Below are 72089 nucleotides of genomic sequence, written 5' to 3'. Positions count from 1 at the left end.
GCTTCCCTGACATTCAACATCATTGAAATCAGTATCACTGACTGATCCTGTTATATATACATGATTGTAGTTAATTTCCTACCCTCTTTCTATGTCTTCATGATCCTTTCTCTTTGTAATCGTCAATACACTTAAAATAACTTCCTATTATTCATCAATTTTGAAAGAACTTGTTCAGTGTATAGTTTGGCTACTGTATTTTAAATAATATTAGAGAAGTCCTGTGGGTTTTTTTGTTTGTTTTGTCTTTTTGAATTTTATTTTATTTTTTTATACAGCAGGTTCTTATTAGTTATCTATTTTATACATATTAGTGTATACATGTCAATCCCAATCTCCCAATTCATCCCACCACCCGCCCCCCACCAGACAAGTCCTGTTTTTCTCCTTTTGCTGGTACATCTACAGTAACAAATCCTTTGTGCCTGCAACAGAAATGGTGTTTAAGAAATATCTGATGGTTGAATAAGTGTGTTCAATGATCCATGCATTTGCAGAACTCTAAAACCCACTATGTGTTCAGTGATGAAATATAAAAATAGCTATCAACTTTTAAGGGGTCACTATGTGCCAGGCACTTTTCTACGTGCTTTCCAAGACTAACTCATTTAATTCTGGCAAAACTCTAAGAAGAGGTAGGTGAGATTGTTGTCATCCCTATTCCACAGAGGAGGAAACTGAGGGATGGAGAGGTTGCCTAAGGTCACGTGGGTGCTGAGGGTTTCAACCCAGGCAATCTGCTCCAGTGCTTAACCTGAACCTAAGGCCCTAGTACTTATGGTCTTGTTGGACAACATGCAAGAGTTTAGGGAGATAACTGGCAGCCTGAATTTTTACTATTTTAGCTCATTTATTATTCTTTTATTTATTATTAGTCATTTTTGTGTTCAACAAATACTTGTTGAATGCCAGGTTGTGTGTTAGGCACTGAAGATATAGTGCTAAAGCAAGTCAACGTGGTCCCCTGCCCTCACTGGTATATTTAAGTACCATGTTGTGGTTCTCAAACTTGGCTCACGTTAGAACTATTGACACTTAACGTACTCTAGCTGACTTCCCTTAATTAGCTGGCCTACGGCCCGAGCCTCTATACTTTTTAAATTCTACAATTGATTCTAATATGTGGCCAGGGCTGAGAATCACCTCTTGAGTGCTTAGGGCCAAACCAATCCAATACCATTGCATTTACAGTCACCTAGTAAACTTATTTAAATCCAGAGTCCTGCCTCTGCCCTTATCTCCTCCTACCTCCCTGACTTAATGACCCAGAGTCTCAGAGAGTAGAACCCAGGCATCTGTGTTTTTAAAAGCTCCTTTTATGATTCCCGTGCAGTTGGCCAGCAGACTTACATTTTAGGATTATCAGAGCAGTGCTGACAGTAGACTTAACAGATGTTAAGAAGAAAGAGTTTGCAGAGGGCTGCAGTAGTCTGAGCTGCATTTATGAACCATAGTGCTTGAACTGGTCTTGAAGGGAGGATAGGATTTACATATGTGGAAAGGAATAGAGGCTTTCACTCATGGCATGTATAACTGTACATACTTTATCATATAATGTCGTGTTTTAAACATGTTTATTCTATAGCCTTCCTACTCAAAATCTGGTCTGGGAGTGTGTTAGAGGTGGAGCATCTTGGGTTCCACCCCAGAATCTGTATTTTTAACAAGCTCTCCAGGTGACTCATATGTAATTAAAGTTTGAAAACCATGATTCTAATGTCAACATTGACCCCTCTCACCCACCCAATATACTGTAAGGTCCTTTAAGGAATAGGGCATGACTTATTAGAAGAAGATTCATAGAAATAGTTTCGATACACTTTTATTTATTTAATCCACTCAACAACCATGTAAAGTACACTACTGTTATACCCATTTTTCAGAAATGCAAATTGAGGCTTAGGGAAGTCAATTGTTGCTTGTTATTTCAAGCCTAATGCTCTTTCTACTATAAGACCAGGATTTCTTTCATTCTTCACTCTCCTTCCCAACATCCAACATGATGATAAACAGAAGTTTCAGGTTCAGAAAATTCCTAAAAATCATAGATTTTTGTAATAAGCTGGAAGGAACTTTAGAAGTAACACTGCCAAACTCTGTCACTTAAATTTGAAGAAACTCTGCACAAGGTCGCAGAGCTAGTTCATGAAATGACATAATGAAACTAGCATTCGGATCTCTTGCTCTGTATCTGGGCTGCTTTCCCCTATATCTTGGCGCTCACCTGTTTGTTGTTCTTACTCCTGCTCTTGCCTACTTTGCCTTTTACAAAGATAGCTTCTTAGAAGAGCCTGATTTTTAGGGCCATTCTAAGAGCCAAATAAGCACTCTGGGTGGAAAGCAGCTTTAAAATGAACCTGGGTGGAAAATTACCTACAATGAACTGTACTTAGAATCACTGTATGGTTTCTAGTTATTCCACAGGTGTAAGAGGACATGGGCCTCCTTTACATAAGTAAGTCCCATCCTGAGCCCCCCGATGGGAGCTTAGCCACCTGCTTGCTGTCCTTTTCATTCCCCATCAGAATGTCTTCCAGTCCTGAACAGGTGGTGAGTCTTTGGCCTCTTACTAGCATGTAGAAAATTGTGATAGTAACTGTTTGTTCGGGGAAGACAGTGCTGTCATTTTTGTTCACCTTTGGTCCTGACCTGTCATTAACATCACATGTACATCAAGGTGGGGGTAACTGCTTGGCGTAACAAAGGCTGCTCTAGCTGGATGCACAAAGCCAATTGTTAGACTAAGTCACCAAAATCTTTCAAGGAGTGGCGCTCCAAATCAGAGCTTAATTCTCGGCTCATAATTATGCCTGTCTTCCAAATTTCATTTTCTCCATCTTCCTTGCTTTTCTTAATGCATTCTTAAAGCATGCAATCAACTTGAAAGGGCCAAGTGCTCAAATGCAAGATAGAAATGAGAGCTGTTGCCTTCTCGGTTGCCCTGTACTTGTGAAATTCTCTACACCAGTCTCTTTCTTTGCTTTGGTGTCCTTCCACAGCCAGCAAAACTCTGCCCAGGTTTATAATGAGTAGTTTTACTCCCCACTGCTTCCTTTTAACCCAAGGTGGAAGTAATTAATACCATTCTAATTGGGTAGAAAAAAAGGGAGGATCTTTGTGACTAAGCAGGGAACAAGGTTATTATCACCTATACCCAGGCTTGATTCGTCTGCTAAAAGTGCCACATGCTTCAAACAACGGCTTGATGTCTTTGGTATCAGTCTCTTTAGAGTAAAACGCCATTTATCTGAGGAAAGCTCCTCCAGCTCTGAGCTTCTGCATGAGGCAGGGGGAGAGAGAGACTCCTATATACCTTACTGAGTACATAAACACAGTGAAAACCAACAAGGGCACTGAAGCCCTGAAGATTAGGTCTACCATATTGGTGAGTTTGCCACTCAGTAGGGAGGAGAATTTCTATTAGCTGGCAAGACCACAGAAGGCCAGTCTTGACAAACAAAAGATACGAAGGAGGAGAAAAAGAAGCAAAGCAAAAAAAGAAGGAAAACAATGTGCAGGAGTGGGATGACGGTGGCTGACCTTAGACGTGTGGCGGGTACTGGAGGTCACTGGCTTGAGTTTAGAAGAACCCTCTGGGGCTCATTTGGAACATGTCAATCTGACTTCACACTCAATCTAGCTAGCTTGGTTATCTAGTTTCTTAGTCCGCAGGAGATTCAAAGCAATAAATTAGAAAGCACGAAAGAGGCTGTCAGAAGCAGCACACTGACAGTAGCCAGAAAGGACATGTGAGCTCTCAAGGCAGACTGGTAATCTGTGACAGGCAGGCTGAAGAATCTAAAAGGCACGAAGTCAAAAGCCAGCCAGAGTTAGAAGACAGTCCAATAACTAAGGTTCCTAACAAAGATTCAGAGTCTTCCAAAACTATTGATTTATTTTGTGTACTTTAAGAAGACAGAGAAAAATGTAATATTTTAAGAAATGTTCAAGAAATGAAGCATTTTGATGCTTAATGGAAGCCTTTTTACTTCTCTGGAAGAGTCATTGCCATATTTTCTCTTCCTGGTTTTGTTCCCATTTTTAACAAATATTTTTGAGCTCATACTCCATGCCAGCAACTATGATATAAGCTGAAGATACACTGATGAACAGAATAAGACGTGGTCCCAGCCTCAAGCTCCTAACAGTTTAATCTTGAGGACACATAATCAGTGTTTAATAAATAATTAAAGTTTAATGAATAATGATTATTCCATTAGAATACAGACACAGGTAAACTTGTGCCATGAAAGAGAGACATTCTATGCTGAGTGCACAGGGGGGTGATGAGGTCAGAGGTCAAACAAGGGTTCCCCAAGGAATTGGCGCTTGTTGCTTGAAGGATGCGAAGTAACTGGTGAAGAGAAGGGGAGGTAAGAGCAGAAGAAACTGACCCCTGTGTTGGAAGTGGGGCGAGGATGAGCAGTCAGAGGGAGTCCGAAAGGTGAGTGGCGGGAATACAGAAGGGAGAGAGAGGGAGGGGAGCACAGGCTAGTTCGTCTTGGGATGAGGCTGTGAGGCAGGAACCAGACCACATGGGCCACGGTGGGCCTTGTTCATGAGTCCTGTCTTTGATCTGAAAGCAAAGGAAAGCCACGGGAGGCCAACCTGATCAGATTTTCATCTTACAGGGCATTTTGGCTGCCCTATAGAGGATGAACAGGTGGGGAAAGTGTGGTGGGGATGATGGGCAAGTGGACGTGGTGAGAGCCACTGCAATTCAAGGGAGCAATGGCAGTACTTTGTGATCATGGGGGAGACTGAGAGAGCTAGACAGATCCTAGGGATATTTTAGGAGGTCATCATGAAGATTAGTGATTGATTTCATGAGGGGAGTGAGTGAGATGGGGTCCTAAGGGCCACTCCAAGGTTTCTGGCCTGCACAGGCAGGTGGTGCTCAGTCACTGAGACAGTGATCTCTTGTGTCTCCCTACAAATTTGAAGATTTTTTGTTCTAGTTCTGTAAAAAATGCCATTGGTAATTTGATAGGGATTGCAATGAATCTGTAGATTGCTTTGGGTAGAACAGTCATTTTCACAATGTTGACTCTTCCAATCCAAGAACGTGGTATAGCTCTCCATCGATTTGTGTCATCTTTGATTTCTTTCATCAGTGTCTTATAGTTTTCTGAGCACAGGTTTTTACCTCCTTCGGTAGGTTTATTCCTAGGTATTTTATTCTTTTTGTTGCAATGGTGAATGGGATTGTTTCCTTAATTTCTCTTTCTGGCCTTTCGTTGTTAGTGTATAGGAATGCAAGAGATTTCTGTGCACTAATTTTGTATCCTTCAACTTTACCAAATTCATTGATTAGCTCTAGTAGTTTTCTGGTGGCATCTTTAGGATTCTCTATGTATAGTATCATATCATCTGCAAACAGTGACAGTTTTACTTCTTCTTTTCCAATTTGTATTCCTTTTATTTCTTTTTCTTCTCTGATTGCTGTGGCTAGGACTTCCAAAACTATGTTGAATAATAGTGGCAAGAGTGGACATGCTTGTCTTGCTCCTGACCTTACAGGAAATGCTTTCAGTTTTTCATCATTGAGAATGATGGTCACTGTGGGTTTGTCATATATGGCCTTTATTATGTTGAGGTAGGTTCCCTCTATGCCCACTTTCTGGAGAGTTTTTATCATAAATCGGTGTTGAATTTTGTCAAAAAGTTTTTCTGCATCTATTGAGATGACCATATGGTTTTTATTCTTAAATTTGTTAATACGGTGTATCATATTGATTGATTTGTGGTGCTTTTAGTTTTATTGATATTTGCTATTGTTTTCTTTGTTTCTATTTCATTTATTTCAGCTCTGATCTTTACGATTTCTTTCCTTCTGCTAACTTTGGGTGTTGTTCATTCTTCTTTCTCTAGTTCTTTTAAGTGTAAGGTTTGAGATTTTTCTAGTTTCTTGAGGTAGGATTGTATTGCTATAAACTTCCCTCTTAGAACTGCTTTTGCTGCATCCCATAGGTTTTGGATTGTTGTGTTTTCGTTGTCATTTGTTTCTAGGTATTTTTTGATTTCCTCTTTGATTTCTTCAGTGATCTCTTGGTTATTTAGTAACGTATTGTTTAGCCTCCATGTGTTTGTGTTTTTTACGTTTTTTCCCCTGTAATTGATTTCTAATCTCATAGCGTTGTGGTCAGAAAAGATGCTTGATATGATTTCAATTTTCTTAAATTTACCGAGGCTTGATTTGTGACCCAAGATGTGATCTATCCTGGAGAATGTTCCGTGTGCACCTGAGAAGCAAGTGTAATCTGCTGTTTTTGGATTGAATGTCCTATAAATATCAATTAAATCTATCTGGTCTATAGTGTCATTTAAAACTTGTGTTTCCTTATTAATTTTCTGTCTGGATAATCTGTCCATTGGTGTTAGTGAGGTGTTAAAGTCCCCACTATTATTGTGTTACTGTTGATTTCCTCTTTTATAGCTGTTAGCATTTGCATTATGTGTTGAGTTGCTCCTATGTTGGGTGCATATATATTTATAATTGTTATATATTCTTCTTAGATGACCTCTTGATCATTATGTAGTGTCCTTCCCTGTCTCTGTAACAGTCTTTATTTTAAAGTCTATTTTATCTGATATGAGTGTTGTTACTCCAGCTTTCTTTTGATTTCCATGTGCATGGAATATATTTTCCATCCCCTCACTTTCCGTCTGTATGTGTCCCTAGGTCTGAAGTGGGTCTCTTGTAGACAGCATATATATGGGTCTTGTTTTTGTATCCATTCAGCCAGTCTGTGTCTTATGGTTGGAGCATTTAATCCATTCACGTTTAAGGTAATTATCGATATGTAAGTTCCTATGACCATTTTCTTAATTGTTTTGGGGTTGTTTTTGTAGGTCTTTTTCTTCTCTTGTGTTTCCCACTTAGAGAAGTTCTTTTAGCATTTGTTGTAGAGCTGGTTTGGTGGTGCTGAATTCTCAGCTTTTGATTGTCTGTAAAGCTTTTGATTTCTCCATTGAATCTGAATGAGATCCTTGCAGGGTAGAGTAATCTTGGTTGTAGGTACTTCCCTTTCATCACTTTAAATATATCATGCCACTCCCTTCTGGCTTGTAGAGTTTCTGCTGAAAGATCAGCTGTTAACCTTAGGGAGTTCCCTTGTATATTTTTTGTTGTCTTTCCCTTGTTGCTTTCAATAATTTTTCTTTGTCTTTAATTTTTGTCAATTTGATTACTATGTGTCTCGGCGTGTTTCTCCTTGGGTTTATCATGCCTGGGACTCTCTGTGATTCATGGCCTTGGGTGGCTATTTCCTTTCCCATGTTAGGGAAGTTTTTGACTATAATCTCTTCAAATATTTTCTCGGGTCCTTTCTCTCTCTCTTCTTCTGGGACCCCTATACTGCAAATGTTGTTACATTTAATACTGTACCAGAGGTTTTTTAGGGTGTCTTCATTTATATTTATTCTTTTTTCTTTATTCTGGTCTGTGGCAGTGAATTTCACCATTCTGTCTTCCAGGTCACTTATCCGTTCTTCTGCCTCAGTTATTTTGGTATTGATTCCTTCTAGTGTATTTTTCATTTCAGTTATAGTATGTTCATCTCTGTTTGTTTGTTCTTTAAGTGTTCTAAGTGTCTGTTAAACATTTCTTGCATCTTCTTGATCTTTGCCTCCATTCGTTTTCCGAGGTCCTGGATCATCTTCACTCTCATTATTCTGAATTCTTTTTCTGGAAGGTTGCCTATTTCTACTTCATTTAGTTGTTTTCCTGGGGTTTTATCTAGTTCCTTCATCTGGTACATAGTCCTCTGCCTTTTCATTTTGTCTGTGTTTCTGTGAATATGGTTTTCATTCCACAGGCTGCAGAACTGCCGTTCTTCTTGCTTCTGCTGTCTGCCCTCTTGGGATTGTTATACATACTTTCCACTAACTTAAATGTGCCCAAACAAGTTAAGCTTTAAGTAGGGACTATTTACAAAGATGTTGGAGGAATGTAGGAAAACACAAGAGATAGTGTGATAACCTGGTGAGTGGCAGTAGAACTGGTCTCTCCCTTGGGTCTGAAAGGTAGTAGAGAGTCTGGTAGAGATGGTCACCTTCAGAAGAACCTTGACCTTTGGTGGTGGGGACAACTGGCTTGAGGTGACCTCACAGGGAGGGAGTCAGGGAGCCCCAACCTCACTCTTCCCTCTCTTTCTGCTTCCTTATGGGGGCTCCCCACTTAGCTGAATCCAATAGGAAGTGAGAGGCACCCCTTGGTGTGGTCCATGCAAGCTGGCCTGCAGGGTGATATGCAGGATAGAGTAGTGAGGAGAAGGGGGAGGGGCTCTGGAAGGCTAATGGAGGAGTCTGGTCCAGCCCAGAAGGCAACCTTTAAGCTTGACATTGAGGACTGAACATAATGTTTGCCCAATGAGTCTAGACAAGAGATAGAGTTTAATAAACTCATTTATGATGCTAGGGAGTTTTGATGAAGAATTCCTAGATGAGAAACAGCAAACATGTCAAGGATAGAACACTGGAATCAGAAAATATTTTTTGGTCACTTGCTTGCTGTGAACCTCAGGCTCCTCTTGTAGCCAATGGAAACACCATTTGCCTACTTCACAGGGATAGAGAAGGGACCACATTGGAAATTATGTGTAAAAATGCTTTCTAAGATGTAAAGCACTGTGTACAATTCATTGTGGTAAAACATAAAATACACTAGAGATGCTACTTACTAGCTTATGGTACAAGTTAATCTGTGCCTCAGTTTCCTTATCAGCAAAATAGGAGTGATAATACCTATATCATTAAGTGTTTTATGAGGATTAAATAAGATAATACAGATAACATAGACTTTAACACATAATACCCACACAATAAAGTATTATTATCATTTTATACCCATTTCTCATTCCCACCCCTGGAGGTACCTGAAGGCTCCTGTACTTTACACATACATCTCTGTATCCCCCATGGAGCCTGCTATAAGACTCCCTGTACCCCATCACAGTTTGTCAGAGGTAATATGACCTTACTTGGTACTTACAAAATGTTGCCTCCTAGAGGACATTTGGCTTGCATTATACTTAAAAGCTCCCTACACAGTGTGGAAAGATTTTGTAGGGAACCTCACGAAAAGCCAGTAATTCCTGCTATTCAAGTCAACTTGAGCAGAGCATTAAGGTTTGAGGCATTCCTCTAAATGTAGTCATGTTTGTAATAATATGTAGTATGTTTGTAAGAATACTTGTTTGTAGTAATATGTAATAAATATGGCCACATTATATAGCTAGGGACATACTGGTCAGAATTCTCAATCCACAGTAGAGGACAAGGTAGGAGAGGCATGGGGGGATGGAGAAGAGAAAGCATGTTGATTTTCTCACTGAGATTGAAAATGGCAGGTAATAAGTTATTAAGTAATGGTACTTAGGAGAATCAGAGCCTGGAGTAAAGGTAGGTGGGAAAGGAATTTACCACCAACACAAAATTTAAGGTGGCTGCCCAAAACTCAGTAGTCAATATAAATAATATTTTAATGCAACATTTAAAAAGAATCAAATCAACAAGCTACAGCCCACTGGCTGACTCCCGATTTTGTAAATAAAGTTGTACTTTATTTACAGGGCCAAGTAAGCAGGGCCAAGATTAGGATAAGGCAAGTAAAACAGGATTGTAAAGTGGAGGGTCAGAATCTGTCCTTACTTAAAATTTAGATAATTTTTCCATTTTAGATTTTTTGCAATAATTAAAAAAATACTGCTTTAAAATAGTATTGATCTTGGTTACTGAGGTTTTGGGGTTCCCTTAAACTTTGTTCACACGGGGAACACCTCACTCACTTTACCCTGGTCCTATCCTTGAGCAGAATTATTCTTTGGGGGCCTATTTTGTGTTTAATGCCAGGAATTTGACATATACTGTCTTATTTGTCCTCCTCATGTCCCTGTGAGATAGCTATTGTTATCTTCATTCTTTACATGAGAAAACCATCTATGAAAGAAGAGTAACTTGCTAAAACGACATGTCTGACTCCAGAGCTCATTCTTTCTCACTCTTAAGGCGTGACTGACGCTAAATGCTTCTCTTGCACCCACGCTGCCCACACCAGAGCAGAATCTCTGCATAGGTGGCATCTGTAACTGGTAAGAGACTGTCGGTCTCTTCCCTGTGTGCCCTTGTCAGACAACACTACATGGGCCAGAGAAGAATTATATGCCTTGCACTGCTTCCTACTTTGTAGCAGCTAGAATGGAAATAGCAGATCCTTTTAGCTGCAACATCCCGGCTGCCAAAGGAGGAAAAGAGAGGCAGCTGTTCCTGCGAGCATGTGCTGTGCCTGTTATCCAGATGGGCATCAGCGGGCTCCCGGCTGAAGCTCAACAGAAATGTTGGTTTTATGGGTTGAAACTCGATTCTACTCTGAGGAGGCCAGTATTACAGTTGATCTATTTAACTGTTTCACAGTTCATGGGTGCCCTCTTTAGCGCCCCAACAGTTAGAATACGGCCGAGGGATCTGTTTTTGCCTAGGGACATGCCAGACTCCTGAAGTGGGGATACTAAGAAAAGCATGGATGGCTTCCAGTTTAAAAATGTATTTGACTGTTCCCTTGAAAAAACAAAGGCACTGGGAAAACACAGTCTGTAAGACATGCTATGGCACCAGCATAGGAACAGTTCTAACTTCTACGACTTCTAAGATGGATGAAGATGGATTGATAACAATAACTGGTGTCAGAATCATGTGCCACGTCATGAAACAGAGCAGTGCCACTGGCCTGAAAGAGGCAGGAACATTCTTCTTCCTTTGTTTCCTGTTTCTTTCTGGATCAGAGACCCAGGTCATCATCAATCAGAAAATGAGGTCTCCAACTGTTATGCACTGCCTGTTTGTGTCCTCTCCAAATTCATATATTGAAATTGTACCCCCTCATATGGTATTAGGAAATGAGGCTTTGGGTTGTAATTAGGGCCTGAGAGTGGAGCCCTCATTAATGGGATTAGCACCCTATAAGAGGAACACTGAAGGCATAAGAATTTGTCCTCTGCTACATGAGGAGACAATGAGAAGACAGACATCTGCAAACCAAGAAGGAGGACCTTCAACAGAAAGGGATATGTCAGCACCTTGATCTTGGACTTCCCAGCCTCCAGTACTATGAGAAATAACTGTTGTTTAAGCCACCCAACCTATGGTATATTTGCTGTGGCAGTCTGAACTGTCACTGCCCCTTTTCTAAATGGGTACTATTTTGAGGGAGTGCAAATATTTCCCCTTCTGCTCACATCTTTCGAGCATTCTTTTTAGACTAGCAAGATTCAGAAAATAGCTTCTCAGAAAATACAGAGAGACAGATGCTGGGAGCACTGCTTTATACATGTGAGGTATTCAGCAAATGTTTGTTGAATGAATGAATAAATGATTCCAAGAGATATTGGCCCCTAGGCACTAGGAAAGTGCCATCGATGGGGGTCAATGTTGGCAGAACACTCCTGGTAACACAAGTTGAGACTACAGACTTAGTTTTAAATACATTCTGAGTTATGAGTATAGAAGAGTATAGATATAATCCCATCTAGTTCAGCAGAAGAACACAAGAGTAAAGCAGTCCAGCACAAGAAATTGTGATTGGATATGTGTTCCTGATAACACTATGAGGAAGGGATTCCATTAGTACATAAGGGCTGTGAATGAAGCCAAGCACCACCATGCATCCTGCCCACAGGTACACATGAGGCTATTACGTAGGAAAAACAAGTAACAACAACAAAACCCCACACAAGCAACAAATAAGCCAAATCCCCCATATTTATAAAAATAGGGAAAGATCAATTGACCCAAAGACTCAAGAGGAAGAGTGGGCCTCTGTAAATGACTTATTATGGAAATCTCCCCAAATGTTTGGAAAACTCTTGAAAATGTCTATGAGATATAATAAGACAAGATGTTTATGAAACAAGAGCGGAAAGCTAGAAGGAAGAATCTGTGACAATGTCCCATAAGATGAGGATGATTTGTAAGACAAGGGAGAGGACTAAAGAAAATAAGATGAGGAAGAACAACAAGACAAGTAAAATTAGGTAGTAAATTAAAATGCCCATGGGAAGCGTGTGTATTTCTTAAAGAAAGAAATATGAAGAAATAATATAGATATAAGCAAATATTAAGGAACTGCATAACAGAATAGGATTGAATCCAAGAGCTATTTCTTTGAAAAGAAGAATAAAATCAAACTTTTGAAATTCTCTTTTGAAAGAGAGAAAAAAGAGAAACCTAAACGTGTGAAAGCTGAAATGAAAAGGACTTATAATAATAAATAGAAGCATTTACATTTTGAAAAATACACTATATAATGCTCCATGACAATAAATTGGAATTTTGGTGAAATGGATGAATTTTGCCTGAGAAAAAATGTTTTATCAAATTGATTTAAAAACAGGTAGAGGAGAGGAACCAAGATGGCGGAGTAGAAGGACGTGCTCTCACTCCCTCTTGCGAGAACACCAGAATCACAACTAGCTGCTGGACAATCATCGACAGGTAGACACTGGCACTCACCAAAAATGATACCCCACATCCAAAGACAAAGGAGAAGCCACAATGAGACGGTACGAGGGGCGCAGTCACAGTAAAATCAAATCCCATAACTGCTGGGTGGGTGACTCACAGACTGGAGAACGCTTATACCACAGAAGTCCACCCACTGGCGTGAAGGTTCTGAGCCCCACGTCAGGCTTCCCAACCAGGGAGTCCAGCAATGGGAGGAGGAATGCCTAGAGAATCAGACTTTGAAGCCTAGTGGGAATTCATTGCAGGACTTCCACAGGACTGGGGGAAACAGAGACTCCACTCTTGGAGGGCACACACAAAGTAGTGTGCGCATCAGGACCCAGGGGAAGGAGCAGTGACCCAAGGGGAGACTGAACCAGACCTACCTGCTAGTGTTGGAGGGTCTCCTGCAGAGGCAGGGGGTGGCTGTGGCTCACCATGGGGACAAGGACACTGGCAGCAGAAGTGCTGGGAAGTACTCCTTGGTGTGAGTCCTCCCAGAGTCTGTCATTAGCCCCACCAAAGAGCCCAGATAGTCTCCAGTGTTGGGTCGCCTCAGGCCAAACCACCAAAAGGGAAGGAACCCAGCCCCACCCATCAACAGTCAAGCAGATTGAAGTTTTACTGAGCTGTGCCCACCAGAGCCACAGTCAGCTCTACCAACCACCAGTACCTCCCATCAGAAAACTTACACAAGCCTCTTAGACAGCCTCATCCGCCAGAGGGCAGACAGCAGAAACAAGAAGAACTACAATCCTGCAGCCAGTGGAATGAAAACCACATTCACAGAGAGATAGACAAGATGAAAAGGCAGAGGGCTATGTGCCAGATTAAGGAACAAGATAAAACCCCAGGAAAACAACTAAATGAAGTGGAGATAGGCAACCTTCCAGAAAAAGAATTCAGAATAATGATAGTGAAGATGATCCAGGACCTCGGAAAAAGAATGGAGGCAAAGATCGAGAAAATGCAAGAAATGTTTAACAAAGACCTAGAAGAATTAAAGAACAAACAAACAGAGATGAACAATACAATAAATAAAATGAAAACTACACTAGAAGGAATCAATAGCAGAATAACTGAGGCAGAAAAACGGATAAGTGACCTGGAGGACAGAATAGTGGAATTCACTGCTGCGGAACAGAATAAATTAAAAAGAATGAAAAGAAATGAAGACAGCCTAAGAGAACTCTGGGACAACATTAAACACAACAACATTCACATTATAGGGGTCCCAGAAGGAGAAGAGAGAGAGAAAGGACCAGAGAAAATATTTGAAGAGATTATAGTTGAAAACTACCCTAACATGGGAAAGGAAATAGCCAACCAAGTCTAGGAAGTGCCTTGAGTCCCATACAGGATAAACCCAAGGAGAAACATGCTGAGACACATACTAATCAAATTGGTAAAAATTAAAGACAAAGAAAAATTATTGAAAGCAGCAAGGGAAAAACGACGAATAGCATGCAAGGGAACTCCCATAAGGTTAACAGCGATTTCTCAGCAGAAACTCTAAAAGCCAGAAGGGAGTGGCACAAATCCCTCAGAATGGGAGAAAATATTTGCAAACAAATCAATGGACAAAGGATTAATCTCCAAAATATATGAACAGCTCATGCAGCTCAATATTAAGGAAACAAACAACCCAATCCAAAAATGGGCAGAAGACCTATATACACATTTCTCCAAAGAAGACATACAGATGCCCAAGAAGCACATGAAAAGCTGCTCAACATCACTAATTTTTAGAGAAATGCAAATCAAAACTACAATGAGGTATCACCTCACACCAGTTCGAATGGGCATCATCAGAAAATCTACAAACAACAAATGCTGGAGAGGGTGTGGAGAAAAGGGAACCCTCTTGCACTGTTGGTCGGAATGTAAATTGATACAGCCAATATGGAGAACAGTACGGAGGTTCCTTAAAAAACTAAAAATAGAATTACCATATGACCCAGCAACGCCACTACTGGACATATACCCAGAGAAAACCATAATTCAAAAAGACACACGTACCCCAATGTTCATTGCAGCACTATTTACAATAGCCAGGTCATGGAAGCAACCTAAATGCCCATTGACAGATGAATGGATAAAGAAGATGTGTTGCATATATACAATGGAATATTACTCAGCCATAAACAGGAACAAAATTGGGTCATTTGTAGAGATGTGGATGGACGTAGAGACTGTCATACAGAGTGAAGTAAGTCAGAAAGAGTGAAACAAATATCGTATATTAACGCATATATGTGGAACCTAGAAGAATGGTACAGATGAACCTGTTTGCAGAGCAGAAGTTGAGTCACAGATGTAGAGAACAAACGTATGGACACCAGTGGGGGAAAGCCGTGGGGGGGCGGGGATGGGGATGGTGGTGTGATGAATTGGGCAATTGGGATTGACATGTACACACTGATGTGTATAAAACTGATGACTAATAAGAACCTGCTGTATAAAAAAGTTAATAATATTAAATTAAAAAATTTAAAAAAACAGGTAGAAAACTCGAATAGATCAACAATGAAGGACTAAATGGATTAGTTATCAAAGAATTACCTGGAAAAATGTTTAAATGGTTTAAAACTTTGAGGAGACAAATAAATCTTTTTTAACATACCTTTATTACAGAAACTGTAAAAAAGCTTAGAAAAATATGACAAGGTATCCAAATCATTTTATAAAGATAGCATATGCTTATTCACAGCTCTGACAAACATAACACATGCAAAGAAAAAAAAAACTTTTAAAATGGACTAAAATACAAACTAGCAGATTGAATTTGAAAGCATGTCTACAAATCATCTACTGTCAGTAGCATTTATCTCAAGAATGCAAGATGATTTAGTAGCAGGGCATTTATAAGTAAATTCTTCATATTAATAATTGAAAGAATGAAGTATGTGATAATCTCAACGAATGAAGAGACAGTATTGGTAAAAATTAATATCCAACACTTAAAAAAAAGAGGATGTCAGGAAACTTCCTATCAGCAATTAAAAATACCTACCTTAAACCAACAACAAATTTATTCTTTAACTGGGTGATTTATTTAAAAATAGTTATTTGAGAGTGTACTATGTACCAGGTACTTTTCAACCCGGGAGGATACACTAGTGAAAAAAATAGACAAAAACTCTGCCCTCCTGGAACCTAAATTGGAATGAACTGATGTTTAATACAGAAGGCAAATAAGTAACTTATTTAGCATGCTGATATTTATAAGTGCTAAGAGGGAGAGTAAAGCATGAAAGGGGAATAAAGAACATCTGAAATGGCAGGCACAGCTATTTTTGGTTGGTGGCCAGGGAAGGCCTTACTGCAAATTGCCATTAGGGAAAGAACCTGAAGAAGATGAGGGAGTGGGCCATGTGGGCATCTGGGAAAAAGTCAGCTGAGACAGAGGGAATGTAATATGCGATGGATGGAGCTGAGCAACCTGGGGTGGGAGCAGCATGAAGTGATGTCAGAGAGGTAACAGGGAAGGCAGGGAGATGGTGGTAGGGTGTCAGATCATGGACGGACTTGTAAGCCATTGGAATGGTTTTAACTCCTACTTTCAGTTCAACGGGCCATTGGGGGATGCTGAGATAGGATCACTCCCAACCGCTGTGTTGAGATTAGGCTAAAGGGGATGTGGGCAAAAACAGGGAAACTAGAAGGAACTTTTGCAACCATCCAATCTGTCATAGGGACTTGGACCAGGCTGGTAGCAATGGTGATGCTTAGATAGATTCTGGATATATGTTGAAGGTAAGACCAACAAAAATTTCTAAGGATGAGGTTGGGGATAGGAAAAGAGAGGTCAAAGAAGATTCTCAACCAAAAGGATGGAATTGCTATTTCCTGAGATGGGGAAGGCTATGGGTGGAGCTTGTTTAGGGAAAATATCTGCAACTCCATTTTGGAACCATTAGGTTTGCTATCTATGGTTGTTAGACTTCGTGTGGGGGTGTTTTGTCGTCAGTTGGTTACACAAGTTTGGGTTTCAGAGGGGAGTTCTGGACTGGATATAGAGGTTTGTCAACTGTCAGCATATTGGTGTCACAAACTATGAAATGATACAGTCAAGGAAGGATGAAACTTTAGAGAAATTCCCACTAAAATCAGAGACAAAAATGTGTGCCCTCTCAACATTATTCGTAAGATTCTGGAAGAAGACTTGAAAGATAATAAAGCTATAATTATTGGTTAGCAATCAAAAATTTTAAACAATATTAGTTTGTTCTATGACAGCCTATATTCTCAGTTTTTCTTTTACCTCTGTGTATCTTTCCTATCTCCTTTAAGGCTCATCTCATTGATGGACTGAATGTGTATGATGAATAACCTTTCAATTTTCTTTGTTCTCAGGATAAATGTACAGAAGGGTGGCTTTGAGGCAGTGGAATGGTCACTACTGTTTCCAAACAAGGGAATATGGAATTTAACATCAGACACTTCCAAGTCCAAAGTCTAGCTCTGCAATTTCTGAGTTCTGACCTTAATTTTTCTCTCAGCCCATTTTCCTGATCTGAACTATAATGCATCTGTAGTGACAGTAATGCTATCTACCTCTCAGGGGAGTTTTGAAGATTACATGAGACAGTATACGTACAGTAAATAGGTAGATGCTTGGTAACTAGTAAAAAATCTATAAATGTTTATTAAGTAAATATAAAAATGAATAAACTGTCCTAGGGCTTGAAGGACATAATCCTATTGATATATACTGATGTCTTCTCAGGATGACAACAGAGTATATTACTTAAAATAAGATGTAATGTGGAAAATCTCCAGGCTGCACTCTGCCTGAAGTAGATTCTCTTGTTCTTTCCCTCAAAGCAGCTTCCTGCTTTCTTTGAAATTCACAGATTGCACAGAGGGCTTCCCAGACACCCTGCTGTGCTGGGATAGACAGTCCAAACTCTGAGAACAAAAGAAGGAATGTCTGCAGGAAAGAGCTAGGGAGCCTGCTGCCTGAGGGAAATCTTCCCCTTTTCTTGGCATTTGATGGCTAACAATGCCTGTGAGTCTCATTTCAGATTGTGAGTCTCCTGAGTAGATATAACGTTTCCTGGAGCCTTTCAGGATTGAAATTAGGCTGTCAGCACCACATGGCTTATACATGATTTTGTGGTTTATAACACAAAGACATAATGGGAAATGGAACAATTTGAGTCTTCTTGGAGGGCTGTTTGCCCAGGATCCTTCAGTGTCCAAGATGAAGGGTGGCAGCAAAATCCCACTGATAATGATGACGGTACATTCATTTTATTCATTCAACAAACACTTACTAAGCACCATCTGGCCCAGTGCAGGTTACCAAACTATTACTATCAACACAGCCTACTTCTTCAAGGGTCTTAGAAGACAGATTTTCCCTTTGACATATCCAACCCAGCCCCATGGCTAGGGATAACAGAGGTGTTTGCTGTTCTCGAACACTGCTGCCCTATTTCTACCAGAGAGTTGACAGTGATGCAGCCAGGCCCTGCTTATGACCTGCCCCACGCGCTCCTTCTGCAACTCTAAGTAGAGACTCGAGCACGTTTACCAGTACGTAGTGTATCTGTTATCCAGCCCAAATAACAAACCATATAGTGGTGTCTCCAAGTTTCAGTCCTCAATTCACGTGCTAATACTAGTGACTTGAGTCTGAAGCAGTGATGAATTTGCAAAAGAAAAATGGACATTTGGCTCCATATGTGCCTGTGTGTTGTATGATTGCATAATTTTGTTTGCTTCTTTTAAAATTTTTACGTATGAATGTCTCAGAAATCCCAACTAGATTGATGTTCTTTACGAACCTGGATCATATTATAACCTCAACATTTTTGGTGCCTCTTACAGTTACCTACTGTGTTTGGAGTACATTCAGCTGCATGATTCATACATGGTAGGCACAGAAGTATCCATTTAGTGAACAGATCAAAGATAGATTAAATTAAGAAAAGAAAAAGGAAAGAGAGAGTAGGGAATAAGATGGATATACAGTGGATGTGTGGATAAGATGGTAGCAAGTGAAGGCAGGAGCTCTCAACTGGCGGGTGGACGTCGGGTAAGGAGAGAGATTTTCCTAGTGTTTCTAAGTCATATCTCAGATTGCTAAGGTTGGGAAACTCAGATTTACGGAAGAAAAGTATATTCTTAAGGAACCGGGATTCTCACACACCAATCATTTCCATTCAAAGTCTAAGATTCTTAGATCTCAAGAGGCCATGTTACATAATTCTAAGATGAAGACTTTCAATAGGCCATTGCCTGTTCCTATTCATGGACCAAATGCGGAGTTGTGAGTAGCTGCAGGGAACTCGTAGGTCTACAGCTCCTGGTACATGATTGCTGGTCAGTAAGTTCTTCTTTAATGGGTGGACCAAGGATTCTGAAGGGGTGAAGTGGATATGAAAGTACTCTGAAAAGCAACTTTCCGTATTACCTTGAATCAGTTGACTTGGGCAATTACCAGTACTTAATAACAGTCCAGTCTATTGCTGAGCACAACCGCTATGGGCCAAACACTATTTGTCACATAATTTTCCCATTTAAATCCTGCAACAACCTGATGAGTTAGACAGGCTTAGTAAGTTAAGTGGTTAAGGTTACATACTTGGTGAATTGTAGAGCTAAGATTCTTTCTTCTATACTGTGCTCTTACATACATTCGCTTAGTTTGGAAATCACACTGGGCTGCCTCTGTGCTTGTTAAGCAGACTGGACTGTGGGTTAGAGGTAGATAAGAAGCAATTTCTATGCACAATCCATTGCCATTGTGTTGCATTAAACCAGCAACCACTAAGATACTAGGCAGCCGCTAAGCACTTAACATGGATTAACGCATTTTATCTTTGTGAGATAAGCGTTACTGATACCTGCATTAGAAACAAACAAACAAACAGATAAACAAACCCACAATCAACACTCAGAGGGAAGCAAAATTTGATTCTTAATCATAACCAGCAAGTGACATAACCTGTTGGGAGACAATTCTCCAAGAGTCTTCCTCGTGTCCGCTCATCTTATGAGCAGAGGCACAGACTGCCTTTGTTCTGGACTATCTTTTCAAGGATATCTGTATGGGGAAGAGTCTTGGAAGATAAGGCTAGTGTTCCCCTTTGCGGCAAAGGTTAGGCAGGCTTAATATCTAAGCAGGCTTACTGCTCATTATAAAAAATTTGGGTTCCCAAAGCCCAGAATCCCTCTCCTGTAACACAACCCACTGTGTATACAGGTGTCAACTGACCCTCTTTTCATCACCCCATGGGAATTGAGACTTGGAGAACTGACAAAAATGCTGATACTCTGTTCACTGCTGTTGCTGTGAGTAGTAAACTGGCCTTTGTCTCTGATGCAGGAGTCTCATGGTTTATACCATCATCCATGAAACTGTGGCAAACAAACTTACAAGCTGGCAGGTAGAGCACAAATCTGTGAACCTTCACGGCTATATCAAATAGAACCTAGATTCAAATTCAGTTCAGTCTGACTCGAAAACCCATGGTCTTTACCATGGCACTTTTGTGCTAGAAGTTGTGTGTTTAGAGGTAAAGTGATATAAGTCAAATAAAATTATCTTTTCTCCTTCCTCATCGGGCCATGTTTTCATTCAAAATATTTCCAGGGGAAAATGGTGTCTTTGACTTTTAAAGCAAAGCCAGCTCTGTTTCTGTTTTCCTGTCCTCATGCCATGTTTAGAAGGTGTTTTGGACTCTGGCAGTGAATCTCCTTCAGTAACTAGGTGTGGGGTGTGGAGGAAGGAGTCTGTAGGTCTGCTGGCTCTACGGGGGTAAGATAGGGGACTTTACCTGGAGCCAAGGCGGGACAAATAACAAGCAACCTGACACCTTGTTGTTCATTTTACTTGTCCTCTCAACACACAGGGGGAGGGAGAGGTCTAAATTACAGTCATTGGCTTCTTATTCCCAGTAGTTTACAATGTACTGGCCTACCTGAACTTGTCCTGTTAGCTGAATTTACCAATGCTAGCCTGCATATGTATAGTTCTTCACAGTTTACAAATTACAAAAAGACAAACATTAGTTGTTTATTTGGTCACAGTAATCATTTTGTAAGCCTCAGAGAGGTTAGGTGACTTGCCCAGAGTCACACAGTTCCAGAATTAGAGCTTGAATCCAGATCTACTGATTTCTTATTCAGTGTCTTCTCTGCAAAGTTTCCTCTCACTGAATTTTTTCAGTAAGAACTAGCCCTCATGCCCTTTGTAAGGATGTCCATGCTTTAACAAGAAATGAGCCCTCAGCTAACCTCAAATGAGCAACAAACAAGATAATTTCAGTCTATAGGTAAGTGATTGAGAAAAGGAGAACATGAAGGTGCAACTTGGAGGTCAGGGGGCACACGGTAAGCATTCGACATGTATTGACAGAGCCATAAATTAATGGAATTTCTCTCTATAGAATAATATATACCATCTCTATCTCCCACCTTATTATTAGATAGGCACATATGTCATTAGAAATTTGATTCCTACCACACAGAAATGTTGTCAGATAATTTTCAGAGCAAAAGTATCTCCAGATGTGCCAGTGTCTTGAGAAGTTTTCTTTTCCTTTTTTTTCCCTTTCTAATTTCCTCAAAACTTTTATGTGAAAGTACTGTTTTAGTGGTTGAGGAAACTAGAATGATGAATAACAAGTAACCTCTTTCCTCGAATATTTTACATTCCTAAGGTAACTTCAGATATATATACAACCAGCTCCCACTCAAAAAAAAAAGCATGAAATAGTACTGTTGTAGAGAAAGGGTCAAATCACTGTATCTGAGCAGAGAACTGTTAAATAATGTAGTTAGTGCTACTGGTGACGACTTTATTAAGCAGATGCATTTGAACTGACTGAGTCTTCCTGGATGAGTAGGATTCTGATAGAGAAAAAGGACCATTCCTGGCAGAAGGAACAGCATGGACATAGGGAGGAAGATGAAAGCAAACATTAATTTGAGGAAAAGACAGAATTATAGGGTTCGTGGAAAAATATAATGGACAGTGAAGACAGGAAAGTAGGATAGGGCTAGAGTGAGGAGCTTTGAATGCCATTTAAGGACACGATGTACATTAATTTGTAGTCTTTGACGAGTCATTGAAGTTTTCTGGGGAGAGGTTTTATTTAATATCTCTCTACACTGTGACACTATGAATTACATGTATTGGCCTCATTTTGCAGAAGCATAAATGGAAACTTAGAAAACATAAGTAACCTTCCCCATGTCACCACACTGGTGACAAAGCAAAGCTTCCAGCCCAAGTCTTCTTTCTTTTATAAGGCAGTCACCCTGCATGGAAAATGACCACGTTAGTAGTCCTTTCCATCACTATGAAGGAATGAAAACAGAGTGCTAAAGGTAAATGGCCTGGTATAATTGCAGTGGGGATAACTGGCAGGATCTTTTCATTTTCTAATTCAAGGATTCTCAAATTTTAGGGTGCACACAAATGACTTGTGATCTGATTCAGTCGGTCTAGGAAATCACCTGAGATTCTGAATATCTAATGAGTTTCTGGGGGTACTGATGGCCTTTGATCCTTGAACTAAATTTTGCACAGCAAGGCTCCCTAACGTGCCTCTTGCCTCCTAGTCCTATATTGAAGGCACACATGCACTTCAAATTTAACATACCTTCCCCAAATGAGCTCAGTAACATTTTCCCTTTGTGTGTTACTCCACCTGGGTTATGTCTCTGGCTTGTGAAGCAGAATTGAATTTGCAAGAGCACCTAGTAGTGTCTGACCCATTTTAGGAACACAAAAGCTTGGCTACCCTGTTCTTATTGATGATCCCTCTTTTCCTCTATAACGTCTACTACCCACTCTCTTCTCTCAGTGACTCTTTCCAAATGAAAATATGAATTAAGTATTTTAGGAAGAAAGCCAGTGAAAAATTAGGATTTTCTTTTACTTGACAGTTCAAATTTAAAGAGCTTTATGAATTACCATCTATAAGCCAAGCTCAGGTGGTGATTTGGAAGTTCAGAAATTAAGCTGTGATGCTTTAGGCAGTTTCTGCCTTGGAAGATCTGAGCCCTGCTTAAAGCAGCCCCAGCCCCTACAGGTTTCTCTCTGCTCTGTACCATCTCTATAAATTCTGATGAGCAGGGTCCTTGGCCGACAGTGCCAACAGCATCACAGCTCTCAGCCTTATTTGCTCTCTGCCATTAGCTTCCATTTCTTTTCCATTCCCCTGTCTTTTCTCCTCCTCCTCTCTGCACTTTGAAGCCTGTCTCATTATTTTTCTTTAATCCTTAGTTTCCCTGACTTCTTTCCATCGTCTTTTTGTTGGTTGTCACAGGAATAGTATTAGCTGGGAGGGCTGAATTGTGAGGCTATAGGCAGACCTAGTCAGTGTTCACAGACCCATGGAATACTTGTTGCACCTGGAGAAAACTAAGTGATCCCCTGATCGATCCCTCTTAAGACAAAGAACAAAAAAACCCTGAGACTCAGAGAGAGACAGTGACTTTTCCAGAGAATCCATCTCCTGACCCAACTAGACACAGGAACCTTTTCCTACACGTTCCTTTTTCCTCACAGATATACAGAAGGGAAAGAACCGACAGCTATAGAGCCCTTACTGTGTTCCAGATGCTGTACTAGGTAATTTACCTTTATAACTCACTTTAACCTCACAAAAGCTATGTAAGGTGGGAATCACTTTCTCTGTGGTATAGATGAAGAAACTAAGTTTCAGAGAGGGTAAATAGATTTCTTAAGCCTGCTTAAGCTAATCAGTGGCAGAACTAAAATGAAAACCCAAGGCTTTCTAATAGCAAATCCATGGAAATGATAAAGATTAGAGTGGAGATTAATGAAGAAGAAAGTCAACAAACAGCAGAAAATATCAACAAAAGCAAAAGTTGGTCTATTTTAAAAAATCAATAAAATTGATAAGCTTCAAGCCAGATGAATCTTGAAAAAAGTCAGAGAAAATGCAAATTACCAACATCAGACATGAAAGAATAGGCATCATTAGAAATGCTACATAAACAATGAATGCATAGTAAGAGACTAGCATAAATAGAATGAACAACCCATAAACCGGATAAATTAGATGTAATGGATAAATCCCTTGAGAGACACAAATTACCCAAACTGACACAAAAATAAATTCTAAATTTAAATTTAATTAAATTTAAATTAAATTCTAAAATTGCCCTTTATTCATTAAATAAATTGATTTCATAGTTAACAATCTTCCCACCAAGAAAACTCAAGGGCCAAATGGGTTCACTGGTGAATTTTATCAAACATATAAGGAAGAAATAATACCAATCTTACATGAACTCTTTTAGAAAATATAAGAGGCCTACACTAACCTGATGCCAAAACCAACAAAGGTGAGAAGAACAGAAAACTATAGACTAATTTGCCTCATGAGCAGGGATGTGAAAATCCTCAAAAATACATTACCAAATAAAATCTAGCAATATGTCAAATGCATAGTATATCAGGAACAAATGCAGTTTAACATTCGTAAATCATTGTCATTCAATACATTAAGAATAAAAGAGAAAATAATTTATGATCATTTCAGTAGATGAAAAAATTATTTAAAATATTCAATACCTAGTCATGATAAAAACTCAGCAAACTAGGAACTGAAGGAAGCTTCCTTAACCAGATGAAAGTCAGATATGCAAAACCTACAACTAACATAATACTTAGTGGTGAAATATATAGGATTGTGAAAATGTAAGGATGTTTACTCTTATTACTACAACTCAGCATTTTACTGAAGGTACTAGCCAGTAAAATAATTCACAGGAAAGAAATAGACATAAAGAGTAGAAAGGAAAAAAAAATTCAGACAACATGCTTGTTATGTTGAAATTCGAAGGAATTAAAAAAATAAGTACTAGAACTAATAAGTGAGTTTATCAAAGAAACAGTATACAAAAATCAGTTTTGTTCTACAAAGTAGCAACAACTGGAATATGATATTCAGTAAAAACAATGCAGTTTGCTCTAGCATCAAAAATATGAAAGATATGCAAACACTCTACAATTAAAACTATAAAATGCTGCTGAAAAAAATAAGAAATCCCTTTATAAATGGAGAAATGTACCTGGTACTAGAATTGGGAGACTCAGTATTGTAAAGATGATGATTCTTCCTAAACTGATTTATAGATCCAGTGCAGCCACAATAAAAGCCCATTTGGTCTGCGGGTAGAAATTGCCAACCTGGTTCTAAAATTTATATAAAAATGCAAACAATTCAAAATAGAAGAAAATTCTGAAAAAGAAAAACAAAGTTGAAGGACTTAAATTCACTGGTTTCAAGATTTTCTATAAAATTACAGTAATCAGACACAGTGCATAAGTATTAAGACCCACACTTACATGTGTAATTGATTTTTGACAAAGTTGCCAAGGTCATTCAATCAGGGCAAAAGTAATCTTTTCAATAAATGATACTGGAACAACTGGTGGTTTATATGGAAAAAATGAACCTCAGCTTTTACCTTGCACAACACTATAATTTGTTCAAAATGTATTATAGACCTGAATATAAATGCTGAAACTACGAAACTTCCCAAAGAAAACAAAAGAACATCATCATTACCTTGGAATATGCAAGAATTTCCTAATACTGAAAAAACATGAAAAGTAAAAAAAGTTTATTCTACTCTTAGTTACCATTCAACGGAAAGACAAAGTCACAGGCAGGCAGAGTACAGTCACAATTCATATTGTTAAAAAATGACTTGTCTTCAAAACTTACAAATAAATTCCTATAACTTACTGATAAACAATTATCTTTAAAGCAAGAAAGTTGCGTGAAAGACTCAAGCAGATATTTAATATAGGAATATTTTTAAATGGCCAATAAACACATAATAAGGTGCTTACCATCAACTGTCATTGGAGAAATGCAAAATCATGCTACAGTGAGAAACTTGTGACCTTTACTAAAACGACTACAATTAAAAAGACAACATGAGATGTTAACGGTGACACTGAGCAACCACTTTCACACACTGCTGGTTGGAATGTAAAGTAATTCAGCTACTTTGCAAAACAGCTTGGCAGTTTCTTATAAAGGTAAACCTAGACATGCCCTATAACCCCGCAATTCCACCCCCAGGTGTTTACCCAAGAAAAAAACGTGATAGGTCAAAATAAAAGCCTTGTGTACACACAAAAAGATTTATATGTTCGAAATAGCTTTCTTCATAATAGCTGAAACCTGGAAAGAGCCAAGATGTCCATGGATAGGTGAACAGATAAACAAGTTGTAGTATATTCATACAATGAAATATGACTCAGTTATAAAACAAAGCAATTTCTGATAAATCCAACAACACGGGTGAGTCTCAAAAACATACAAAGAGAAGCCAGCTAAAAAAGAGTACATATAATTCCATTTCTGTAAAATTCCTGAGTAGGCAAAACCAAGTTATGTTGATAGAAATCAGAGCAGTGGTTGCTTCTGAAGAGATATAGTGATTTGCTTGGAAGTGACATAAGGGATCATTTTGAGGTAATGGAAGTGTTCTCTTTTGATACGTGTGTATGTTATACAAGTGTATATCTCTATCAAAACATTTTAACCCATACACTTAGGATCTGTGTATTTCACTGTATGTAATTTACACCTCAGTAAAAAACGGAATCAAGTTATTGTCAGCTAAAACATCTCACTGGTTAGGCAGACAACATCCAACCTGTTAAAGAAAGCTCTTTCCTTGCTAAAGGGATGAAACATGATGTAGACTCACTGGTAAGCAGATCTATTGATAGGACTGCTTCCAAAGTTATGAGAAATGTGGATGGAAGGGAAGAATCAAGGGAGTGGGGAAAAATTAGACAGGCACAAAGGGAGATAAGCAGACGGTACATGTAATTGAGTAAAGGCAAAAATAACTGGAGAAATTTAATATTCTTGGAAAAGTGTTCATTTCCCCCTCTTCAGGGTTCAATGTCCTTTCTATAAAAACAGAGTGCTGGATCAAGTGAATCTCCTCTCTCTACCATCTATTTCATAATGAGGAAGGAGAGGGGTGATTCATGAATGCCTCTTGCTCTATAGGCTTGGGGGATCCTTTCCCCAGATGGTGTTCCTTGGTCAAGACATATTATATAGGAGGACATCTACCCATTTAGCAGATGCTTACTGTGCTACTGTTACATGCACGGAGCTCATTAAGGTGCTGAGGATACAACAAAAACAAATCAGGCAAAGTCCCTGTCCTCATGGAGTTTACTTTCCAGAGCAAATGTAAAGACAGCAATCAGCAAACAAGCGCATACATACATACTATGTGTGAAATAACCAGGGCAGTTTCAGCGTGCAGGCATCCTGGACTTCAGTGGTCCAGGCTGTGGGGAAGAGAAGGAAAGCCGAACCGGGGGTGCAGGGGAACAGACTCCCCTAGAGAGGTACCTGGGAGTATCCGGCAGTCCTTGTGTGCTGCCCCAAAGGGCAGGGTGAGCCCAGGGGGTTAATGAGACATTTACCATCCAGATGGGTCCAATCTAAGAGTGAGGTGGGAAGGAGGAGTGTTTGGGGATGGTTCTCCTGAAATGCGGTAAGTAGAAATCTGTTTGGAGCTGACTGTAGTAATAGCAGCAGCAGAATTTTCTGTCACCAGTGAGTTTAGGGAGCACCTTACCATATTCCAGGCGGTGGGTGAAGCTCTTTTCTACATTATCTTAGCCTTCCCTTAGTCTCCATGAGTCAGGTACTATTATTATCTCTGTTTTACAGTAGAGGAAACCAAGGCACAGCAAGGTTAAGCGACTTGTACAAGGTAACATGGCTATTAAGTGGCACTATTGGGATTGGATCCAATGTAGGCTGGCTCCACTGTCCATGCTCTTACCCACTTCCATCTACTGCCCTCTGGGTTAGGGGTTAAAGCGTATGTCTGGACTTCATGTCAGATCTGAGTTTCCAAGTGACCACAGGCAAGTTGGTTAAAGTATAAATGTTAGAAATAATTATTATCTCTGCAGGGAAGGAGAGAGAATGGTAACTAACCCCAAGTCTTATGCTCTACTGCTCATTTATCTATTTGCCTCTGTATTAATTTGTCAAGTTACACACTTATTAATACCTATTGAGCACTTACCCCATGCCAGGTGCCTCACTGCACACTTTACATATCGTGTCATTGGTAATCACAGTTCTATGAGGTCGCAACTGCAGCTCACCCGATTTTATAGCTAAGAAAAATGCAGAGGTTATATTTGTATCTATGCCTAATTCCAAAGCCAATGTGCTTTTATGTTATACTTTTATATTGATACTCAAATTCAAGGCTTTGAATTGAATTATTTATTCATTTTCATTGCTGTTGTTATTCTAGGGGGTTGTGTTGGAGGGAGGGCAGCAGCTGGCAGGGCCCTCTAACAGGTAAGGGCTCTATTAGCAGTGACAAGATAGGAAAACATCCAGGGAGGCTGTCCAGAATATGAAAGGTGAGTATGATAGATGACAAGCTCCTGAGTCCTCGCCAAACATCGTTGAGAGGTTGCTGCAGAATTCAGGGCAAGATGAGTTCCCCAAGCCATTCATGTCTCTGCTAAATCAATATCTGTCAGAGCTCAGCAAGAGGGAGAGAGATGCTGCAAGGAGGTCGGACTTCTCAACGTTCCCTGAAGTCTGCGGGTGGAGCTCTCAATGGCAGGGATGTGTTTTACAAGGACTCAAGGATGCTGGGGGAGGGAAGCAGGCAGAATTATGACTCCCTTTCTGCTTCCACAGTGGGATGTAAATGGAGAAAAATGGGGAAAGTGTCCAGGACAATCGCCTCTCCCAGCAGCAGGTGTCTAGCCTGGTAAGGGTGCCAGGCAAAGACAAGGAGATTCGTGCCTGCGTGAGGCTATCTCCCACAGTCACAGAGATTCTCAGATAGGGGAGGGGCTTTATCACGGCACAGGGTAAGGGGTCAGGTAAAGCCCCCGCGGTCCGAGGAGCCACAGTGTCACACAGGAAAACAACTCCCCTGCTACGTTCCCAGCCCCTTTCACTTTCTCTCTCCCCCCCCCCCCCCCCCCGTGGTGCTTCTCAACACACCGTTTTCCCAGCTGTGCTGTGCATGGCTCTGGGCATCCCCCAAACTGTCTCCATGGCTACAGGAGTGCGGAGTGAAGGGAGGAGAGAGAGGGGTGAAGAGGGCTCCACCACCAACACCTATCACTTAACAGACAAGTTGCTTTTTGTTTGTTTGTTTTGTTTTAACCATTACGGGAAGCAGCATCTAAGGTTTGGTTTGCAAAAAGCCTTTTGTTCTCCAACACACCTCTCCCAGCAAATCCATACCAATCACGTGGGGGTATTTTTGCCTTTTTTTAGGGCACAGCGCCTGACAGGTACCTGGTACATAGTAGCCATTATTCATCACGATACCTCACAGCATCTGCCCTCAAGTTTGCTGGCGTTAAGGGACACAGATGCGTTCCTCTTCCTGTTTCATGAGAAGCTGTGTTAGGACGTGCTTCCACCTTACACTCCCTACTTTCTTTTCAGAAGGTGGTGTATACACCTGCTTGCTCTCTGGAGCCTGGACTCCAAATGGAGTCTCCCCTATCCAAGGAGCAAACAGGCTATGATAAAGACGAGACATGTCAAAGTGCTTTTCAATTGTAAAAGGCTGCAAAAGTATGTGTTGTTGTTACCCTTATTGTATTTTTAGGAAGAAACAGAGTCACAGTGAATACTGCTACCGGGCATTTCAAATTCCCCTGAGCAGACCTGCTCTAGTTCTCAAGCACAGCCCATGTTCCCCAAGTACTTTGCTTTGGGGCACTGATAGAAATGCTAAGAAGCCTGTGGGACAGGGTCTTTGCCTAAAGAGCCCCTGCTAGGAAGCCTCAGTTAACCAGACCCTACTTGACTGTGGCTTCAATTAAACAGAATGACAGCAATTTTTTTTTACACTTTTGTGAAAAGGTAAATGGCAAAAGACAAGATTACATTAAATATTTACTTATTTTTATTTTTGCAAAAATTTGTCTTGCAAGGGTAAATTTAGGGTATGCCCTGTGGTAGTTCATTGAGTGCACATTTATGAGACTGTACTATGACCGCTGCTCCCTCGGGGCGGGGAACGGAGGGAGATGGAAGGGTAGGGAGTGAACTCAGACCCCTGAATACAGGGATGTAGGAGTCCAGTACTCCAGAAACAGGGAATGTGTAAGGACTTTGAGGCAGAAGTGAGTTTGAAGTCCTTGAGGAACAGAAAGAAAGGCAGCGTGTTACAGAGGAGTGCACGAGAGAGAAAGCACAAAGGCATGAAGTTAGAGAGGCAGATGCGGATTTGAACTTTGATCTAAGTGTGACAAAAACATCTATCTATCTACCTATCTATCTGTCTTACATCCAAACCACGGTGTGCCTGAGTCTTCTTTGAATCTAACCTCAGTACCATTCTAGGCACATAGCAAGTGCTCCATAAATAGTGTTAGTCGATTGAGCAAGGATCAGATCATAACCCAAAGCTACAAAATCCTGATGGTAGAAAATCAGGCATTTCTGCCTGGAGGTGGGAGAAGACGGGAAGGGTATTCCAGGTGTCCCAGGGAGCTCACTGTGAAATGGCCACTGTGTGAGACCCCAAAGACGTTCACCTTCTCCCCAGCCCTCCTTTTGTTTTTCATAGGCCTTAGACATTCAACTTTTTTTTCTTCTCTTGAAAGCTGCCCCCATCATATGGGGGGGAGGTCTCCCCACCAAAGCCTGGAGGAGCCTCCCCTGCTCCTCCCACTGGTCTGGTCCTGTAGGAGTGGGCAGCCTTTCTTAATGGAAGAGTATTAAGCACTGAAGGGAAATAACATAAACAACAAGCACGGGAACATGGAAACGCTGTTAGGAGTCTATCCGAAGTTTTTCTTCCCACTCCTCTTGGTAGATTTGGGAGTCTGCCTTCATTTTCCTCCTTCTACGATCGCCCTGGCCATGTAAGGGGGAAGTTTTCATCTTTCTGATTCAAAGGAAGAATTGTCTAATTTTTTTTTCTTTTTTGCGGTATGCTGGCCTCTCACTGTTGTGGCCTCTCCCGTTGTGGAGCACAGGCTCCGGACGCGCAGGCTCAGTGGCCACGGCTCGCGGGCCCAGCCGCTCTGCGGCATGTGGGATCTTCCCAGACCGGGGCACAAACCCACGTTCCCTGCATCGGCAGGCGGACTCTCAACCACTGCGCCACCAGGGAAGCCCGAATCATCTAATTTTTTATGAAACTGTCACTGAGGGAGACTGACAGAGGACCCAGGCTGTTCTTGACCTGACGTTCTGAGATTTGGCCAAACTTGCTTCTAGAACTTGCCCCCAAGTGATTACATGAGAATGATTCACTCTTTCATTCCTCAAACCTCGAGGAAAGTTCAGCTTGCTATGTGGACTCCAAACGGTTGTCATAAAATTCACCCTTTTAATTCTCTTCTTCCTGTCAGTGGGGAAATGGCGGCGAGTGTTAGAGAAATATAATTAAAAACAAATTCTGCTCACCACGCAGAAAACCTTTTGACAAAGGTCAGAAGAGAGAGAAAACCATCGTATTATGGACTAAGCATGAAAGCAGAATGCGGTTTGCATCATAGGCTGACCCCTAAAGAGACTACAAAGACAGAAAGATACCTCCATCTGTTGAACAGTGAGAAGTGGATATAACCCATTGCATTCACGTTTTCAAGATACATTTGCTAATTTTCTCCCACGCTTGTGACTGGAGGTAGGTTTTGGAATTTGGTATCTGGTGATAGATGAAGTTAGGCTCATCTCCTCCCAGGAAACTGGGAGATTGAACATTTTTATCTTCCATGATGACTCCATTTCAAAGGAATGGCTCTCAGGTCCTTAAAGAAACATTCCTGAGCTGTGAGCATGGCAAGAGGCTTGTTTAGCACTTGCACTTACTGTAGGCCTTCGGGATGCTGTGTGACCCGGGCAGGTTAGAGGGCAGGGCCTTACACATGCTCTGGAAGCAGAGGCTCAGACATATGATCTTCCACCTTTAAGTTCAGAGCTTCCGTGTTCTCAGAGTTCTTACTGCAGGGGTCCCAGCTAGTCATCCATGCTTCCCTTTTAGAACTACTTTTGGAAAACATATTAAATAGATGTTCTCTGCTTTATTCTCTAACATGAAGGTGACTCTCTTTCCTCCTCTGTCCTCTGTTGGTTCAAAAACTGGCCTCTGTACACACAGAACAAGGAGAGAACGAAGGAAGAGGCAGGCCACTCCAGATTGGTAGTTGGCAGGTTTAACAAGCAAGGGGCCTTACACAGGAGCCTTGTCTTTGGCAGCCACTAGATAAGTAGATCTCCACACCCGCCCGCCAGAATCTTAAAAGTTTACAGAGAGGCTTTAACAGGGCTCAGTCACGTACACCGTCCAGATGGTCTCAACAACACATTGCTCTCTCAGGGCTGCATCCTTGAAAACTGTTCTCACTGTGGGAATGGCGGGCAGAATGTACATTCCAAGGACAGGGGAGTGGGGAGGGGCCTCCAATTGCCCAGGTCTAGCTTGTGGGTCAACTGGAGGTCACGTCCTCTCTATGACCTCCTCTAACATCCTCTCTCCCAGTTTAGCAGAAAAATTGGAGGAAAGTTTCTCCCAGGCAGTTCCCTTCTTCTACCTACACAGGACTAAACAGATAAAACATGTCCTGAGTCTTAGACGAGAATCTCTGCACACTTGGACTTTGGAAGATGTAGATATAGATCTAGATCCTGTCTCTTTGGTCACTAGCAGAGCAATTAATCTGTTGGGGCTTCACTTGCATCATCTGCTAGAGGAGGAGAATGACCGCTTTGCCCTTCACACCTTCCCCATCTTTGTTCATCTAGATAATTCCTCTTCATTTTATAGGGCTCGGCTGAATGCTTCCTCTTATAATACCCCACGCTTCTATTTAAGCTCATTGCACCTGCAGCTATGAGCTTGTCTGTCTTGCCATACTGTACGGACAGAGGACAGGGACTATTTTATTCACTGCTTATCATTAGGGACCGTTGATAATAGGGATTTAAAAGAATTTGTGGAATTTGGGGTGAATCTGCCTGTTTGGATGGTTGTAAAGATGAGATGCTGTAACAGAAGTAAAGCTACTGGCACACAAGCTCCATTTTGTTTGTCCTTCTTTGGAGGCTACGACCCATTGAACAAGGCCTCTTTCCCCCCTAAGAACAGCATTTGGACATTTTCTTACCCTCAACTATCGCCCTTATTCCTTAGATTATGACTATGCTAAGACACGGTAGGTTTTTCTAAAACATTCAGCACTGGTTCAAACCCTGTATATAGCCAAGAAATTGACTCTCCTTTTTGGAAAGATTTTTTTCAGCCAGAGCCTTAAAAAAAAGGTGTGTGTGTGGAGGGAATTTCTGCTTATTTATCTATTAATCAAACAATCAAATTAACGTCCAATTCCAGGACATTTCATTTAGTCAAAGTTTAATTCCATTTTGGAGGGGAGGGAGGAGGTGCACCATGAGAGTCTGGGTATGTTCTTTTCTCAGTCTGCAAGATTTCCCTGGATGAGATTGTTCCAATCCGCCAGTTTGCTGGGAGAGTGGAGAGAAAGGCTCAGTGGAGTGAATCTGACACTTGAAATGGCCCAAGAGAACCACATTTCTGGCATGCGATTGACCATTTGGAAGCAGAACTTCTGATCATTCTAATATTGTAAAAACTGCTGGCTAGCTTACTTCTGAGCTACAGCTAAGTGCACACTGACTTTAAACATTAGTAGGAATACGAATTTTGGCAAAGGGGCTGTTGTTCCCACAGGATGTTCAAGGCTTCAAAGAAACAGATGAACATTTGCATAACCTTCTACGTGAAGACAGCAGCCAGCACTGATTTTTAATTTATTTCCCTCCAGAGTAAATATCTCTTGGTAACTCTTGGTCAGCCAGACAATAAGGGTTCAGTAAAATCATTGAGTCAGGAGGAAAAAAAAAATCCAAAGGTGCTGAAGGTGAAGGAGAAATAAACATCCACGAATGGACTTTTTCCCCTCTAAATGCAGGTGAATAAGTGGTATAGAAATGGAAGGTTTGCATCGTAGACTTTATCAAATTGCATGTTCGAATTTGCTGAGTTTTCTCTCTTACTTTGGTACGACACTATTTGTTATGGACTGAATGTTTATGTTCCCGCCCAAAATTCGTACGTTGAAATTTAATCCCCAATGTGATGGATTTTGGAAGTAGGGCCTTTGGGAGGTGATTAGATCAGGAGGGTGGAGTCCTTATGAATGGGACTAATGCCCTTATAAGAACCCAGAAAGCTGGCTTGCTTTTTCCTGCCATGTGAGGACATAATGAGAAGTCTGCAGTCTGCAACCTGGAAGAGGGCTCTTGCCTGAACGTGAATATGCTGGCACCCTGATCTCAGACTTCCAGTCTCCAGAATTGTGAGAAATAAATTTCTGTTGTTTATAACTCAGGGTATGATACTTTTTATAGAAACCCGAACTGACTCAGCCACTATTTCACTGCCCATTTAATTAAAATAACTGTAATGATAGGTCTTTAATTACTTGAAGGGATACTGCTGGTGATCTTTCCTGTCTCTTATTTTGGAAATTATTTCATATTTTTAAAGTAAAATAATTGATCATAAGACTATTTCATAAGTTTGGCTGCTGGGTCTGTGTAAATGCCTGTTTTGGAGAGGAAGGGTATTACATCTTAGCTTTTATCCTGGAAAATTTCAACCTACTACTATCTCACTACCAATAGAAGAATAATCCCTGTCTATGGGACCATGCAAATATTAATGACCACTATTTGCTTCGTGTTTTATCATTTAGACTATATATTTGTTTATTGTATCTAACCCTGTCAGTAACACTGTAAGAAAAATATTATTACATGTTGAGGAAATAAGAAGTAACAGTAATAATAATGATGCTAATAATAATAATGAGGAGGAGAAGAGGAAGGGAAGGAGATAATGACTTGCCCAAGATCATACACACCTGAGGACACAGCTAGAATACAAACCCCTTTCTTCTGATTCCAAATTTAATACTCTTTCCACTGTGTTCTTTAGAATCAGGGATAAATGGGTGAAAGTGACTATAAATGGAAGGCATTTCAGAATTCTGATTCACAGAGTTGTAAGAAGCCTTAGGGAACTAGGAAAACTTATCCAAAACTCAAAAAGAATTGCCACCTGTGCCCAGACCTTTGTTGGGAGAGCACAGTTTTAAAGCAAAGCTCTGACGTCTGATTCCGTGCTCTTATTGCACTGCCTCTCCGGCTCCCAGTTCATGGCACATGGCAATACATGGTAGGTATGTGCTTATTATTTATTTTTAATGCTTGCTTGCCTACTGATTTATTTATTTTTCTTTATTACTGTTTTACTTCTCAGTTGGTTATCTTCTAGGAAGCCAGAATGACATTTTCCAATAGAAGAGAAGGCTTAAAATTTTTTCATCTTGTATACTTAAAATGGAACAAATTTAGGTTTTATGTTGGGACAGACATCATTTTCCTATTTTGGCTAAGAAAATGAGGTTCCAGAGTTCTCTATAAGTTATGTACTTTATTCCTGCCCCTTCCTTCCTCTTGCATCCCTTCTCAACTTTTAAACTTTTATTCTGCTGAGGTTTCTAGTATTTTCACATAGATTGTACAGCGTGCCAAATGTGGGTCAGTAAATGTTGTTGAAAAATAAGAAAAAAAATATATGGAAAACTGACCAGTTTTGGGGGTAAACAAACAGTGAAATGCTTTCGATTTTTTTTTTTTTTTTGGTGTTTGGATCAACCTGAATGCACTCCAAAGCTGGCTGTGATTTCTTTTCCCACCAAGTGAGTCAACAAGTTAGTCGAGGTGGGAATGCTGATTTATTGGAGTAGACATGTTTCAAAATCGGTATGGATTTAGAAAGCATTGCTGCCCTGTACTGTCATAAAACACACTGTGAAAATTATTGAGCTGGGTCCTGCAGAGATTTTAAGAAGGTACAAGGTGAGGTAGCTGGGGACCCTCGGGGCTGAAGAGTTACTGCAAATCTTTAACATTTCCACAGACTGAAAGAATAGTAGTTGTTCATCAAGATGACGGGCTCACAATATATAAAGGCAGCTTTGCCTATCCCGGCTTTCTCGGGTAAAAGTTCTTGTATTTTGGGGTTTGCTGACCCTGGGCCTTTGTGGTTCCCTGGGCCTTCTCAGCTCAGGGAAGTGGGGAGAGCTTCAGCCCAGAAAGGGGCCTTTTGGGAAATCGGTCCAGGGAAGGAGAAAGAGAGGCAGCTGCTAAGATTGAGAGATAAGGGCAGAAATGGAAACGGCACCTGAGGCTGCGTTTGGAGCAAGTTCAGGGGAATGCAGACAATAAGACTAGAGAGCTAAGGCATGATATGAAGAGAGCGAAGAAAAACCTGAGGAGAAGGGGATTTAAAGACGATTTGCTGTGTGTAATAAATGGCTCTCCTTTAACTCCTCTCATGGAGACTTTAGACACAATTTAAATTGTTGTTAACGGGTTTTATATTTTTCAAGATATAACACCTGTGTTTTGTATCTGACGACATCCTTGAATACGCTACTAAATGTACCGATCATGACACGACCAACCACTCTTCAAAAGTATGTAGATACACTTGTAATTAATAACATAAAGTCCATTTAAAAGTGATATTAAAATCATAATAGTCTAATATCATCATGTATTTGTTGAATCAGTATATACTATACTTCTATCATGAGGGGAGGCAATGAATTTTTTTTTTTCTTTGTAGAGTTCTCCTGCTCCAAAAAGCTTTTAAAAGCAACTATGATAATGGCCATGACATAGTCTGTAAATCTGCAAAGCTGTATGTAAATACAAAACCTTATTATCGGACTTGATAACGTGAAACTTGCTTAAATTCTGGTGATAGGACCCATGTTTAAGAAAAGTTGTCTAATTAATCCTCGACAGCGAATGATAACTATGAAATGGGCATAAACTACTGTGGAAGGAAGAGTCGTTCTGTCAGAGGTGGCCCTGACTTCAGGGAAGAGACAAGATCGGAGTGTGGTCTTCAAGTGAGTGGTGGATTCAGAAAGTAGACAAGATGGAGTGGACGGTCTAGGAGAAAAGGTATAAGCAAAGGTGGAGAAATTTACCCAGAAAGAACACCATTTTTTTTTTTTTTTTTTGCGGTACGCGGGCCTCTCACTGTTGCGGCCTCTCCCGTTGCAGAGCACAGGCTCCGGACGCGCAGGCTCAGCGGCCATGGCTCACAGGCCCAGCCGCTCCGCGGCATGTGGGATCTTCCCGGACCGGGGCACGAACCCGTGTCCCCTGCATCGGCAGGCGGACTCTCAACCACTGTACCACCAGGGAAGCCCAAAACACCATTTTTGCCAATGGGACTACTGAATAAAATGCAGCATCCTCAGCAGAAAGGACTGTCTTGATGAAACGAATGCAGGTCTCCTAAGAAGTTGCCGCTGTCAATAGGGAGTTTTGGTGAGGATTGGAGCAACTCAACTCTCACACGCTTCTTGGAGTGGTGAGAAGGTGGTATAAGTTGGTGGAATCACTGTGAAGAGCTCATTTGGTTACATTTAGTAACTTTTAAAATATTCAGACCCTGTGCTATGCAACTCCACGTTATCTTTCCAGAGGGCACATACAAGAATGTTTCCTGCTGTACTGATGCTAGTGATGAAAAGCTGGAAACAATTCAAATGTCCATCGACAGGAGGACAAAGAGGTAAACTGAACATAGACAGCAGCTAAATAATCTAAAACCATCCATCATTGGGACTTCCCTGGCGGTCCAGTGATTAAGACTTCATCCTTCCAATGCAGGGGGTGCGGGTTCGATCCCTGGTCGGGGAGCTAAGATCCCACATGCTCGTGGCCAAAAAAACCAAAACATAAAACAGAAGCAATATTGTAACAAATCCAATAAAGACTTTAAAAAATGGTCCACATCAAAAAAAAAAAAACCAAAAAACTATCCATCATCATAGTTAAACCCAGGGACATAGGATGCAATGAAAAAGCAAATCGCAAAGTGATGTACAATATGATGCTATTTCTATGAAGTCTGAAAGTCTGAAAACAGTGCAACATTTTGTTTGTAGAGGTAAACGCACATAATGATGGTATAAAAATATACAATGGCTCGCAGCAACTTCTCCAGTGAGGGAAAGAGCAGGCATGGGATTAGAGAGTACCCTCAAAGCTTCAACAGTATATATATATATTTTTTTTTAATTTATTTATTATTTATTTTTGGCTGCATTGGGTCTTTGTTGCTGCGCGGCTTTCTCTAGTTGCGTCAAGTGGGGGCTACTCTTCGATGTGCAGCTCGGGCTCTAGGTGCACGGGCTTCAGTACTTGTGTCTCGTGGGCTCTCGAGCACAGGCTCAGTAGTTGTGGCGCACGGGCTTAGTTGCTCTGCAGCATGTGGGATCTTCCCGGACCAAGGCCCGAACCTGTGTCCCCTGCATTGGCAGGCAGATTCCCAACCACTGTGCCACCAGGGAAGCCCTCAACAGTATATTTTTAAAGATCTGCCAAAATTATGTGAATTTAATATATGAATCCTCTCCCCCCTTATATGTATGACTGAAATAATTTAGAATACAAAATCCGAAAACATTAAATACTACAAAATCATTGTTAAAATAATAAAAAAATTAGGAAACATTAAATAATACAAGATGATTATTAAAATAAACAGTCCTTTTTCTCCGTCACACCCCCTATTTCTATTCTCCAGAGGCAACTGCTCTGAGATTCTTTTGGTATATTCATGTCCATATTTTTAAAGAGTATGTTTTGCTGCTGTTTTTTTCTTTATCAAATTTAGGCATTAGCTACTGTCTTCCTAGTTGTGACTGAAATTTAGCCTCCCCCCCATGTCTGCCCCTCCCATTCTTTTAAAATAAATACATGTTTCACAGTTTGGGATTAAATCAGTGGTCAGTGTTTATTATGATCACATAATTATTGTTTATGGCTGAGCCCGACAGTATTCCTTTACAGTGCTATCTTCTACTTTCCCTGTAGTAACTCACTGAGTTACGTTATTTACTGATTTTCTATATACCTATTGGTAATTTTCTCAATAGGCTTATAGAGTGCCTGTTCATAAATTTTCCAAACGCTCTGACAGACAAAATAATCAATTTTTAAAAATTTTCCTGGAGACTCCAGTCCGGTAAGTCTGTATTCTCCTGCTCCAGTAAGAACCAGTGTATCTCGAAGCCTGGTTCGTACTTCCCTTAAATGGACCTCCCTATGCCAAACCTTTCATTAGAGCTCTTGTTTCCTGGATCCTCTGTCTTCCTTCTAGATTTATTCTCCTGATTTGGTGGAGTAAATCTTTAATAGCTTCCTGAGTAAAGATACTTACTCATTTGATTGACGGTTAGCTGGATAGAGAATTCCCGTGACAAATCATTTCTCTTAGTATTTTTAAGACGTTGCTCAACAATCTTATAGTTCCCATGTTCACTGCTGAAATATCCACTGCAAATTTTGTTTTTGTATTTGTGTGTGTGAATTGCTGAACCTTGTGGAAAGTTTTTAGGATCGTCTCCTTATTCCTGGTTCTCTAAACTTTCACGGTGGTATAACTCCATACGGACACCATTCATTTATGTGTCAGATACTTGTGGGGCACTTTCTCCTGCAGACAAGGGAAACTTGTGTTTTTTGTTTGTTTTATAATTCCCTCCCCTCTATTTTCTCTTTCCTTTCTTTCTGGAACTCCTGTTCATTGGATATTGGACATCCTGGATCAATTCTCTGATTTTCTTAACTTTATTTTTCTCTTTTGTATACTATTTTATATTTGCTATTCTCCCTGGAGATTGTCTGAATTTTATCTTCCAACACCTGTTTCATTTCTGTTTCTGATATTCTATTATTATTTTATTATTACTATTTCCAAGAGTTACCTTATTATTCCCATATTATCTTCTCTTCCTAAGTGTTCAGCCTTTTTCCCTTGATTTTTCATATTGATAACTGGTGATATCAAATATCCCTATTAAAAGGGAGACACTCAAAGGTTATTAGAAGGCCTCTGTATGTGGGGAAGATTTATTAACAAGTGGGTTCACAAGGCAGTGGCTGGACAGGAAGTCAGCCCTCCCAGGTGCAGGCCTCTAAATGCCAGCATCTAGAGATGTTTTCCTAGGCATGGCTCTGTTCCTCCAATCTCTTTCCTAGATGATACAGTCTTGCAAACCCTCTGGAATCAGGATGTGAGAGGGAGTCAGTGTCCTGTTTCCGTTCTGTACCCCAGCCCTGCTTCTTGCTTGTGTGCCTCAACCAAGCTACTAGGGCCCGGTTTCTTCAGACCATGAGGTTTGTTCTTCTCCCTGGCCTGGAACTTATTCATGAAGTTGAAGAAAGGTGTGGGGAGGGGCCGTGCTGTCTTGTTCTCAGGCTCATGTCTCACTACTTCACTGATACTTGGTACCTCCAGTTCCTGAGCTGCCCAGAGTTTTGCTGGGGGTTTCAGCTTCTTTCTGTATTATGCTTAGGAGTCCACATCCTCTGCCTATCAGTCACCCACTTTTCCCTTGTCTAAAAAAGAAAAAAAAAAGACCTGACATCTCCTATCAGCAGTTCTCTCTTCTCCTCTTTTCTTTGTCATTAGAGATTTATACCTTTTTCCTTTCTTTTCAGTGGGGTTTCTGAGGGAATGGAGATACATCCACATGTTTAATAACAGAGGTGAGTACGGCAATTTACTGTTCCTCAGTTTCCTTCTCTACAGGACAGGAATAATGATAGAATCTACCTCGCAGAATTGCTGTGAGGAATAAACGAGTTTCTACATGTCAAATGCTTAGAACAGTGTTATCACATGGAAAGTTTTCAGTATTTGCAATTGTGTTTTCATTAGTATTATTATTCAATATGCCTTACTCAGCTAACAATTTCTTACGTGGCTCTTTGCCCTCTCTTGTAGCACGTATGATTAAAAACAAAAGACAATGTACCCTGAATTAGAACATTAGATAAAACACTAGAACAGTATAGAACACATAGTAGGTTTTCAATAAATGTTTGCTAATTCTGAATCCCCGTCTTTATTTTCTCTTCCCAATTAGACTCCAAGCACCATTGTATATCCCAAGGACCCAGTTAGTGCTTAAACATACTAGTTGTTCTCAAGGCTATATCAAGTTGAACCAAACCGAATTTGCGTTGGCAACTATTTTGGGAAACAGAGATATACTACAAAGTTTGATTTGGATATCAATAAATTGAGTTAAATACAGATTGGTTTTTTTGTTTGTTTGTTTTTGTTTTTTTTGCGGTACGCAGGCCTCTCACTGTTGTGGCCTCTCCCGTTGCGGAGCACAGGCTCCAGACGCGCAGGCTCAGCGGCCATGGCTCACAGGCCCAGCCGCTCCGCGGCATGTGGGATCCTCCCAGACCGGGGCAGGAACCCGTATCCCCTGCATCGGCAGGTGGACTCCCAACCACTGCGCCACCAGGGAAGCCCCAGATTGTTTTTTAAACCAAAATTTTAGTGATGCTGCCTCAAAATCAAAATAGTTTGAGGAAACATTGTGTTTCTATTCCATGAATGCCATGCCATAAAAGAATTCAGCCAGCAAAACAATGCATCGTGTATGCTGCAGTTCTTTGTTTACGTTTCATGAATTTCTTTGGATGAATTTGTTTCAATGCCGCTTGCTCATCATAATGTTGAATTTTCCCTCTCACATTAATTCTCTTTAGCTAATTCAAGTCTGTGACGGTACTGAAGTGTTTAGTTCTAAGCTTTCCTGATTTGGGAAAGATTCCTTCTTCACTTACTCTTAGTAGACAGCTGCTGTTTTAAGTCCCAGCTCAGTTCCCAAGAAGAATGTTACTATGTTATGACTGTTCTGCAGAGCAAGCCGTGTAGTATACATCTAGCATACTAGGGCCAAGGTGGATCCTGCCCTTCAGACTCTCACCAGGGACTCTGTGGTATAATATCAGACAATCCAAGGACATGGGTCTCAAGCGCCAACAAAGGAAAGGAACCTAAGGCTATGTGCTACCATACACAAAGGTCACCAGAGAGGACACAAGGAAAGATGCTGGATTAACCTCTATTTCTGCTAGTGAATACCCGGTTTGGTATGCCTTTTAATTCCTCTTTCCAATGTATGCAAAACATAAACCAAGAAATAAAATTCTCTTTTTATAGTTAATTTCAAAATATTTGGACATACTTGCACAACTCCCCCCGCCCCACCGTTTTCCTGTGGAACTGTATTTGATACTTATTTTAAATTGCTTTAGAAAATAGCCCTCTTGTGTTTTTTATTTATTTTTTTTTTTGCGGTACACGGACCTCTCACTGTTGTGGCCTCTCCCGTTGTGGAGCACAGGCTCGGGATGCGCAGGCTCAGCGGCCATGGCTCATGGGCCCAGCCGCTCCACGGCATGTGGGATCTTCCCGAACCGGGGCACGAACCCGCGTCCCCCGCATCGGCAGGCGGACTCTCAACCACTGCGCCACCAGGGAAGCCCAGCCCTCTTGTCTTGACTGCTTTTCACGTCAAGTAAGGTTTAGGGCAATTTTTGCTGCAGAAACTGATACTTGGGAGAGAAATAAATAAGACTCTAGAAGCTAAATTCTGCAGTTTTTAAAAAGAGCCCAACCTAAGACCTTCTCTACCAGCATTTGAAAATTTTACCAAAATACGTGTGTTCTTCTGCACACATGAGCTTTTTGTTACTGGGCTCAAGCCTGTCTGAGCAAACCTTCTGCACGAAATGGGAGGTCAGGCTGTCCTAACACTTTTGACAGACCGTCTAACAGACATACCCTTGTGTGTATCCCCGCTTCCTTCTGCTCTGAGGGTACCTTTTGGCCAGAGGAAATAAAGCCAGAAATTATATAATTGGAATATTGGTTGTGAGATGCTTTGATCTGGCAAAGTCCATTCTGAGTCTAATAAAACAACTCAGGCTGATTTTAAATGAGAGGAACCTGATCTTTCTCATGGAGTCTGTAACTCTCGCCTATCCCAAACAGTGGGACACTAGATATACTTTCACTTTGAGTTTCTGGAACCAATCTTGACTTTATGATAAGGTATGAATCATAGGCATTGTAGAGAGCTGGCAAAGAATGAGTGTGCTTGTAAGTTCCTGGATCTTTCCCTCGAGACTCGGTTGGCAAGTTGAGAGTAAGCTAAAAACCAGAACAACTAGGCCATGTGGGATGCACTCGCCAAGCTATATTTATTTATAGGCCCGGACGTTATGCAAATATTTGGCACTTATATGTTCCCTACATCAAAACAGACATCAAAAATAAGGTATGGCGCTTCTCAAAACAGTGCATCCATCAGACACTACCAGTGGGGTGAAGCTGGCACACGAGAAGAAACCTCCACCCATCATGAGTCTGTGGCTTTAACTGGCAGAGCTTGTGTGCTCAGAGGGAAGGCTGGCTTGTTTTTACTGCTCAGAAGAAAAGAACTGTTACCTTTTGCAGATGCATGTTTTAAAGGGCGCTGAAGGGAGTGGCAGACCTAGGCACAGAGGCAGAGGCAACATTCTATAGCCCCGATAAAGGATAAAGCCATATGTATCCTTATTGATTTTTTGACTTTGCTTTTTCCAGAGACTAGATGTCCTCAAAATTGTAAATTACATTAACATTTCTGAACAAACATAAGATTTATTGGTGTGTGGAATTTGCACATATTTTCTGATGATCTACAGGAGTTGAATACACCATGCTAAGCACAAACTACTAAAAACTAAGGGAGACGTATCCAAACAATCTATGTCTAATGAATACTATCCATTGCATTTCAGATCAAAATTAATGTCTGTGCAACCAATCTGTAAGCCTGTAATATATTAGAATCCCATTAAATGTTAAACACTTCTTCGCTCTAAAGCTTGTTCTTATTTACCATATTCTTAATAAGTACTTCATTCCTCATGTTTCAAAAAAATCACTAAGGGTTATGAAAAAAAACCCACAGAGTTTCCTCTGTAACTCAAGGAAAGGCAAGGGACAACGTCTTTGTTCCTCTGAAGAGGTTTTTCATGCTAATAGCCAAGGATTACTCAGCAATTCCATGGGCATTCCAAGCACTAGGAGCAAATGTGCACACAATATTCCTATTCAGTGTGACACTTGAATTAAGCTAATTTACTCAGTGCAAACATGACCTTGAATTATAGCGTAATATTTTAATGTTGTGCTTAGGAACTTAACCCACCGGGAAAAATTTTAATTAGGGTGTGATAAGAAAAGGCACTTAATTGGGAGACTGGGATTGACATATATACACTAATATGTATAAAATAGATAACTAGTAAGAACCTGCTGTATAAAAAATAAAGAAATAAAATTAAAAAAAAAGAAAAGGCACTTAATTTGGTGCATTGACTTGTTGCTGTTCAGGAAATAATTGGCACTGTTTGCAAGTCGTGTGGAGGGTTTCACATTAAAGAATCATTTGGAGAATGGATCACTAGGTATATTTTGGAGTGGGAGTAAGGTCTGAGGTTCTTAGTTCTCTTGCTCATCCATGAATGAAATTAAACAATGCCAAAGATTTTTTAAAAAACCCTCTACTTGAAAGCATATCTTTGGTAGAGATCCAGTATCTTGCTGCTGTTTTTTTTTTTTCTTCCATCATTTTTCAGGACATTCACATGCATTAAACTATTGAAAAGGAGTCCACATGTCTCACTGTTATTTTTAGCTTCTCCATTCATTCAGAAATATTTTAAAGTTATTTTAGGGTCTACTAGGTGCTATTAAGGTCTTAGTGTTTGGAGCATGGTAGTTAACAAGGCATACCCCGGTCTTCCAGAGGCTTTCAGCATACTGGGAGAGACTGACATAAACAGGCATTAAAATGTAGTGTCACATCTGCGATAACGGGTCAGCCAGCATGCTGTGTTCGTCTCAACACATCCCAAACGAGGCAAAGTAGTGCAGCCAAGGTTATTTCAAATATCCCATTTACCATAGGTTTTTAAATAATTATTAAAACTATGCATATTATAGAATAAAATAGAAATCTGGAAAAGCACTGGAACTGCATCATAAATGTAGATAACTCATATAAATTCAACCATCCCTTTTTAACATCCTTTTTAGTTGGCACAAATATTTTCTTTGATTTCCAATCTAGAGGGAGAAAATAAACTCTTCAAAGGGCCTCATTCCCAATACTATGAAACCTCTCAGTGCTCTTGTTATTGAGATAGTTTTATATTAGTCTGTGAGATTATTTGATTAATGCCTACCCCCTATGCTACGTTATAAATTCCATCAGGGCAGGGACCCAGTCTTTTTTAAATTCACTTCTGTATCCTTAGTGCCTTGCAAAGTGCTTGTCCCACAGTGGATATTTAATAAATATTTGTTGGGTGGATGAATTGATGGATGGATGGATGGATAAACAAATAAATGAAACAGGGCTACGAGGTAGAACTCTGTTGCAGAAATGATGGTGACCTGGACTAGGGAAGTGACATTGGGACTGCAGAAACATGAATGGATTTAAGAGATAGGAAAGTAATGCAGAACTTGGTTACTGATTAAATGTATGGAGTAAGGGAGAAAAAGGTGACAAGGACGACATCCAGATATCTGGTCTGAGTAATTGGCGGGATGACAGTGTTCTTCCTTAAGACAGACATAAATTATAACCCAGTGCCCTAAAAGGACTTGCAGATGTAACCAAAGAACAACTGTCAGTAACTGGTGAGAAATGAAAGAAAATGAGAGCTGTACTGAAACATGGGGTATCAGATATGTTCTGAATAGTGTTCAGGAGACTTAATAAGAAACTCTGCATCTTGATTTAGTAAGACATTAAAGAAATCCATTTGTATTAATTTCCTAGGGCTGCATAACAAATTACCACCAACTTAGTAGCTTAAAACAACAGAAACTTATTCTCTCACAGTTCTAGAGGCTAGAAGTCTGAGATCAAGGTGCTGTCAGAACTGTTCTCACTCTGTAGGCTTTAGGGAAGAAAGCTTCCTTGCCTTTCCCTGTTCTGGAGGCTTGTGGCAGCATGGCTCCAATCTCTGCCTCTATCTTCACATGTATCTCCTTTCTCTGTACGAGTGTCTTCCTCTTATAAACATGCCAGCCATTAGATTTACGGCAAACTCTAATTCAGTATGACTTCACCTTGACAAAATTACATCTGCAAAGACCCTATTTCCAAACAAGGTCACATTCTGAGGTTCTGGATGGACATGGCTTTTGTGGGGACATTTTTGAGTCTACTGCATCATTCGACCTATTCCTGCAAACAGATGGAAAAATAGAAACTGAATGAAAAGCTTTTCAAAAATTATTAACTGATGTATTTGTGTCAATTATTTTTTAGTGATATTTTGAAGAGCCGTTGGACCACAGGTGTATATTATTTTCACCTACGACTTAGATGTGGAAAAAGAATGTGAGCATAGTAAAATGTAAGGAAGCCTATTTAAAAGCTCAAGCTCAGTCACTCATTGGCTATATGGCTTGGGCAAGACACACATCTAAATCTCAGACTAGGTAACTATAAATCTCTGCATTCAAATACCTAGAGATTCTGAATTAAATATAATAAACAGCCTTTTAACTACATAGCTGAATTCATAAACAGGAGAAATTGCATGGGGCCATAAATGAAGAGGAAAGAGCAAAGAGGTTGAGTACATGAACCCAGAAGCCCAGGATGTGGATGTCTGTACCAAGCAGATATCAGGCTTGGTAATCGAAGGTCTTAAAGCAGAAGATGAAACGTTCAGGCATACAAGGCATGGTATTAAAACCGAGACCTCTCCCCCGCCTCCCCTTTCACCTCAGGTCATCAAACCTCTACACCTTAAGTGAAAGGGTAGATTTTTTAAAAATCTCTCAACAAGGCTCCATTATAGGTAGGAAGAAAGTGTCCCTGAGAATTCACCAAAACGACCTTGAATCTTCTGTGGGTTGAAGTGGTCTGAGAAATGGATATGGAATTGGTCAGTGATGACCCTCAGGTGCCCAGAAGAGGCAATGTAGAACTATTCTGGAGAGACACTGTCTCAATGAAGGCTATAAAGAAGACCCCAAGATAAAGCCTTACTGAAGATAAATTTATGATGAAAAATGTGAAACTCCCAAGGAAACAATCTACTATGAATAAGAATGAAAAGACAGTCATACCAAAAAAATGGCATTAAACTGCTAAACCCTTTAGATAATGATGTAATGCACTAGAAGCTATAAAAAACATGTTCTGTAAATAAAATTTTAATTTTAGAAGAGTTTTGGATTATAGAAAAATTGTAAAGATAGTATAGAGAGTTCTCATAGACTCTATACTGTTACCCCAGTCCTAGAATCAGCCATTTCTCCGAGAAGTCCTGGTTCCTTCTAGCATTGCAAATGACACTAGAAACCAAGATCTTGATGCTAGGTGGGTTCATTACTATGGGGCTTCATTGCTTCTAGGTTTTTCAGTTGACAGAACAAAGAAATATATGTATACTTACCCATGTGTGGACACTACCTACAAATATTTATGTGTAATCTCTGTAACCATATTAAGCTAAACATGAGTTCACATTGATGTCTCCATTCTAATCCATTACCACATAGATCATTCTAGCCTCCTCCCCATGTTTTTCTGTAACCTCCCACTTCAACAGTGAGAAACCTGGCCCCCACTAACCACCATTATTCTACATAGTTGTTCAAATCTGGTGTGCATATATATGGTGATATCAGAATTGTTAACCTGTGTCCCCATGGGAAACAATTTTATCAAGTAGGGTTCAAGGCTTATGTAGTTTCTTTAGCTAAAATACATGTTTTTAAGTGACTACATAAGTAAATATATTAACATATGATAAAAGAACAGGAATCATAAAAGTAATACACAGTTTTGAAGAAGAACCAAGTACAAATTCTAGAAATTAAGAATATAGTCAATGAAATTAAAAACCCATTGTGTGCATTAAACAGCATATTAAACTCAGATGAAAAGAGAACTAGAAATGGAAAATAAAAGAGAAGTTCAATGACATCATGGATGGAATAAGAAAATTCACTATGTATTTAATAGGGGTTTCAGAAAGAAGGTATAGTGAGAATAGGAAAGAGAAAATATTTTAAATTATAGTAAAGACTTTGTCCAGAATTTATGAAATAGATGAATTCTCAGAAAATGTAAGCACATATTCCAAACAAAATTCATAAAAAGAAAGCTTCACTTTGATACACCATTGTAAAACTGAGAAATACCTAGAAAAAAAATCCTAAGTGCAATCAGAGAAACATACAATTTACCTAAGAAAGAAAAAAAATAGTCCATCAGTCATCTTTTCAACAACAGCGATAGAAAGCAAAATACAATGGGAAAGATTTTCAAAGTGCTGAGATGAATAACTGTCAATGCAAAACTCTATACTTCAGTGTGAGGTTAAAATAAATACATTTTCAAATAAATAAAAACTGAAGTGGCTTTCCATGAATAAGATTGTTGTTGGAATTGATTCTACAGAATTTACTTCCTTTAAGTGAATTTATAAAATGCACTCCAGGAAGAAGGAAATTGAACCCAGAATGAGGAATTGTGAAGCAAAGATATTGGTAAGCATGGGCGTTTACAACATAAGCATTAACCTTTTTAAACAACATTAATCGAGATGATTACTGTATAGAGTTAATAAGTAATACAGCACTGAACTACTGATAACAATAGGCTATAAGATGGAGGGTGATCAGGGGTAAAGCATTCTAAGAATATTAAACTGGAGAGAGTCAATTTGATTTTTTTAAAGTTGAGTATGTGTGTTAACCATAAAAGTAGATTGTCTAATTTTCAAACAGAGAGGAAAAACAAGAGGAATAAAGTAAACGTGATCAATGCAATAGGTGATAAAGAAGAAACAATAAATAAATAAGGCACAAAACAAGATGGTAGAATTAAATACAAGTACACAGTTGGTAACACTACAATTAAAAAGATTTAAATTAGCAGTTAAAAGATACAGATTATCAGAGTGAAATTACATGCAGCTTACAAGGAGACTCACCTAAATCATAAGGATACAGAAGAAAATGAAATTTAAAGGATAGAAAACTTATACCATAGGAACACCGTCATCCTCCTGTATCTGAGGGCTCTGCATGCATGGATACAGGGGGCTGACTGACTGAACTATGCCATTTTATATATGGGACTTGAGCATCCGCAGATTTTGGTATCCACGGTGAGTCCTGGAACCAAAACCCTGCAGATACCGAGGGAGAGGGATGACCGTACTACTATATACAACTATAGTTGATACAACTATATAAATGTTAGATAAAATGTGTTACAGCAAAAAGGCAGTATTCAGGATAAGGAATGATAAAACATTTCTTACCCTGCATATCTAATTTTAAAACATAAAATGTATTATATATAAAATATACATATATTTAAAACATTTTATATATATTTAACATACACATACATTTTATATATATAAATATATATATGTATATGAGAGAGAGATGTAAAATTTGACAAATCCACTATCATACTAGTAGATTTCTCTCATAATTGGTAGTAACAGGTAACATTTATTAAGATTTCACTATGTCATGTACTATTCTAACTGCTTAACATGTGTCAGTATATTTAATAGTCATAACTTTATAGATAGGTTTTATTTTTTAATAACTTTGTATTAACTACATTAAAATGAACAACTTTATACAGTAGATATTATTAAACTTCACTTTGTAGATTAGGAACTTGAAGCATATAGGGACTAAGTAAACTGCCCAAGGTCTCAACTTGTAAATGGTAGAGACAGGTTGGGAACCCAACAAATCTGCACTATTAACTTCTACAGAATAACAGTTATCTGTATATTAAAGCATACAAAAAATATTAAGGTTATGGAAAATTTGGATGACATAATCAATAGCTTGATCTAATGAAAGTATACTTACTTTGTACTCTACAGTAAGAAATGCATTCTTCCCAATTATACATGGTTCATTTATAAATACTGACCATGTTTTAGGGTACAAAGTAAAAGGCAATGAAAAACAAAAATCAGAATCTTACAGACCATGTTTTATGAAATTAAAATTAAAAGTCAATAATTAAAAATGATTGCCAATACTATTAGTTTTTCAGAATACATATTGCTAATAAATATGTTGATCAAAGAAGGAATCATCGAATTTAGCAAATATTTAGATAGAAATAAAAATATCAAAATATATCTGGCTACATATACTATATATAAAAACTATTACATTTATAGATACTATGCATCAAAACTAACTGCAGCAGAACATTCTAAAAGAATCATTGAAAGCCTTCATACCAAAGAAAAAAAGCCCCCAAATTAATAAGCTTATTTATTAATAAATTATTAATAAATAAGCTAGAAAATGTCCAACAAACTAAACTCAAGAATTAATGAAATAAAATAAACAATAGAGCATATCAACAAATCCAAAAGTTAGTTCTTTTAAAGACTAATAAAATGGTTAAAACTCTGTCAAGGTTGATCAAGAAAAAAAGGAAAGACCTTCAGATATTTCTAAAACTCCTTAGAAAAGTTATTAATAATTTAGGACAATGATTTGAAAATTTGGATATAATGGGCAATGTCATAAAAATATTAATGCTAAACACATTTAATGAGAAAAGAAAATGCATAAATTGTTAAAATTCTCCAACCATTCTTTATGTCTGTGTCTTTATAGCTGATTCATTTTGTTATACAGCAGAAACTAACACAACACTGTAAAGCAATTATACTCCAATAAAGAAGTTACAAAAAAAAATTCTCCAAACACCTTTCTTATAAAATACACCAAATCTAGATGCATTTTTAGGTGAGTTTTTCCAAAGATTCAATCTCAAACTCATACAACTTTTTCCAGAGGATAGAAAAAGAAACATTCCTAACTTATTTAAGAAGTAATAGAAACTAACACACCATTGTAAAGCAATTATACTCCAATAAAGGTGCTAAAAAAATAATAAAATAAAATTACCACCAAAAAAAAAGAATACAGTCACTAATATTTTGGTTCTTTTATTTTTGGGAACATGGGAAATCTAAGAAAAAATATTATAACTAAAAAGAATTTAGTAAGAATGATAAAATACAATTATATGAAATTAACTGGATTTTAAGCAGAACAAATAATTCAAAACTATAATCACAAAACAACAAAACTATTTAAAAAATCTAGAATTTGATCTAAAAAACATATTCAAGGCTTTTATAAAGAAAGTATGGCAAAAAAAGAAAGTGGCACTGCTGAAATAGATAAAAATAAACTACATTTAGAGAGATCATATTCATGGGTGGCGAGGCAACATTATAAATTAAGTGATTATCCCTAAAATTAAATTGGAACATTAAGTGCAATTTCAGTAAAAACACACAAAATGAGTTATTTCTTTGAAACCAAGTCAGTAAATATAAGGAAGAGCAAATGTAAAGATCAGTTAGGGCAAACATGATGAGTCTTACTAACATAATTTAGACTGCAAGATAGTGTGATGTATGTATATATATAATATATATATTATATGATATGTAAGAAAAGATAAATAGATGACTTCATGAGAATAAAAAGCACAGAAACAGATCCATCATGTATGAAAACTTGAATTATAACAGAGATTTCATATAAATCTGTGGGAAGAGAATAGATTATTCAATAAATGGCCCTAGAAAAACTGGAAAAGAAGTAAACAAACTGGAGAGAAATGAAATTAGATCTCTACTTCTTGCCCTGTGTACAAATGGTCTCCAAGTGGACTGAAGACATAACTGTGAAAAGCCGAACCTGAGTACATACCATTTAAGACACTATGAGCACGAGGAATAATTTCTTGATAAACAACTGGAACAGAACATTGAAAATATTGATAAATTTCATTGCATTAAAATTTAAATCTTCTATGTGGCCAAGACCTATAAACATAGTGGAAGATAAACCACAGGTTTGGAGAAGATATTTATAATGCATACAACCAAGAATTAGTATTTAAAATGTATATGTAATGGCTGTAAGTAAAAAGTTTTTAAAGACAACCAGAAGAAAATTAGAAAAAGGATAGAAAATTTCTGGAAGAGGAAAAACCAGTGTCTGATAAATGTACAAAAAACAGTTCAACTTCATTAATAATCAGGGGAAGACAAATGAAACCATGAATTTATACCATGTTACCCCCAACAGATTGGCAAATACTAAAAGACTGAAAATACAAAGTGTTGGCAAGGATATGGAGAAACGGGGAGCTCTCATACTTTACTGGTGGGTGTATAAAAATGTATTACCATTTTGGATTTGGCAATAACTAGGAGTTAACAGTAATGTATACCCTTCAACAAAGCAATTCCTCTAGGACTATATTTTAGATTAGAACCATTCACACATGTGTAATGGAGTACCTGTATAAGAATATTCACTAGGTGGGGGCTTGAAGATGTTGGAAGAGTAAGACGCGGAGATCGCCTTCCTCCCCACGGATACACCAGAAATACATCTACACGTGGAACAACTCCTACAGAACACCTACTGAAGGCTGGCAGAAGACCTCAGACCTCCCAAAAGGCAAGAAACTCCCCACGTACCTGGGTAGGGCAAAAGAAAAAAAGAAAAAACAGAGACAAAAGAATAAGGACGGCACCTGCACCAGTGGGAGGGAGCTGTGAAGGAGGAAAAGTTTCCACACACTAGGAAGCCCCTCCGCGGGCGGAGACTGCGGGAGGCGGAGGGGGGAGCTTCGGGACCGCGGAGGAGTGCACAGCGACGGGTGTGGAGGGCAAAGCTGGGAGATTCCCGCACAGAGGATCGGTGCCGACCGGCACTCACCAGCCCGAGAGGCTTGTCTGCTCACCCTTCCGGGCGGGCGGGGCTGCGAACTGAGGCTCGGGTTTCGGTTTCGGTCAGAGCGCAGGGAGAGGACTGGGGTTGGCGGCTTGAACATAGCCTGAAGGGGTTAGTGCACCACGACTAGCCGGGAGGGAGTGGGGGGAAAAGTCTGCACCTGCCGAAGAGGCAACAGACATTTTCTTCCCTCTTTGTTTCCTGGTGCGCGAGGAGAGGGGTTTAAGAGCACTGCTTAAAGGAACTCCAGAGACGGGCGCGAGCCGCGGCTAAAAGCGCGAACCCCAGAGACAGGCGGGAGATGCTAAGGCTGCTGCTGCCGCCACCAAGGGGCCTGTGTGCGAGCACAGGTCACTCTCCACACCCCTCTTCCGCGGAGCCTGTGCAGCCCGCCACTGCCAGGTTCCCGGGATCCAGGGACAACTTCCCCGGGAGAACGCATGGCGCGCCTCGCTGGCGCAACGTCACGCTGGCCTCTGCCACACACAGTCCCCCCCTCCCCTCCCCGCCCCCGGCCTGAGTGAGCCGGAGCCTCCAAATCAGCGGCTCCTTTAACCCCGTCCTGTCTGAGCAAAAAACAGACGCCCTCCAGCGACCTACACGCAGAGTCAGTGCCAAATCCAAAGCTGAGCTCCTATGAGCTGTGAGAACAAAGAAGAGAAAGGGAAATCTCTCCCAGCAGCCTCAGAAGCAGCGGATTAAAGCTCCACAATCAACTTGATATACCCTGCATCTGCGGAAAACATGAATAGACAACGAATCATCACAAATTGAAGAGGTGGACTTTAGGAGCGAGATCTATGATTTTTTCCCCTTTTCCTCTTTTTGTGATTAAGGTAGATAGCTAGTGGGAAGCAGCCGCATGGCACAGGGATATTAGCTCGGTGCTTTGTTATAGCCTGGAGGGGTGGGATAGGGAGAGTGGGAGGGCGGGAGACGCAAGAGGGAAGGCATATGGGAACATATGTATATGTAAAGCTGATTCACTTTGTTATAAAGCAGAAACTAACACACCATTATAAAGCAATTATACCCCAATAAAAATGTTAAAAAAAAAAAAAAAGAATATTCCCTGCAGCATCATTTGTAAAACCAAAATATTGGATGCAATTTAAGTATCCATTAACAGGATAATGGAAAAACAAAGTATTGCATAAAAAGTCATATTAAAAATTAAATGAATATACCACCTTTCCGTGTATTAACTTAGAAGATGTATTTCAAAGATCCAATGTTTAGTGAAAAACAAGAAAGTTGCAAAATGGCATGATTTATATACAGTTTGAATATGTGCAAAACTCATTCTATGTTGTGCATTATACCACATAGTAAGCTTATATAAACATGCCTGGCAATAATACAAACCGAATTCAGGATACTTTCTGGGTTTAGAGGGGCCTTAATGAAATCTGTTATGTTTTATTTTTTAATAAAAATATATCAACTCATGTTTTCACAAAGCTATGAACCAAATATAACATACACTTTTTTTGGTAAAGAGATATTTTGTAAAAAGGTAAAAAAAAAATTCATTGAAGTATTTCACAATAAAATATTTTAAGTGAAAAACACTGTTTATTAAATGAATATAACAATGAGTAATACAGGCTTGGAGTGTGGATGGGATTTTAAGGGGTTGAGAGGAAGAAAGAATTCCAGATGACAATCTGGACAAGGGCAAACACACAGCGGCAGGGCTACGTAGGGGGAGAGTCAGGGAGAAACCTCAAGCTCTGAGAGAGACTGTGTGCAGTGGTGAGGGGCAGGGCCTTCAGAGTCAGAGACAAGAGTTTGTTCAAGGCCCAGCTCTAGTGTCTACCTCATGCGGTTGTGTGAAAATTTAATCAGGTGTACAGGAAGAGTCTGGAGCACAGCACTCGGTCTCTAGTACTTCCTCCGTAAGTGGCCATTACTGTGGTGGCCATGAGGAGGGAGGGGGAGTTTGGAGGAAGGAGGCAAAGACAGCTTGGTACCAGATTCTCACAGACCTTGAAAGACTTCGGACTTTATCCTGAAGACAGTGAAAAGCGATTGGTGGTATTGTAGTATGAAAAGAAGTTAAGGAGACCACTGTGGAACCGCAGTGAGGGGATCAGGGTAGATGTGAGACCTTCCTAAAGGAGGCCAGTCAGGGTTTGATGACTAAAGGGAGGGAGGGGAGGCTGGCAGAGGACACTGGCATTTCAAGTCTGAGTGAATTAAAGGGGAAGATGCTATTAGTATAAATAGAAACGTTATTTTGGAAGTAAAATCTGTTTTACAAGAAGTAAAATAGTATCATTGGTCCAAATCCACCCCCAGCCCAGCAATCAGTAAAGCCGCTTGAGTACTCTCTTTCCATCTTTCCATGACAGGCAGGGTAACCCTGTGAACGGTGTCTATGATTTATGGACGAAAAATCTGGGTTTAAATCTTGGCTCTGTTAAAATACTACCAGTCTCAATTTGTTCATCTGTTGAATGGGGATAATAACACCTACTTTGCAGGGTTCTTGTGAAGATGAAGTACATTTTGTTCCAGATCCATGATTCTGCTTAGAAATGTGCACTGGGTCTTAAATCAGAGAGGAGGATGAACTGTTGCCAAGAACTCCAAAGTGAATGGGCTCCCAGCTGATTGCAGGTTTACAGAAAAATGATGAAAATTTCTGGCTTAGACAGTAATGAAGAGGCTCAAAACAGCAATTCTTCTTTCACACAGGGTAGTAATTTAACTTGAAAAAGTTAAAACACCGGTGAACAATTGATTGCAAAGTATGCATTATGATGTGCATAATTTAGTCAAATAAAAGCTCATGGAAAAGTCAATTTCAAAAAGAGATGTATTAACTCGGGCTATAGGCACAGTGCTTCTGTCTAGAACATCCTTTGAAATTTTAAAACATAAGTGGATTCAGGGAAATTGCCAGTTACTTACTTGAGGAGAAACAGTTTTGTGTGCATGTGAAAATATGTATCCTATATAATTAAATACTATTATATATTCTCTAAGCATAGACACCATATGTCCAATATATTAGCTACCTTATATTCAGTACAAATCGTATTTTTATAAATATTATATGTGTTATAGAAATATACATATACTTAAAGTAGGCACCATATACATTATATAACCAGATGGAGTACATATGTTAGGTAATACTTATACACAGCCTACAGAATACGTAAGTTATACATATCTTGGGACTTCCCTGGTGGCACAGTGGTTAAGAACCCACCTGCCAATCCCCGGTCCGGGAAGATCCCACATGCTGAGGAGCAACTAAGCCTGTGAGCCACAACAACTGAGCCTGCACTCTAGAGCCTACGAGCCACAACTACTGAAGCCCACATGCCTAGAGCCTGTGCTCTGCAACAAGAGAAACCACCGCAATGAGATGCCTGCACACCACAAGGAAGAGTAGCCCCCACTCGCTGCAACTAGAGAAAGTTTACAGCGCAGCAGTGAAGACCCAACACAGCCAAAAATAAATAAATTAAAAATAAAATTTTAAGTTATATATATCTTTATATCTCTATAGATACTATACATTAAACTGCATACCTGGTATATAGAAGTCAGTGGAAAAGTATAAGTAAAAGCATTTTGCACGCCTTAAGACACTACAGCCATCTTACCATGCATATTATATGTACATATACTAATCTGCCAAAAGACTGTAATAGGGAAGAACAAATCTGACTCCATGTTGGATCTGTCTTTTTACTTTCACCTTTGTGCTCTGTTGCCTGTGCTTAGTCATGCTGGCTCTTACCTTTTGTAAAAGAATGTTGTTTAGAGCCTGAAATATACATGATAGCCCATTCTCAAGGCTCTGACCTTTAAAGGTATGACACTCTTCCGTTCATATAGAGATAAAATGTTGCAGAACAGAGAATAACATTTGTCTTGTTGGAGGTTTACAGGAACATCATGACCTGACCTACTGGACAGATGCAAGAACAAAGGATTCTGACACCAAGAAGTCTGCAACAACCAACGACACCTCCTCCCCGCTCAGTATAAAAGAAGCCTGAATTCTAACTCGGGTAAGATGGTTCTTTGAGACACTAGTCTGCCATCTTCTCAGTCTGCTGGCTTTCTGAATAAAGTCGTTATTCCTTGCCCCAACAACCTGTCTCCCGATTTATTGGCCTGTCATGCAGTGAGCAGAACGGGTTTGGACTCGGTAGCAGGACCAGCAATATACAGAAGAATTATATAGTAGGGCTTTTAACAAATTTCTAATATGAAAGTGATCTACTCCCCTCTTCACAATTATTAGTTTGTCAGGGCTCAAAATCTCCAGTGAACCCACCTATTGATCACAAGTATTCTGACCAAAACCAAATAAAAATTTTTTTTTAAATATGAACCAGTTCATACTGAAACGAAACTTTTATATTCTTTTATATTTTCTAAAATATCTAAGCCAAAAAAGGCCCTCTCAGATTATTAAAATGCATGAGTTACTGCATGTTGTAAACATCCCTGGGTCGTCATAAAATACGGGGTGTGCCAACGTTCCTTTAGTGGGAGCTCTACTTCGCTTCACCTGTGCTCTGCTGCCTGGGCTCCGGATCCACTGTGGACACTGAGCCTGGCTTTCTGATGAGTCAAGGATTAATTGCCCTGCAGGGTTTTTGTGTTCACAGGCTTGAATGCCAGGATCTCTGAATAAGAGACCGCGGCAGCTCTGCGTTATGGACGGATGGACAGGTAGAGCAACCCAGCTCCGGAAGGCTGGGACCCTTCTCCCTGAGCCCCAGACTGCCACTTATATGGCAGCATGCAGTCTGTTTTCTAGACCTTGGATTGCCACGGAAACAAACGATCAAAATTCTCATGAGTTGATGGATGGCAAGGGGCTGTGACGGTCAGCAGCACTTCTCTGCTTTATTGTAATTGACTTTAATGTCACAATCACAACATTGTCTGTTTCCAACTTTTTTCACCCCCCTCTGGGCATCTGACTACCTGAATTTTCAGCACTCCAATACATGAGCAATTACATGTTTGTGTATGTGACTAATAATTAGTGAGCACTGGCTTTGCAGTACACATGGTGGTAGACACTCGGAATACAAAGATTAATTCCATATACAGACTGTCTGAAAAGAACGAACTCGTAACATAGGGAATTAGTACAGAGCTAACGACAATTTAAGTGTGGCATGTGCGATACTAATGTTGTAAGCGAAAACCATGGGAGCACCAAGGAGAGTAATCAAGTCTATCTCGAAGACTTCTCAGTGTCCCTGAAGGATGGGCTGGATTTTGATGAGTTAAGAAGTAATTATGCAAGATAGCACGAGTGAAGTATCCGGTAGACTTACAGGGCTGGATTGCAGCAGGCAAGGAGAAGGGGCAAAAGATGAGCTGAACAGATGCAGGAGACAGAAAGAGTCTAGTGTGGATTTTTCCCATACACAGTGAGGAGACTAGATGGCTTTTTTGTGGGGGAGGGTAGCAGGAATGGAATTCCAGGTTCCTTCCTACTGTTTCATGCTGGAGAGCAAGCTGTACTCGTCCCAGACTGGCACCAAATATGCTGGCAGGCCTGCACAATAGCACGTTTTGGATTAGTAGCTCCAAGTAAGAGAGCTATAGCAAGGGGCTGACTACAAACCTGCCATCTCCTATAAAGCTGTGGACTCCTGTGGGGTCTTGGAAAGTAATCACTTTCATGTTAATTGATGCCAATTGGAGAGCATTTACGGTGATTTGGAAGGTCAAAGAAAACATCTTGGAAGTAATTTTCAAGATCAGATCACATGCTAGTTTAAGGGAGGAAGAAACCAGTGTCCCTGGATTTAATACAAATCACTCTTACTGTGGTGGTCCGATGGTAACTGAGGTCATCTCCACTCAGGGCCACACAATCAGCGGGTGAACACAGTTCAAGTGTCATCGAGGGCACAGAGAACCCCTGCTTCTGAAGCCTGTCACAGGGAGCCAGGGAATCAAAGAAAGCTAGTGACGGAAAGCACTCAGAACCCCTCCTGTCGCCCTGTTTCTGACAAATAGAGGACCACAACCACAGGCTGCAAAGCAAAGCAGTCTTAATCTTGTACCCGGGGGAGCCAGGGGTGACAGCTGCCAGCTATAAGGGACTGAAAATCACAGACAAAGCCTCTACTCTCCGTCACCGTATTTTCCCAATAAAAAAGCCAGGGCATGTCCTCTGACAAAGAAGGTATTCCAACTTGTGATTACTTTTCACAGATAAACAAAGGGAGAAAATATTTGTACTGTGAACTGTCCCGAAAATTCCACATGGAAAAGGAATGCACATTTTTAGGGACATGCTCTAGGAGGACAGGTATCCAGCTGCTACAGTTGGAGGGGAAGCTGTTTCATGTTGCAGCCCTCTGTTTGAAGGGAGACGAGCGCCAGCCACAGCGGGACAAAAAAGAGAGGGTGATATTGCCTAAAGAATTCACTTAATACATATTTATTACTGAATAAATGAATAAATTAATAGCTACAGACGATGTAAGGCACAGGCAATGGGAGGGGCAGATAAACAATCCTGTCCCCAGGCTGTAGAAAGAATTGCAGTCATGCTCCCAGGCCTTCCTACTCAAAATGTGGGCCCTAAATAGTAGCAGTGGCCTCCTCTGGGAACTTGTTAGAAATTCAGAATCTCCGGCCCCGCACAGACCTATTAAGTTATAATCTACATTTTAACCAGCTCCCCAGGTAATCATATGTCCAGTCATAGTCATTAGAAAGGACACATGGATGGGACACAGAGTTATCTGAAGCTAACCAATCAGTGTCTGCAGGCTGTGAAGACAGGCAGTGAAAAATCACAGGTTTCATGAGGGATAAACACACAGACAGAAACAATCACAGGTTGAAAGAGATTTTCACAGTCACAGATGATCTGAGATACAGACCAGGCACAGGAACAGAATAAATGAGAACTGGCTAATGTAATGGTATATACAAATCTAAAAAAAAAAAAAAATTTGAAATACAAATTTCCCCTGGTGTCAAAATTTCCCCTGGTGTCCCCTCCTCCCTTTTCTTTTAGCATTCTTTTTAGAAAACTTGACATTGGAAATGCTTTCTCTGTCTGTTTGAAATGTATGTAAATCTTTTTAAAAGCTAAATAAGCCTCTGGCCAGTTTTGTCACCCCAGAACGTCTTCCTTGGGAGCCCACTGGCATCTCTTTGAAATGTGAGTATGGGAAGGATGGTACCCGGTCTCCCTGTCTCTGTGGGAGTTGAGCTTATGTGCCTGGCTCCAAGTTGTAACTAGCTTCTTGTTATAAAGTTAAAGTTCTATTTTTCCTTTGGATAAAGATACTTAACATGTATGTAATGGACTGTATTTGCCTGGCTATATAAGCAGATGGGGTTTCTTTCTGTCTTTGCAATCTCTTTAGTGGATTGCCTGTGATCCTCACTGCAGTCTGGTTTAATGCTAATCTCCAATGAAACAGTTTCATTTTTTTAAAAATTTATTTATTTATGGCTGTGTTGGGTCTTCGTGGCTGTGCGCAGGCTTTCTCTAGTTGCAGCGAGCGGGGGCTACTCTTCGTTGTGGTGCGTGGGCTTCTCAATGCAGTGGCTTCTCTTGTTGCAGAGTGCAGGCTCTAGGCACATGGGCTTCAGTTGTGGCACGCGGGCTCAGTAGTTGTGGCTCACGGGCTCTAGAGCACAGGCTCAGTAGTTGTGGCGCACGGGCTTAGTTGTTTCACAGCATGTGGGATCTTCCTGGACCAGGGCTCGAACCCGTGTCCCCTGCAGTGGCAGGCAGATTCTTAACCACTACGCCACTAGGGAAGTCCCAGTTTCATTCTTTTCTACATTTCGCAGGGGATTCTTCTGGGTTGGCAGGGAGTTTTATTTTTAAATTATTTCTCCATCACCAATCACAAAAGGCATGAGGATTGGATCGTCTTTGCCACCAACCGTGACAGGTAAAATGACTCCCATCACAATTTCAGGGGAAGGCAGCAGAGTCAAGTGTGGATTGTCATTTGATTTGTATTTGACAGCTTATAATGTATAGTAGTAGGTATTCATTACATATATTAAAATGGAATTAGGACGATGCGACAATGGAAAAACAGGAACTGCTCTTTAGGCCGAAGTGCAAAATTCTGAAAGCATAAATATCTTAGAATGCTTTTCCTTAAACTAGCAAAGCAAAGTGGTCCATCTAATTCTAAAAGTCACAAATGATGACAATGAGGGAGGAAAACCTGAGCAACCTGCCTTTCCCACCAGAGAGACTCTGCCTAGACTGGGAGGCCCTGGCATCACTGACTTTGCACAGGGGGATTGGAGCCCAGAGCAGTGTACCTGGCTACACAGCAGGTACATCTCCTTTAGAAGACCCCCACAAGTGTTGTTTGGTCCATTTACTTATTCATTCATTCCTATCCCCAACATTTATTAAACATCCTAGGGAAAAAGTTTCAGCCCCGGGTGCTGGATGTATAATCCGATTCAAGCTCAGGTCTTACTCTCAAGAAGCTGACAGTTTGTTGCGGAAGAAAGACCCATAAAGGAAAAGGATTATAGCAGAGGGTGATAGGGGCCGTGATTAGAATCTGCACAAGAAGGGAAAATTCAAAGGACAGCTGACAGCTTGGGCCAGGTCCCGGAAGTCTCTGGGAAGATGGGACAGCTGAGCCCTATCTTGAAGCTGGGAGTCCAATCTCTGTAGCTGTGGCTTTCACATTCCTTCCCTTTGGTCTGGCTAATTCCTAAAACCTAGATCCTCCAGGTCTCCATTTATGTAGCCTCTACTAGGAAGCCTTCAGAGGCCCTGCAAGGCCAGGATAGGGGACCCTCCTTTGTGCCCCATCACAGTATTAGTCTTCATTGTCAGCGCTCATCTACCTGTCACAACACACTGTGAGCTCCTTTAGGGCAGGGACCGTGTCATATTCACCTCTGCATCTCCAGCACCTAGCATGATACCTGGTGCACAGGTAGTACTTAATAAATGCCTGTGAAATGACTGAATATTAGGTGAAAAGCAGTCATTGAGGTATGAGAGAGAGGGAGTGGCAGGGGAGGAGAGGCGTTACTGACAATTCCAGTAGAGAGAACAGCATGAGCATAGGAAGGCAAAAAGTGGTTAAGTATCGTGATAAAGAACGACAAGTATTTTGCAGCTGCTGGACCATACATTGCAAGGGAGAGAATGGCAGGACATAAAAGACCGAAACTAAGCAGAGACCCTGTTTCAGTCTCATGGTAAACGGAGTCAAGTGCCCTTCTCCACTGATCTGTTTCCCTTTGACAGGGTCTCAAGGGTTGCCCATTGAAGGCAACATTTGTCTAATATAAACGTGGTACAGACAATTCTCCCTACCACGTGACCCACAGAGATGCAGTACTTATAGCAGTGGAATTTCAAAATAGATGTGGCCCTAACTGCAGCCCATTGTGAACCTTTGGAGGACCCTTCTCCAGAAAAAGAGCTATCCACCTGAGAGGGAATCCTCATGCAAACCGGATCCAGGAATTGGGCACAACGTGCCACCACAAATATCTAATTAGCACTTACTATGTACCAAGTTGCAGAATGTCTGAGAAGACCCTGCTTGGCCACTAGGAGTTTTCATCACAACTTGTCAGTGGGTAAGGTCCACGGTGGTGGAGGATCAGAGGCCAGCTGTGGCTTAGTATCTTTGTATCCTAATCTGACTCAGTTTTGAGGCTCAGTACCGTATAATACTTATTGGGACAAGTATTGATCTCAGAGATGGTCTTGAGAGGAACCATGGAAATCAGCCAGTTCGTTGCACTGGGATGGGGTCTGGATGAAAGGTCAGAGGATCTGAGTTCTGTCTCTTGCTCTGTGTTCGCTAGCAAGTCATACGCTCCTGTTTTTGAGAATGCAATGAGATCTGGGATGCAGAACTCTAGAATAATAAACTATTATTTATTATAACAAAGCATTTTATTACTTATAAAACTCAGTGCCAAAACTGATCAAGCAGTCACTATATGCCCGGCTAAATACAAAGGCAGTAGGGAACACAGAAAAGAACACTTTCTGTTCCCACCCTTAAGATTCTTTTTACTTTGACGGCAAAGACAAAATTGACATACACATAATAGAGATCTCCGCGGCATGTGGGATCTTCCCAGACCAGGGCTCGAACCCATGTCCCCTGCATTGGCAGGCAGATTCTCAACCACTGCGCCACCAGGGAAGCCCCAAGCACTGATTCTTAATGCAGTCTGAGTACAGACAAGAGGAATCATTTAGAGAAGGAATTTTTGAGGAAGGCTGTAAACTGAATGGCACAGAATGAATTTACCCTTTATTTTTTCCTCTTCTTTCTTACCCTTTCATACGCCCACATTTAAAAAAAAATAACAACTTTCTATACTTATTCATCATAAAAACTCTCAATAAGCTAAGATTAGAAGGGAACTACCCTAATGTGATGAAAGTCATTTACGAAAAACCGACAGCCAATATTATATCTATTGCTTGAATTCAAGGTTGTCTGCTCTCACATTTTAATTCAACACTCTACTGGAAGTTCTAACAAGGCAATGAGGCATGGAAAGCTAATAAAAGTCGTTGGGTCTGGAAAAAAGGAAGTGCAAATATCTCATTGCAGGAAACATGATTGCCTCTATAGAAAATGCTAAGGAAACTACAAAGTAACTAATAGAACTAATATGTGAATTTATCAGGGTTATAGGATACAAGGTCAAGATACAAGAAGTAATTGTAGTTTTATATATTAGCAGCAAACTTTTGGAAAATGAAATAAAAAATAGTTATAGTAACTTCAAAAGACAGACATAAAATACTAAGACATGAATTTAACAAAATATGTTCAATACCTGTACACTGAAAAGTAGTAAAAATTGCTAAGAGAAACTAAAAATACTTAAATAAAAGCAAGATATACCATATTCAAGGATTGGAAGACTCAATAGACAATTATTTTCAGTTTATTTAGAGTTCTAGAATAGGCAAACTAGAGTTGAAAAAATTCAGAACGCTCTGGAGGCGTAAGACTGGGAAAAGACATGAAGAAATTTTCTAAAGCTATGGGACTATCCCATGTATTAATAAGAACATGAATCATATAGATGTACACATTTGTCAAAATTCAAGAAATTTTATATCCAAGATTTTCATGTTCACCGAATGTAAATTTTATCTGAGTAAATATGCAAATCATACTGAACTCTAGTTAGTAAGTTTGCTTTTCACTGTGGTTTGGGATAGCAATTCTGAAACTACTCTTTGTGTATTATAAGCTTGAGCAGATGAGTAAATGTACTGAGAAAATGGGAACCAGGTTTCTATTTAGGGTATTCTCATTATTACACATTTGTATGTGTTTAAATATATATATTATTAGATATATATATATGTACATATATAAATATATATATATATATTCCTTAGATATGTCCATGGAGGTGGTCTAAAAGCCATAACACATCAGTAGCAATGATCATACCTTGAATCCAGATTTCTAAATATCACTTTCTATTAAAAGGAACCAAGACCCCTTAGAGAAGTAGATGACTCCAGGACTGAGGGAGGGAAATTATGAGTTGATCCTAGAACATCTTATTTTGCCAGAAAGTAAGGAATTATTCAAGGAATAGTGGGGACATTATAAAGGGACACCTGAGAGAGGTTGAAGCAGCTCCCATTGGACAGATATGGGACAGTTTAGGCATCAAAATAAATAATAATAATAATAATAAATGGGCTTCCCTGGTGGCACAGTGGTTAAGAATCTGCCTGCCAATGCAGGGGACATGGGTTCAGGCCCTGGTCCAGGAAGATCCCACATGCCGCGGAGCAACTAAGCCCGTGCGCCACAACTACTGAGCCTGTGCTCTAGAGCCTGCGAGCCACAGCTACTGAAGCCCACACACCTAGAGCCCCGTGCGTCGCAACAATAGAAACCACCGCAGTGAGAAGCCTGTGCACCACAGCAAAGAGTAGCCTCCGCTCTCCGCAATTAGAGAAAGCCCACGCACGCCCCACCTCTCCACAACTAGAAAAAGTCCGCGCACAGCAACAAAGAACAAACACAGCCACATATAAATAAAATAAAAATAAATAAATTTAAAAAGTAACAATGTATTTTTAACTCATTGAATAAAATAAAAATCCATGAGTGTATACCAATATAAACCACAAATAAATAAATAAATGGGAGAAAATGGAAAACTTTCAGTAGAATTGCAATATATATAGTTATGATTCTAAAAGTAGAAGGCCAATGTTTGATGGGTAATAAGATATTTACATAGTCTCAAATTTTTTCCCCACAAAATACCTATTAGTTACAAAGGGAAAATGGCACACTTACATTGCAGAAACCTGGTAGACATTACCTCAATCAAGTGATAATGTTAATATCACCAAAATTAGGACAAACTGCCATTATGTGGCTCCTATGAAGGACTTAATATCACTTTTCTGGTATCCTGACAAAAATGCATAAGTTAAATCTAGCTATGAGAAAACATAAGATAAACCCAAATTGAGAGACATTCTACCGAATTAATTGTCTTGCTCTCTTGAGAACTCTCAAGCTCAAGAAAGATGAAAAAGGGTGGAGAAATGATTCTAGATTAAAGACTACTAAAGAGATGTGACAAATAAATGAAATGTGTGATCTTGGACTGGATCCTGAACTGGGGAAAAAAGCTTATAGGATATTATTGGAGCAGCTGATAAAATTTAAAAATGGACTGTGGATTATAAAACAGATTATGGCAATATTAAAGTTCTCAAATTTGGATGATTGTATGTGATTATGTAAGAAAGTGTCTGTTCTTGTTCTTAGAAAACAGGCACATTTAAGGGTAAATGAGAAAAATATCTCCAAGTTATTCTCAAATGGTTCAGGAAAGAAATATATGTACGTATATATATATAAAATGATACAGCAAATGAGCAAAATGTAAACAAATGGTAAATCTGGGTAAATTGTATACAGGATTTCCTTGTACTACTCTTGCAAATTTTCTGTTTGAAATTATATAAAATTATAATTACAAAAACCGTGGCAGGATGACTAAAATAAGTCAAGATGATGGTTACATCTTGAGGAAAAGGGACGACAGGGAGATGTTACTGGGAAAGAGCATGTAGGGGCATATGGAGACTTGTCACATCCTTGGAATTTTCTGTTTCTTTGAGTATTAGGTATATGGCCGTTTATATTATTATTATTAGTGAAACTCTCAATATATGTTTTACACCTGTTTCTGTAGGTTCGATTCATTTAATGAAAGAAAATGAGAATCTGAGAGGATAAACAAATTACCATCCAAAATGATACTACTTATTTATGGTGAAATCAGGGCTAAAACCCGAATCTTGGATCCCTGTCAAGTCCATTTCTCTGCCAGGTGACAATGTTGGGGGGAACCATGATAAGGTTAATATGTGCTTGGCTAGAGGACTCCCAAATCCTGACGTTACCAGCCATCCCTCTCCACATGGTCCTAAAGGGAAATATATGCACAGAAAAATGTCCTGGCAACTGACAAAGCAAAACTTCAGTGCTGACTAGGTCCCTGATCCCTAAACCCAATGCAAGCTCTGGTGAGTAAGCTGGACCAGGTAGAGAACTTCTCTTTTCTAGGCTCGAGGTGGTCAGACCACCACAGCAAGCTGAACGACCTTCTCCATTCATTCTCCCTAACGACACCCAAGTCTCAGATCGTGTATGATTCTAATGGTGACAAAAGTTTTCACCAGGGCAGCCCAGCCGGTGAGCGGAATAAAAAGCCTCCTTGTGTAAATGCTTATTCATCTCCTGCTTAGGTCCCATTTAGTAAAAGCTATCCAATCAGGATTCTTGCCCTCAACCAAGTAAAAATGATACTACTTACCCTCGAGAACAGAGGGGAAAGTGAGTTGTGAACTTGTTCTGGCCAACAGACATCATTGTCTGTTTTTATTTTAGGCTATCCTCAGGGCCAACAGACCACAGAGGCAGGTACATATTTGAGATCCACCTGTCTTGTGAATATAGAAACTAAAGGAATTCATGCCTGTGGCATCTTGTGAGCAAATCCAATCATTAACATTTCTTGTCTGCTTTCCTATTATGTGACTATAAAAAGATATCAACAGTACATTTAAATTTTCCTGTTGAGAGGAAACATGCAGATCATAATGAAGGTAAGAAAATGCTTATAACCATATGTTTGTTCTCACAGAAAATGTGCCAATGTAAGAAATGTTCCATTTTAAAGTTTTCGGCACCATGTGGTAGTGGTGGGTTGAAACTTCCATGGCAGGTTCTTTTGGTTTTTCTCCCCCTCATATTACATCTTTACCTTGTTCAATCTAAAGGTTTCTATACTACCACCTCCTCCCTGCCTCTTTCCTCGCCACCACCCTCTCCTTTGTATTAAGGTACAGCCTGAAAACACATTCCAAACAATGTCATATTCCATATGCTTAGACATAAAGGAAATGGTTGCTTAGCAACAAGGCCCTGGTAAAAATTCTGAGCATTCTTTTACTTTTCCTTTCCAATTTAGGGCAATGCTCAGGAAGCTGTCTGCAAAGAGATCCAAGACTAGTAGAACTCTGTCTAAAACAGAGGGAAGTAACGAAGGAGGAAGAGAAAGAGGGGGAGGAGGGGGAAGAGAAGGGGGAGAAGCATTAAGGCCCTTCTGTCACAACTTAAGTGTTATTCCCATTGGCAGTGAGAATGGAAAGACTTGGCCAAGGTGGGATAGAGCACTTCAATTTTCCATTTCCCTTCTGATTTTCCTAATGTTTCCCAAACTTAATTCCAACCCATTAGCTGAGGCTAATGCCTGGGAGTGGGAGCAGCTGAGAGTTTATTTTCCCTGTTACTAGGCCTCCTTAAAACACCTATCTGGCCTCTGTAGGCTGATAACTGTTATATTTCAAATGATTTTCTATCAGGGACATTTTCCTACATTGTTAAATATTTCACGAAAACCTGGTTGTTCAGAAACTTCTCCTGTAGGTATCACATGACTGACCTATGCATCCCTTCTTGTACATTGAGTTTAGGCTGATCAATCTGCTTCCATTAATGTTGTTTCTATGAATTTACTCTTCTATAAACCTTTGGTGTCCATCAACAGATGAATGGATAAAGAAGATGTGGCACATATATATATAATGGAATATTACTCAGCCATATAAAGGAACGAAATTGAGTTATTTGTAGCGAGGTGGATGGACTTAGAGTCTGTCATGCAGAGTGAAGTAAGTCAGAAAGAGAAAAACAAATACTGTCTGCTAAAACATATATACGGAATCTAAAAAAAAAGAAATGGTTATGAAGAACCTGGGGCAGGACAGGAATAAAGACGCAGATGTAGAGAATGGACTTGAGGACATGGGGTGGGGGGAAGGATAAGCTGGGACAAAGTGAGAGAGTGGCATGGACATATATACACTACCAAATGTGAAATAGATAGTGAAAGCAGCCGCAGAGCACAGGGAGATTAGCTCAGTGCTTTGTGACCACCTAGAGGGGTGGGATAGGGATGGTGGGAGGGAGATGCAAGAGGGAGGGGATATGGGGATATATGTATATGTATAGCTGATTCACTTTGTTATAAACCAGAAACTAACACACCATTGTAAAGCAATTATACTCCAATAAAGATGTTTAAAATATATACATATATAAAACCCTTTGTATCTCAAAATTTCTGTAGGATGGATGGCTAATAGCAGAACTGATAGATTTGAAACTATCTTAAATTTTTAAAGGCTTCAAATTTTTAAAATACTCTTGATATTTAAAAACTAATTGCTTCTAGAAAACTTGTACTAACATACCAGTAAATGTTTTCTGATTTGATGGGAAATAACACGTTGATGGCTTATTTAGCTATTATTTGGTTACTAGTTAGGTTAAATACATATATATATGTGTGTGTGTGTATATATTTGTTTATAGTCCATTTCTAAGCCTCTTCCTGAAGTTGCTGATCATGTTATTGTCCACTTACTTCCTACTTGAGTGTTGTCTTTTTTTATTGCTTTATGAAAGCTCTTTAGATGGACACACACATGCAAATATATTCTTAATATGATGACTACTGAAATAAGAAGGATGGGGCAAACAAGAGGGACTAATATAAAGGATATATCTTTATGGTCATATATGTTGAAAATACTTCTCTCAATTTGTTATTTACGTTTTACTTAATGGGATTTTTTAAACTTTATTTTTTTTAACTTTCTGGATGTTTATTTTATTTTAGATGTACAGTTTTATGTAGTTTTTTGTAGCAGCCCAAAGAGCACAGTGCTGAAGGACAGAAGCTCTGGTATCTGATTCCCTGGGTTTGAATTTTGGTTCTGCTATCTCTGTGCTGTGTGATCTGGTCAAATTACTTTAACATCTCTGTGCCTTACTTCTCTTCTCTGTAAAATGGACATCTTAATTACACTTATTGTGGGTGGTGAATTTTCATCAATTAATACATATATAAAGCACATAGAATGATGGCTAGAATATACAAAGCATCAAGAAGTTAAAGTAGCCAGTATCGTGTAACAAATATATTGATCTATCCCTTTGTGATTTCCTCCATGGCTTTTATGCTCACAAAGTCTATATCCATAAAAAAACTGTAAAGTATTCATTTATACTTTGTTTTATTTAGTATTCATTTATACTTTGTTTTATATTCATTTATACTTTGTTTTATATTTCAAATTGGCACTACTGACAATTTGAGCATTCATTTTTTATGTTTAAGTCTTTAACTCACTAGAATTTATTTAGGTATTATGGTAAGAAGTAAGCTAACTTGATTTCCCTCCCAAATATTCAACGTTCCCTCTTGTCAATTAATCTACCTTTTCTCATTGGTTTGCATAATTCCTTTATCATTTGCCAAGTTTTTACATACACTTGGATCTATTTTTAGATTAACTGTTCTATTTCATTGTTCTATCCTTTGATTTTTATCCTATTGCCATACTGAAAAAAATCAGTATAGTTTTAATATTTACTAGGTCAATTCTGATCTCATCATTTTCTCTCCAAATTCTCTCAGCTATTTTCATCTGTGAAGTTGACCATAGAATTTATTTAGGTATTATGGTAAGAAGTAAGCTAACTTGATTTCCCTCCCAAATATTCAACGTTCCCTCTTGTCAATTAATCTACCTTTTCTCATTGGTTTGCATAATTCCTTTATCATTTGCCAAGTTTTTACATACACTTGGATCTATTTTTAGATTAACTGTTCTATTTCATTGTTCTATCCTTTGATTTTTATCCTATTGCCATACTGAAAAAAATCAGTATAGTTTTAATATTTACTAGGTCAATTCTGATCTCATCATTTTCTCTCCAAATTCTCTCAGCTATTTTCATCTGTGAAGTTGACCAAGTGATTCTATAAATCATTTTAATATGTTAAAAATATCATTGGGATTTTGAATAAGATTACACCAATCTATAAACTGATTTAGGGGAAACAGACACTTTTGAACTATTTTGTTTCTTCATTTACAAAATCTTTCATATCCCTCAATACATTTTTTTTAGTTTTTTCACAAAACTTTACACACATTTCTTAATATTCTTAGCAGTTAACATTTTTTTACTAACTGTAAAAAGAATTTTCTCCCCTAGTACAACTAGATGTAGGAGAAAACAAGTTATAGTCATAATTCTCAACTCAACCTGAATTTTTTCACTCACGGGGTCTTTGTGTATACTTTCTGTAAGATGTTTGTCTGAATTAGGAACTACTTGCCAAACATCATTTAAACTTGAAATGAGGATATTCTTTTTCTAAAAGTTACTTTTCTTAATTAAACAAATTTTTATTGTGTCCCAACTATATGTATGGTTTACTTGCAAACACAGAAATAGTCCCTGTTACAGAGCTGACATTAGAGAACTGATTTAATGACAGCTGTGATAAGCACTAGGGAGAATGACTGGGGCACAAGATGAGGGTCTAATTTGGGGCCTGAATTCCTATGGGACCACAGCAGATGATCTCTAGAAACTGACATTTGAGCTGAGCTCTGAGAGGTGAATAGGAATTAACTAGGCGACCTATGGATGCTTCTGACAGAGAATTGGACCAGAATGCAGGAGGTTGAAGGAATTAAGATAGGGCTTCTGTGGCTGTAACACAGAAATGCAGAGAGAAGTGGGAAGTAACACTAGATGAGATAAATCATTGGGGGGAAGGGTCACAGTAAGGTTTTTAGCCTTAAGAGGAAAACAAGTCACTTCAAAAAAAGTTAAAAAACAGAAAAACTATCAAAATATCTAATAGCATATATATTTTAAAAATAATTTTTTATATAAATATACTATTTACATATGTGTGTGTGTGTTCCCTTGGAAACCAGGATTGTTCCCATGGTTATATTGCCATAGTCTTTGAGGAAACAGCTCTGTGACAACGTTCTTTAGCCTGAAGGGAGGAAAGTCTAACTTCTCCTCCAGGATTTCCAGAGTTTGTTCCCCTAATCAAAGATGAACCAGGCCAGCGTCTGCTGTGAGATGGAAAGGTATCGAAGGCATTACTGACTTACAGTCCTGTTAGTACTGTTGTGAGAAAACCACAGCCTATTTTGTAAAAGAAGTTTTCTGTGGAATAATCATATAGTCCCTTCTGTGAAACTGCAGACTGATAAATGCCAAACAGGCTTATAGAATGTTAAATCACCTGCAGAAACTGAAAGATAGCACATCCTCTGTTTGAGGCAAGAGTATGAGGTGAGTGTTTCTCGATTTGGGCACTACTGACAATTTGAGCAAATTAATTCTTTGCCTTGCGGGCTGTCCTGTGCCTTGTAGGGGGTTTAGTAGCAATATCCTGGCCCCTACCCACTAGGTGCCAGTAATATCCTCCTCCAGTTTTGACAACCAGTTGGCCTCTGAGGGGCAGAATTGCCCAGGTTAAGAATTACTGAGCTACAAAAATTATTAAAGTCATTCTTCCCCATTAAAACTATTATACTAATTTTTGCCTTACCATGAATTCACTCAGACACTGTAACATTTAACAAATGAGATTCAGAATTATTACCAACAGCTAACTCCTAGAGTGTACAAAGCACTGTCATACATATCTTTTATTCACTTATTTCAGCAAACATTTATTAAACACCTGCTTTTGGAGGCACTATGCTGGTTGCTAGTGCCACAAGGTCAAATGAGCCAACCTTGCAAGGAGCCTAGTCTACAGGGAAGACAAACAATAAGTGAGTATATCATAGGTGCCTGATAGAAATTTGACAAAAGTCTACTGAGTAGAAACCCAGGTGAGGGGAGGACCTATCAGGGAATGATAAGAATTAGAAGTGAAACCTGAAACATGGTATTTTTCAGGCTGAAGGATTTGGGGAGTGGCTGGAGAGCTGTAAGACTTACAACAACATTCTAAGACATATATTATGATCCTCTCTGTTTTAAGGATGAGAAAACTGAAAGTTTAAACCTTGAGCTTAGGGTCACTTAGCTAGATAGCAGCAAAATTAACCTATTAATTTAACCATTACCTGGACTAACAGTATTTGTTTTTTCCAGTTGAATACAATGGAATAAGAGAGACTTGGGGAACATTCTTGACAAATAGTCCTCTTAGAACAAAACTGCAGTGACAAAAATAATACTCCCTTTTATTAATGTATCTCACAAGGCACAGTCATAGACATTACCTCTTGCGCTCCTTCCATCAATCCTGTAGGTTCGACAGTAGGCATGCATATCACCTCTGCTTTATAGAGAGAAAGAAGACACTCAGAGAGTTTAGTTATAGAGCTCACAGAGCATGTTGCCCTTCTCAGCATGGACATACAGTTCCCATAG

This window comes from Neophocaena asiaeorientalis, unplaced genomic scaffold, assembly GCF_003031525.2.
Source record: "Neophocaena asiaeorientalis asiaeorientalis breed wild unplaced genomic scaffold, Neophocaena_asiaeorientalis_V1.1 scaffold946, whole genome shotgun sequence".
NCBI lineage: Eukaryota > Metazoa > Chordata > Mammalia > Artiodactyla > Phocoenidae > Neophocaena > Neophocaena asiaeorientalis.
This window is presented reverse-complemented; position numbering follows the sequence as displayed.